Source organism: Aedes aegypti, chromosome 3 (genome assembly GCF_002204515.2).
Source record: "Aedes aegypti strain LVP_AGWG chromosome 3, AaegL5.0 Primary Assembly, whole genome shotgun sequence".
NCBI lineage: Eukaryota > Metazoa > Arthropoda > Insecta > Diptera > Culicidae > Aedes > Aedes aegypti.
The window spans coordinates 69,577,208-69,649,296 of NC_035109.1; the positions used below are offsets into that span (position 1 = coordinate 69,577,208).

At 38.5% G+C, this 72,089-nt stretch overlaps 3 protein-coding genes across 6 annotated transcripts in view; 2 read left to right on the forward strand and 1 right to left on the reverse strand.

Moving 5' to 3' along the window:
* Positions 1-4,892, forward strand: part of LOC5567540 (chaoptin) — a 24,348-nt gene extending 19,456 nt beyond the window's left edge. For all 4 annotated transcript variants that reach the window (XM_021855128.1, XM_021855127.1, XM_001657485.2 and 1 more), the window contains exon 3: positions 3,018-4,892. In XM_021855128.1, the coding sequence (XP_021710820.1) occupies positions 3,018-4,752 (1,735 nt within the window). In that variant the 3' untranslated portion in view covers positions 4,753-4,892. The remainder of the gene's footprint in view (positions 1-3,017) is intronic.
* An 8,592-nt stretch (positions 4,893-13,484) lies between these two features.
* On the forward strand, positions 13,485-26,045 carry LOC5567541 (transmembrane protease serine 9). Its single transcript, XM_001657486.2, has 3 exons — positions 13,485-14,521; positions 14,588-14,982; positions 25,046-26,045. Exons 1-3 carry the CDS (start codon positions 14,294-14,296, stop codon positions 25,830-25,832), a joined length of 1,410 nt encoding a protein of 469 aa, XP_001657536.2. The 5' UTR covers positions 13,485-14,293; the 3' UTR covers positions 25,833-26,045.
* A 16,120-nt stretch (positions 26,046-42,165) lies between these two features.
* LOC5567542 (probable chitinase 2) lies at positions 42,166-50,644 on the reverse strand. Its single transcript, XM_021851926.1, has 4 exons — positions 49,485-50,644; positions 43,923-44,087; positions 43,663-43,858; positions 42,166-43,339 (listed from the first exon to the last, which is right to left on the reverse strand). The coding sequence occupies exons 1-4, from the start codon at positions 50,389-50,391 to the stop codon at positions 42,499-42,501; spliced, it is 2,109 nt and encodes a 702-aa protein (XP_021707618.1). The 5' UTR covers positions 50,392-50,644; the 3' UTR covers positions 42,166-42,498.
* Between the last annotated feature and the right edge of the window lie 21,445 nt (positions 50,645-72,089).

Consider the following 72,089-nt stretch of genomic DNA (forward strand, 5'->3'; position numbering starts at 1 on the left):
GTATATTTGGCGGGTTCACCTCCTTCGGGACCACATTAACGCCCTTTACTTCATGCCAACCCGATCAACCAGTCAGTGATTTTCGATAGCGATATATGTAGATTCCTTTTGAACCGTTAGCGATCGCTATCGTTGGTCAAGGATCTATAATGAATTATGAAGACTGGTTGGTCGGGAATCCATTACACGCTTGGCATATCTGGCAATGTTTTGGATTTTGTTGAACTTTCATGATCACTAGTAATGCTTACGAATATTGATGGTTGAGACCAACAGTGTTTTTTAAATTTGTTTTTTGCTGTAGAGTATGGAAACTTCTAATGTTGTTTACACCTGTTATAATAATCAGACCGAATATTGCTTGTAAATCTGGTTAACATTGATCACAATTAATTATCTAAAAGATATATCGTCTAGCTCAAACCTCTGTAGGGGTATGTGGCGGGACCATCATCATCATCATAATGGCACGAAGCGAGATCCGACCAGAACAGCGTGGGACTATGGTGAGAGAGAAGGAAGGGCAGCAAGCGCTTCTGCAAGCATTCCTCTCGACAAATCTGCTCGTTTCTGGTGCCGGTTGTAACGTACGGCTGCTGAATTTGTCCATCTTTCTCTTCCAGAACTTTTCCGGAACCTCCAAGCGGGACGTACTGACAAAAAGAGGCCCGGATTTTGTTTGGTGTCCGCCTGATGTATGTCTCGTCGTCCAGGACGAGACAGCCTGGCTTGACCAGCCACTCAACGGTACAGCTGCCGCGCACGCAATTTGGCCATTGTGTTTTGCATGTCAGTACGGTTTGGCGCCTTTCTGACAAGTAGCCCAACCTGTTTCATGGTCTACTGGACGAACCACTTCGACGAATTGACCTCTACGGTCACGTCTCGGGTGAAAGGTTCGGGTTATTCTTAAAGTACTGCCTCATCGGCTGCTTCCAACGCGCCGCTCGATGGTCTTCGTCTCCTGGAATATCTTCACAACGCGGGATACGGTGGAATGGTGGATTCCACGCCTTTTGGCGATCAATCTGTGCGACAGACCAGTATTATCGATCACCACGCCCAAGATTTGCTGGCTCTTCTTGTTTCGAAAGCACCTTGAAAACTACTTGACAGTTCACGATTCATTAATTTTGACCCACGCGATAAAAAGTTACACCCAAAACAAAGTGTCGCATTTTTTTCCGAGTGAAATTTTTAATCGGACGAAGATTACCAATTTTATCTTATTCATAGGATTAATTTTAGAACTCCTTGATTGAAAATTGATGTTTTTATTATTGCGTTTAAAAGATGCTTGTAGATTCACAAAACTAAGGGTAGTAATAATTTTATGAATTGAATTCCCGAGCAACACGGATGTTACAATAGAGTATTTTAAAACTATATATGACCAGATTTAGTCATATATCAGTTGATAATGCTCAATTATAACATGTGTGCTACTCGGGTTGGTATATTATCAAATCATTTTGCTGGGAAGATTTGCATTGAATTTGAGTCTGTCACTATTAAATTCATCTTGAGATATTATTGTATTACTTCTCTGTTCCTGAGTCGTTTGTAATTATTACTATTGTTTTCTGTTTTGGACTGTTTCCAGATCCTGTACGCCAAGTCACGGTTAACAATTACAATAGAAATATCATAACTAATTGAATTATTTATCTTGTACCTTAGAGGTACATAATTATCCCGGAGCAAAAGTAAATGATAGTTCATGAAATCAAGCAAACCATTTCGATTAATAACTTTCTGTTTCGTAACACATTTCGATCTATCGTAAGGATACCTGTTAACCATTACGAATTATAAAATTCAAGTTATCTGAAGTCTAAGATTGCCACAACATAGTCACAATAAGTGAAAACAGGTCCAGCACTTTTTTTTTTGAGAATATCGTCCTCTACTTGTAATCTGATCTACGATCATTATTTGATGAATTTTGTCGCTTATCCTAGACAGTTATATATTAGAACTCGAACTCGGTATCAAATAAACGAATTCCAGATCAGAAATTCCCTTTTTCGTCTTCTTGGCATTACGTTCGCACTGGGACACAGCCAGCTTCTCAGCTTAGTGTTCAAAGAGCACTTCCACAGCTATTAACTGAAAGCTTTCTCTGCCAAAGTTGCCATTTTCGCATTCGTATATCGTATGGCAGGTACGATGTTACTCTATGCCCAGAGAAGTCAAGGAAATTTCCATTACGAAAATATCCTGGACCGACCGGGAATCGAACCCAGACACCTTCAGCATGGCTTTGCTTTGTAGCCGCGAACTCTAATCACTTGGCTAAGTAAGTTACCATATAATGTTTAAATCCTAGAGGTATTCAACGCCCTATAAACCTTATGTAGTTAATCTGATTTTGGATAAAATATACTTTTTTCAAATTCAAAAAACGAAAGATTTATGTTAATTCAATATCGAAATATGGGAATGATTCGATATCTCTTCTGGAATATAAGTTTACGCAAATTTTTAAGGCTTTAATGGGCAAAGCCCCGAGTCAAATCGTCCGTTATCCTAAGATTATAATTCAGGGTCAATATTTGTGTTTTAGACAATAATTACACATACTTTAAAAACTGCTCTAACTGTGAGTAGGTGGTGTCACATGCTGTCATTTATTTCTCCATTTAATGCAACGAGTCACGTACAAGCACTATTTAAATCTATAAAAAAAATATGAGCTGTCATTATTAACTTCGAGCAATCTTAAGGAAACACGTTTTGGAAAGGCGATACTTGAATTCATCCATCATCATCATAATTCTCCCATGATCTATGCTTTACAATTACTGAGGAACATTGCGCAATATTTTTTGGATATCATTTTTGTGATTTTGTTAGACGTATATGTACGTAGGTATGATATATAAAAGGATTTAATCGAATTATGAACTGATCATTTGGAGGGATGACCGATGAATCAGATGAAATGCATTACCCTACATATATTGCTCGAATTCATGCTATCCACAATTCTATTTTCCTTTGTTTCCTTCTTACAGACATGGTTTATCATGGGTGCATTCCTGGATGAACCTACTTCTTTTGCTTGCCGTTTGGCTCCAACCGCATGTCGATGCAGATGAGTGTATAGCCTCCAAAAATGACCGGCACCGCACTATCATGGAAGCATACCGGAGTTCGCACAACTGGAATGGAATTCTGACTGAAGATTCACTCAGCTTGCACGATAACCAAACGGAACTGGACCTGTCGAAGCAAGGATTTCACGAAGTCCATTGGCACCTAAGCAGCATTGTCGGTGAAGGATACGACATTTACGAAATGGACATGTCGTATAATAATATCGAAGTGCTAAACGAACTGACATTTTTGAAGTTTTATTCTTTGGAAATGCTTAATTTGTCGTACAACAGAATAATGATTATCAACAATTTGACCTTCGGATCGTTGATTAGACTGATGGAGCTCGACTTGTCGTACAATTTGATCCACACAATTGAAAAAGAAGCTTTCAACCGCATGTATGCTCTGGAGTCGTTGAACTTGAGAGAAAATTGTTTGATAACATTGAATGAGCACCAGTTCCACTTTAATGATCACCTTTCGTCACTGCTATTGGATCACAACCAGATCGGATTCTTGCCGAGCGTATTGTTCGATTCTTTAGCAATGGTAGAGGAGCTTTTTGAAGTTGATCTCTCATACAACAACTTCCATCGAATGCCGTACATTGAAGCAAAAGAAATTGGCTTACTGAAAGTAGACTACAATCAAATCAATATTCTGTCCGTTAATCGGACATACAACGTCAGAGCCTTGGAAGCGCACCATAACCATATCCACGATGCTGATTTGTTCCAGTTCGCATCTGCTGAACACGTCGATTTATCACACAACCAACTGGATAACATTGCCGGGCTTCATGAGATGAGTCGGTTGGAATATCTGGATTTGTCATCGAATAACATCTCGCGATTCGACTACAACCTGAAATATTCGATACGAAACATCCCAACCCTCGCGACGCTCAGACTTCAGAACTGTAGCCTAACGGAAGACAACATGGAAGGTCTATTGATATCGGAATCCATCCTGAACCTTGACCTATCCCAGAACAACTTCGTCCGATTGAACATCACTCATCTTGCGAAGCTGAAAACTCTTCAATACGTCAGCTTGAACTTCAATTATCTACAGGAACTTATAGACTACGAACACATGTCCCATCACTTTCCTTACATGGAGATGATATCCCTTTCCTTTAATCGATGGAACTGCTCCTACTTCGACAAGATCATGTCCTACCTCAACAAAACCCATATCCAAACGACCACAGATCCTCGGGATTGCTACATCAATGGCTCGCACGTCACCGACTCGGACATTACGGACTCCTTTGAACCGGAGTACACGCTCAACCAGGTGAAACGAGACATGAATCTGGTGAAGAATCTAGGCCGCAGTATGACCTACTTTATGTACGCCCTGTACTACAACATGCACGGGTTGAGCAATCATACCCACTTCTTGCTGAAACAGAACGATCAGAAAATTGCGGCCATGAGTGCCGAAATAGGGCACCTGGTAGGAATGGTAGCCTTCATGGTTACAATATTCGCTGCTGCGATGGTGCTTGCTGTGGCCTACGGGTTGCACGTCCTCTACAAACGGTGGCAGATGAATCGATCGGTTAAGGTGGTAACATACAACAAACGTGCCAATGAGTTCAGCAATGGCGTCACTGTGAATGACGTCATACGGGACAACATCTGAGAGACGAACGGAGTTTGACGGGTGGGTGCCATGTACAGTATCGAGTATGAAAATGTACCAAATGTATCATAGAGGAAAATAAAGCCGTTTAGGTTAATGTAATGCTGATATTGAAATATATCTATGAATGATGATGTGTCGAAAGGTGTATTGATTAGCTATTCATAATGCAGATGGCTATTTATATATCATACGCTCTAAGCAGACACAACTTATGGGCACTGTGATACGTGAGTAAAGCGGGTAATGAGAGTGTGTAAAGAATGAGTAAAAGCTAATTAAATATTCATAAATTCATCTGTATAAATGCAGAAGCTTGAGTGTTACGGTAGGGATGCACATAAAATTAATTTCGGTAATAATATTTTTAAATATAAAGATCAGTGCTGGGAATGGTAAGAATTTCGCGAAAATCACGTGGCTACTCCCAGTACAGTAGTTCAAAAACGTGAATCTCGTCAAGTAGCTTATGTACGGTGCATGAATTTTCTAAAACATGAGTGTCATTGAAGGCTCTAAATGCGGGAAATGCAGCGAGAAATAGAACATTTTTCTACAGTAATTTTTGGTTGCCCTTAGACGGGTATTTGCAATTTTCAAGGCTTTTTGCCTACAGCAGCAATGGGCGGGAATTTCACTGGCTTCGCTGACTGTGATTGGCTTTGCTTAGCTACTGTAGAATGAATTTCAGATATTTTCCCAACCCTGATAATGATCATCACAATCTACATCTACGTCTATAAATTTGATTATTAACGTCTTGTGTTGTCTCTAAGTGAAATAATTGTGTTAAGACTCGGATTATCGCCAGAAAGCACAAGATTGGATTTTCATTGAACGTGGCTTACATTAAAACCATATTGATTTCATTTCGTATAAAAAAATAATTGGTCTATTTCTTCCCGATTTTCTTTTCGGGGTGAGTGGAATCTACAAAAACAAACATTTATATCAAATAATTTTCCACAAATTTTAGTCAACATCGTTTGGCTAGTCTTAAAGCATTCAAATAATCAATATTGCCATAAGGGATCTTTCATCTATTGACGTTTTCAAAATTTAACAAACAATAAGTTGTAACTTTGGGTGAATTAAGAAAATCAATACTTTTCCTGTAAAATCATACCTTACCTTCAATTTCCTCCAGTAAATACTAGCCGCAAAAAGTAATCCCATCCAATAAGCGGTGCTCTGTCAAACATTGTGACAATAATAGGGCATTTTTTAATTAATTGCGGCAGTAATAAAAAGTTTTCAAATGAAATTAATAATATCCAATATTAATAAGGAAACATTTTGACCATCTCATACTCGTTGTCAGCAACCAGGGATGTTGCCGCGGGGAACTTGGGGTCGTACCTGCCGGGAGGCGGACCAAGTATCGCAACCAGGGATGTTGCAATGGGAATCGTAGGATTTTTGCTATGACGGTTTCGAGGCTTGAATTCTACTTAAAGTTTTGAAAAAGGCTTGAAGTATATAGTTTGGTTTTAATGTTTGATGTTTATCCAGCTTTTCACGCTAGATTACTATAAATTGTGAATCACCGCCTTCTGACCGCCAATCGAAGAAAGCTTTGTGATTCAGTTTAATGTTGACAACTTATTCAATGTCAGATTTTTTTCACTTTTGTCTTCAAGGTGATCTTAATGGACCGATGCACGAGTTCACTATTTGACATTTGAGCGGTGCCGTGTTATTTACGTGACCATGGTAACGAGTGAATACGGCACCGCTCAAACGTCAAATTAGTAAACTCGTGCATAGGTCCATTAAAAACTGTTTATAATATTTTGCCTTTCTTTTCAGGTTCATGAGCTAGGAGTTTAGAGCAGCCAAACCAGGGAAATGAAATCTACAAACAGATTTGATTGTGATTATTTTTTTAATCATACTTTGTTACTGTAAAACAGGCCAACAAGCATCGCTCAACAAAAAACTACGAAGTTTGTGGAAAGAATGGTGCTAATTTTTTTTTCAACTTTTGTTAGAACTTGCAGGTTTAAAAAAATAATTGGTCCAAGTTCCACCGAATACTAAGGATTTTACAATAGATATCGAGTTATGGAGGGAAATTTACCTCCTACGTGACATTGACTAGTGGGGATATCGAGTTATAGAAATATCGACTTATGGAGAGCACGGTGTATGGAAATTTGAAGTGACTGACAAATCCATCGAGTTATAGAGTATATCGAGTTGTGAAGAGTCGACTGTATTATGTAAAAATTACGAAAATTTCAAAATTTAAAATATATGTGTTCTGTATCTCGATACCTCCCAAACTCGAAGGACTCTTCAATATCAAGTTAGGGAGAGTTGACTGTAGTTGTGTTTACGATTTGAAATTTTCTCAACGTATTAAATATAAAAAATAGATCAATGTTTATGTCTGATTTCGAAGCACGACAAACATTTTACATAATCTATATAAATAAAAATGGAATGGTGTTCGTACGTCACGAAATGTCTTACGAACGGGTCAACGGATTTGGATGATTCTTTCTTAGTTTTGTTCGTCAAGGGATCCGACGTGTTTGTGTGTATAAAAATCTGAGATATTCACTAGAGATGATCGGGTCTCGGGTTTTCAAACCCGAAACCCGACCCGAACCCGAACCCGACGGGTTCGGGTCAGGTTCGGGTTTGAAAGTTTGAAATTTTTCGGCTTCGGGTTCGGGTCGGGTTTGAATTCTACAAAATTCTCGGGTACGGTTCGGGTTCGGGCTTACAAAACGTCGGGTTTAGGTCGGGTTTGGTGAGAATTGTCAACAGAGTAACAACCTTAAAGCTTCCCTATGCATCAGAAACGATGAATGTACCATCTTTTCAAACTCGGGTTTTATTCGGGTTTTTCTTACAAAAAATATTCGGGTTTCGGGTCGGGTTCGGGTTTACACAGCAACAATTTTTCGGGTTCGGGTCGGGTCCGGGTTTGAAGAAATAAAATAAGTCGGGTACGGGTCGGGTTCGGGTTTAAAATTGTGAAACCCGACCATCTCTAATATTCACCGGGAAAGTTGGAAAAACGAAAGTGAACGAAACTGTCATTTTGTATGGGACGATCCATAACGTTTTTTAACAGCCTAAATCACTCAAAGATTGATAATATTTGCACAAATCATATCTATAAATTATTATGTATTATAACCCGAGCATTAAAAAAACTACAGAATACCAAACTAAGGTATTCCGTACCAGATAATTTCCAATACGTACAACCTGAATGAGGTAGGTATGAGCCCTGCATAAGAGGTAAAATACCGCTAATAATACCTTCTGCATATACTAAAAACACCAAGCTGATAATTAGAACAGATATTGTAATACCTAAATACATAATGGATAATATAAAAATGAAATTTTTCAATAGTTGTTCAATACCTCCAGTAATCCTCATCAAATCAAATACCAAAATCTAGTATTTATAATTGTTTTAAACATTTTTTCCCATACCATTATAATACTAAAATAAGGTATTGACTACTGAACAATACCTAATAGGGAAACGACTGTTTATTTTGTTCTCAAACGCAAACAGTTGGCGCCAGCGGCAAAAATTACAGACAACAACCTTTCGAATATTCAGTTTCTCTTACCGGCCGCCGAGCGGCGACACTGATGTTTGTATTCCCCTCACTGATCGCGCTACGCTGGATTCTCAAATTTCTCAAACTTTCAACACAAGCGCATGGAAGAATGGTAGTCGGAGAACTGTCAAAACGTATGGAAAATAATGAAAATCGTAAATTGCTTGCAATTAGGAAACTGAATCAAAAAAGTAGTGATTATAAATCAAGTGTAAAGTGAATACATAACTTTTTGTGTTTAGTTCATCTTCCGTGGTGCTTTCTTTGCTTCAGGATTTCGTTTGTACTACCATTGAAAAAGAGCCATCTATTGCCTTATCAGTTTTGAATATCGCCCTATTATGGTATGGTACCAAAATATGGTATGCATAAGATATTGCGAGTTATTTTTCCTCCTCGGGAACAGAAACATGTCAGATGATTCTATGACACTACCCCGAACGCCACTACCCCGAATGCCACTACCCCGAACGCCACTACCCCGAAAGTCATTACCCCGAATGGGTCATTACCCCGAACGCCACTACCCCGAATGGGTCACTACCCCGAACGCCATTACCCCGAATGGATAAAATTTTGAGGCATATTCTAGTTAGAGAGTGGGGAGATAATTGTACGATTCCTTTTGAGTATTTCACGAGTTAGGCTCAAAAATGTATTTTTCAAATATTAGAAGATAAAAAAGCAGCTAGTTGTTCAGCAAATAATTTTTACACACTAAGTTTTATCCTCTAATTTTGGGAAGATTCACACAGCCACATTGAAATGCTCTGAAGAACAGCCTATTTCGAAAAGAAGGGTGAATTTATTATGAGAAGGATAGCTATAATATGTACAAAATTAGGATGTAGTGAAGTCTCTTATTGGACGTCGGTTGCCACTTCCTTTACTCATTTTATAGGTGTCGGGCATTAAGATTAAGATCTTCTTAAAGATTTTGTTTCGTAAACGATGGTAATGGAAGTTCACCCTGAGATAGTCGCTGCAAAAGTTGTTCTATGGAACCCGCCTAAAAAAACAACCTAATAGACGACCGTTCCGCTATCGCACTTGTACACTTGTACATGTTAGAAAAATCGGCGGCCTCTGATTGTCGCTACAGTAAGAACTTTTGTTGATTTGTGGGATCATTAATTTGAATTTCTGTGAGATAATCACAAAAAAAAATATTTTTTTGATTCAAGATAATGAAGTGGTGGTAAATCCATAAGAGACCTGTCTGTTTTAATACAAGAAGATAAAAGAAAGAGAAAATTTCCGATTAGAATTATAGCAGGAATCACTTTAGTGAATGCCTTCAAGATATATTCCTTTATAAAAAGCTGTTCTATATGGAAATCTTAGTGACTAGCTTATCCAATAAAAACGTGAATGAACTGCCTATTTAGAAAAGAAGGGCAAATTTCTGGTGAAATGTTTGAAGCTATGACGTGAATGATCACTGTAACAACGTGATGCTATGACACAACCTATATTCATAAAAAAGAAAAATATTTGTTCAAAAACAAAATTGAAATATGAGCACCACCAACAAGTCCAAATATCGGTGATTACGCATCTGTTAAGCAACACCATATTGAGGGTTATGGATTCGAATTCCTTTCAGTCAATAAAAGGCTTATTTTAGTAAAGCCCATTCACAAATTTCGTAACGCTGAAGGGAGCAACAAAGTTTGTGGGTGGTTGTCCTCAAAATGTTACAGCCCATTCACGATATGTAGAATTTCCATACAAAAAAAAGTATGAGGGGGTGGGTAGGTGTTAAAAATGGCAATTGTTGGCGAAATGAAATTTGTGAATGAACCCTTGAATTGCGAAGGTGCCCACTGAGCTAATAAACAGGCACTGTCTCAGAAAGAATGAGAAGAATATAGTTGCCATCAAGATATTTCGAAAGAATATATATATGATGAACATTTTACTGACGAATTTTACGTGCCATTAATTACCAGCCTTCATTAGAGACGCATTTTTGCACGCAAAACAAGATACTGTACTGTATCTCATACTATTCTGGGTAATGGCTCATTCGGGGTAGTGGCGTTCGGGGTAATGACCCATTCGGGGTAATGGCTTTCGGGGTAGTGGCGTTCGGGGTAGTGGCGTTCGGGGTAATGGCGTTCGGGGTAATGGGATGGAGCCTGTCAGATTTCCGTTGCAATTCAATAATTGTGGCAATGAGTTATCATTTTCATGATTTTATTTTTATTTCATATTGAAAACCATAAATTTAATGGGGTCTTTAAAGCATTATAACATTTTCACAAAACTGTAAATATGTAATACAGGAAAAAATATCTTCAACACTTTTACTACATGTTAACCGCAATGACCCATAGATTTTGTGTATTCTCATATTTAAGGCTTACGACTACAATTTGTAGCTAAACCATTATTGTCGCAATGACACCATTTTTAAATTTACGTATAATTAATTATATTTTACTCACATGGATGACGGTGTTCCAAAAGAAGTGGATCACTTCAACCCTAGTTTGTCCTACAAAAAGGTGTGGTTATAGAAATGTGCTTGGAATCTATTGTTTGATTTGTTGTGCTACAAACACTGGAGCTAGTCTCAAAAAATAAATTTAGCAATTGTTTATACACAACTTGAAACTTATCGCGATGACCTACAGATTCTACGTTACAATGAAGTTCTAATTTATAATACCAAACAATGTTCATTGATAATAAATCTTCGAGCTGTTTAGTAGAATGACTATAAGTAGATGAAAAAACCGAATTTAGTACTATACCATTTAATTCCACTAGAGTTTGTATCCTTTGACAGATACGCGTATTTCGATCTCAACTGTAAGGCCGTCTTCAGTGTCGTGTACTAGTACTAGTGTATTAGTGTTAAAAATACAAATTTAGGTCACTGTTCGCTAGTAAGTAAAACTAGAATGTTTTCATCTAGGTATTCAGTTCGGTTGTCTCAAGTTGGTGAACTCCTCGTTCGCCAGCTAGCGAAACAGTTTGCGAGAAGTCCATTTTTTATGAATATTGAGTATTTCTTTCGCGAGATATGTCTTGTATTTCCAATATTGGGCCAATATTGGTCATGATTTTAAGAACAAAAAAAAATAATATTAATTATATTTTTCCTTGTCCATCAGGAGAGACTCGTTGCTTTTTTGAGTAAATCACGGGGAAATTCCAAAAAGTTTTAGATAGTTTCGTGAATATAACGCGCTGTGGACTTAGGTTGAGCATATCGCTGTAGGATTGCTATCGGAATTTTTCAACGGTACACAATGCTGTTGATACAGATGCATCCCTTTGTGTGGGAGGTTAATTGGTATTGCGTAGATGGAGATCCGAAGCATATGGGATAACTAGTTAAAATATTGTTTGACCGCGGTGAAACAAAAATTGTAGAGCCGTTTTTAATTTGGCCGCCATCTTGAGTTTTGTTTGAAAAAAAAAAACATTTGTTTTTTCACCATTAGTGTACCGCTCGTTTTGAATTCTAAGAACACCATCAAAAAGCTGAGAAAACACTGAGTAAGATAAGCTACGCGAACTAGGTGAGCAATGGTATTTACCGTATAAAATGATCGATTATTTACACATCTACGATTTTGACGTATATTGCGAGTGCAATCGAAGCAAACATCGATTTTCGTACGCCAAAGAAACAAGTTTTCAATCGTTGGTGTTGGTGTTCGTGTCAAGTACGAAATAGGAGTATGGACTAGAGTGTCCATTTCCCGGCCATTTTGCTCGTCCCGGGATTCGGGACAAAAATCTATGCTTGTCCCGGGAAATCCCGGGATCCTGGGATATATCAAATTTTCTATAAAACTAGCATTTTGGATGAAATGGAAGTGCAAATTTAACAATACGTTTTTTTTTGTTCAATAAAATAAACGAATAATGTAACTTTTCAAAATAATATGTTAATTATAGCAAATCAAATTTCAAATAAAAAAAGTCTTATTCTGATGAAGTAACCCAACAAAAATCAAAACTCAGCTTGACTAATTACGGATTTGGTATGGATTTTTTTTAATTCTCTATACCACTTATGAATGGGAGTATGATAAAATCTTAAGTCATAATTTTAAACCAATTTATTTCGAACATTTGAAAAGTCATAAAAACTTTAGCACAAAAGAAACGATTGAAGATCAATGAAGGTATTGTAGATTATGCTAAAAGTTAATTACAGAAAATTATTGACAGAAGTTTACTGCCGTAAATCGCAAGTCAGTCCCATCTGCATTTTGGTCGAAATTATATCAGTTTTCATTATATCTTCTAATGATCTTTCAGCTGCACTAACGAGAAATCACTTTTTGTTCAGTAAAATTAGGAAAAAATACGAAGTCGAATTGTCCCATAATGAAAAGTAAACGCATGTCAATCCCACTGCAGATTTGCGCATCGTGTGACGTTATTTGGTCATCTTTATATTTTTCTTGGAAAGGTAACAGAGTGAAAAGCAAATTATGAAAGTTTCATTAAGATCGAAACATGTTCTAATCTCCTGGAAATGTTTGAATATTTGTATGGAAAACGAGATTGAAAACTTCTTAGTCAATTTTTTTAATGCCTACTTTCTACAGATGGTACTGAATTGCGGCAGTATGTTGAAAAGAAAAGCATTAAACCTTTGCAACTAGACAAAACAATTTTTTCTTACTTGGTAAATTAATTCTTTCATTAAAAGAATTTCTCGTTTATTTTCTTTTTCATTATGTTTTTCTACTTTATCAAGTAAGGTTGATAGTGAGGAAAAATGTCATTGTTTTTCCTTGAAATTTAGTGGTTTTCATCAAACTCTACGTACATTTCAGAAATAAAATCCCGGGAAACGGGAAATCCCGAAATTTGTCAAATCCCGGGATGTTTTGTCCCGGGATGGACACTCTAGTATGGACCAATGCACGAGTTCATTATCTGACGTTTGAGCGGTGCCGTGTTATTTACGTGACCATGACAACGAGTGAATTCAGCACCGCTCAAACGTCAAATTAGTGAATTCGTGCATGGACCAATGCACGAGTTCACTAATTTGACTTTTGAGCGGTGCCAAGTTCACTAGTTGCCATGGTCACGTAAATAACACGGCACCGCTCAAACGTCAACGAGTGAACGCATGCATTGATCCATTGGTCCATTATTTGAGTTAAAAAATCTTGTGGCAATCTTGGATTTTGGCGCCATTTTGATTTTAACCAGTATAGGCCTGAGTGAAAGCAAAAATACTACAACCCTCACTGCTCAGCGGACACTAAAGGGATTCAAATACTTTTTTGTCAGTATACTGGTACACATATCTAGTTTCTTAAAGTGGACAAAGGAACTTGGGAATATTTCTGTGGCGGGAGTTATTCCAATTGGTCACTGGGTCAGGTCGGGTTAGCTTTTTTTTGGAACCTGCCCAGTTATCTTCATTTACTTGCCATGACAATCATTTATATTTGCATAAATCATTCATATCTGATATTCAACACTATAAATGAAGAGTTTAGCACTCTCTTTTAGAACTTCCAGAGAATGATTAGTTTTTTTTATTTTCAATATTTCAGGAAAAAAGTTCAAGAAATTTTCTGGTGTAATTGAACAGAATTTGTAATGAAATACAATTTATACTTGTTAAAAAAAATATTATGGAATGTTAATCTTTCAAATGATTCAAAAGAAAGAAACCTAGTTTGCAAAAACGAAGCGCAAATTAACATTCCTATAAGAGAGCACCCTGTACAAATAAAATGCGGTAACCCTTCCACTTGTTCCATGCCATAAAAGTAGCGTCCCACAAGACACATTCTACAAAACAAAAACATCCCGCATCGTTAGTACCTGATAACTCAATGCAGCAAGTGTTTTAGGTAGCAGTGGTGACAAAAACAGCCTGCGTCCTAATCCAGTTTACAAGCGCATCTTGTGCCGACAAGATCACTGCATTTCATTTTTCGGGCTGTGTAAAATGTACAACAATGTCGTTTGGAAGTCGTGTGATGCATTTGTTTCTTTTGGTTGCGTATTTTATTGGAGCCGCTTTAGTCAGTGCAAGGTTTCTGCAATCTCCTTGTCCAGAGGTATTCACATACCAAGTTGATCCACAAACTCGTAACTATATAGGTCGCATAAATGTGTATGATATTCACCCAGGAGAAGTGGCCCGACTGAGTGTCGATCTATCGATTGGAATGCAATTGCCGCCTGTGAGTATGAGATACAAACCACGTTGCATGAGTGACTCAATACTAACTAGGATTCTACCGTTCTAGAAACTAGTTGGATCCATTGCGTTGGTCAAATCGCGCCAAGCAACCATCGAAGACATTATCAACGGTAGACCGGCGCAGTATCGTGTATCCTTTCCGTTGCCAAATCTGTTGCCAACGGTGCTTTCCATCGCTCTAAATGATAAGATCATTTGCAGAGGCTACCGAGCTGCGGGACGAGTGCTAACCGCTATCAATCTAGAACACACCTTGTACACTCAGCTGCACTCGCAAAAGCTGTCACAGAAGGGCAAAAGTTTGCCTATCGAAGAATCAGACAGCGATCTGATAACGAGATTTCAAGATCAGGCGATCCCACCACAGTCGGCTTCGAACGTTTTCGTTAGACCGATGGCCGAACGGACCAGCGTTTCACCACCGCTATCAACCACAAAAACGTGAGTTATACCTATCAGATATTTATTGCGTTGAGTGTCGTTTCAGCGTATTTGAAGTGATCGATGTTGCTTCATAGATTGTTTCTTCCGTCAACAACGTCGACTGATAAATGTTTTTAACAGTTCTCGCTAAATTTATGATCTCACCCATTAGTAACCAAGTGCGTAACAATGCGTTCCTGAGTATATAAATGGATTCACACGTTTTTTTAATGCTACAATGCAGAGAAGATCCTCTTCTGTCTCCCGGTTGTGATACTTTTATGGTGGTAAGCTCCATCGAAGTTGATACGCGATTGGCGTATTAACTTCGATGGAGCTTACCACTATTAATCTTTATCCATTCGTTTCCTTGAAAACAATAAGCTACACATTCGGTTACAAATAGCTTTTAGGGCGAGATCTTTATTAATTATCTGAAATTAAAAAAAACTGAATTTGTAGCTAACTTTGAAGCACAATCTATTGGAGCTTTACTTCTTCTTCTTCTTTCTGGCGTTACGTCCCAACTGGGACAAAGCCTCAGCTTAGTGTTCTTATGAGCACTTCCACAGTTATTAACTGAGAGCTTTCTATGCCAATTGACCATTTTTGCATGTGTAAATCGTGTGGCAGGTACGACAATACTCTATACCCTGGGATGTCGAGAAAATTTCCAAACCGAAAAGATCCTCGACCGGTGGGATTCGAACCCACGACCCTCAGCTTGGTCTTGCTGAATAGCTGCGCGTTTACCGCTACGGCTATCTGGGCCCTCTATTGGAGCTTTAATAACCGGTAAAACTATTATACACATCAATCTGACTTGAAAAAATCGAATTGAGATTTATTATAAGAAAAACTTTTATAAGATTAATATTGTTAGAGTTACAACAACAACAACAACAACAAAAGACTTTTTTCAATAACATTACATTGGCAGGATTTTCATAGTATCTTCAACAGTATTCCATCGATTTCTGGCCAGTATTTTAATTAAATTCATTACGTAATTTTACAAAATCCTTTGTAAAATTTTACAGACTCTAAGCCGATATTATAATAGAATTTTCAACAGGTTTATTTTGAAGTACTGGACAACATTCTCAAAGGTGTTAAGGCAGGGTTTCGAAATAAATATTGGGCAAGGTTCTTAATCGTTTATAGGCAAATTTCTAAAGTAGAAGCTTCAGAATATTCTGGACTAATTATTTCATGATTTTGAAAAGGTTTCTCAAAATATACAGAAGGAAGCTATGCAGCAATTACCTATTTTTTTATTTTTCCCAAAGAAATTTGTTTCATTCACTAATTTTTGTCAGTTTTCATGAACTTCATTTACTGCCTTTGTCAAATTTAATGCGAATATTTATGCATTCAAAAAAGTGGCCCTGACACAAAATTATATCTGCGTGGAAACGGGGTTCAACTCAATTGGATTGTTGGATTGTTTCAAAGCAATTCCGTAGTTAAGCCCAATCACTCAATGTTGGCTAAATTTCCTAGGCCCCCACTAGGTAAAAAAGATAAACTCAATTTTTGGTTAATTTAATTCAAAATTGCGTTCTTCCAACCCAAACATAAAGTTGCATTTTTTAAAATTTAGCATACTGGACCAAAGTACCCCCATTGGGTAGCTCTTTCTATTTTTGACAACATTTGTGAGTAAGAATTTTTCCCTGTGTTCGATTTGACCCGCGGTTTAAACAGGTTTGAAAGACATGCTTTACACTTTTCTTTTCAGTGAGGGCATAAAATTACACGCCATTGCATTATTGCGATGAGAATGCCATCTCTGCAGTATGGTCTTATCCATCGGTGAACTGAACTTAGTCGGTTTAAGAATTTTGACACTAGAGCGCTACCAGAACACGTGGGGAGCATACGTAAGCATGCCCTACTCAAGTGTCTCAATTGATTGTGGATAATACTTTTTTTTTCTGATTTTTTCGTACTTTTACTGTATTAACCCGTTAACGCCCAAGGTATTCCACAATTGTGGTGATCCCAAAATTATATCAAAAGTAACGTTTCCACGCCCAGATAGCCGTAGCGGTAAACGCGCAGCTATTCAGCAAGACCATGCTGAGGGTCGTGGGTTCGAATCCCGCTGGTCGAGGATCTTTTCGTAAAGGAAATTTTCTCGATTCCCAGGGCATAGAGTATCTTTGTATCTGTCACACGATATACACATGCAAAAATGGTCAATCGGCAAAGAAAGCTCTCAGTTAATAACTGTGGAAGTGCTCATAAGAACACTAATCTGAGAAGCAGGCTCTGTCCCAGTGGGGACGTAACGCCAGAAAGAAGAAGAAGAAGAAGAACGTTTCCACGAAATAAACACAGTTTCTGCAAAAAAAAAAGTTTATGGGGAGGCTATTATTTTTAGAATTATTTTGCTTTGTATCAAGACAAAATAAATGCTAGTTGATCCTTTAGAAACAGTAAGCGTTGAAAAAAATATTTTCGGTTAGTTACTACCAAGGAGGAGAAAACTGGGGCCTTCCTTAGCCGAGTGGTTAGAGTCCGCGGCTTCAAAGCAAAGCCATGCTGAAGGTGTCTGGGTTTGAATCCCGGTCGATCCAAGATCATATTTTCGTAATGTAAATTGCCTTGATTTCCCTGGGCATTGATGATAATTTACCTTTTTTATCAAAATCAATGATTGTTAGATATTAGCTGAAAAATTCGACATTTTATAGTTTTTATTTTCAAAAATGGCTTCATTAATCATTAATCAGAAGCCTGCTAAAAATATCAAGGTAGCAAATCCAGAGTTAATTTTAGAGTAAGTAATCCAGATATCAAAAAAAAATTTTTAGGGCATATATTTTAAATTTAAAGGGAAGTCATATGAGTAGATGTTTTTTTGTTTAAAGTACGTTCTGATCGATGTAGTGATACAGTATTAATATGAAAAATAACATACGCCTTCATAGAGTTGCTTATTTAGTCCCACGTCACATTTGAAACACAATAGAAAAATAAATGCTTTATTTTTAGAAGACCTCTTAGAGCACAATGGCCTAAATTGGCAACACCGCTGTAATGAAATCGATTTTATTTTCCACATAATATTTTCATAACATATTATTCTAAGACTACCGATTGAAATATTTGAAGAAAAACATTTACAATTTGCTGTAGATCGATAAATGTGCGTACATGAATTGAAAAGTATGAGACTTTTTAGTAAAACGACCGTAAAGAGTAAAAATTAAAATTAACCCTCTAATAATCAACCCCGCCTTTAGACGGGGTACACTGGAATGTTGTATATTTTTTCTTAGCTCGGATATCGAAATGATTTTATTTTAGGCCATAACACGCATTTTAGGAAAAATGTATACGACTTTTGAAACATTTTTGTATTTTTGAAAAATGGTTGAAAAATTGTATTATTTTGAAGCCTACAAATGTTCGGGTCTAATTTAACGTGTGATACAAAAACTTGTACATTTTATATTTTTCTACAATCAACCTATCACAGAAGAAGAGCCTGGTGAAAATGAAATAATTTCAAATCGATTTTTCCCTTTGTTACACGGAAAATGAAACATGTGTTTGAAAATAATAAGAATTTTTATATTCTCAAATATACTGCATAAACTCAAATTTTTATTATTGTCAAAAATGGGTACTCAGAAGAGGCTTCAATAAAAAATAAAGAAGGATAGGGGTGCTCAAAAATAAAAATTAGAAAATCAAAAACCAAAATTGATACATTTGCGAATAAAAATAAATCATTGTCCAAAACGTGTTCAGATCGCTTTTAGATAGCGAATAATCCTCACGATTTAGCTCTCGCACACAAATTTAGTTTTTTAGTAATCTAAACTAGTTTTGTACTCACTGTTAACTTTTCTTTTCTGCTGGGAGTGAAAGGATGGTGTATCCGCAAATTTGACCATAAATGTTTAAATCACTAAAGTGACCTAGTGTCACAGAATGATGGAATATTATTGATTTTTAAAGCTCTTGGCATTAAAGCATCAAAGCATTAAAGCATTAGCACAATTGTAAAGGATACAAACATACAATTTGTTCATAAAAATAAAGATTTTTGTTATGCGAAAAATAAAGTTTAATTTTGACCAACAGCTTTTCTTAGAAGTTTTTGGAAAATCTTTTTTGTTCTTTAAGTTAGGTATGCTGTTTCGCTCAAGAAAAGTAAAAATTTCTGCCCAAAAAATGGTCAAGAAATATCATACAGTGAGCTCCATTTGAATTGACATTTCTTTTCAACTGCGTACTGCGATCAAAGAAAAACGCTTTTCTTGAGCATTTCTTGCAAGAAATTTCCCACGTATCGAGATAGGCGATTACTTTTCTGTTGAAGTGCATACTTCGCTTTAATCAAAAGTATTTTGCAAGATTTTATATTTTCATACATTGTAGAATAATAGTTTAAAATGCACAGAAAACCGATTACGATTTTATTATTTAATAAAAAAGATATAGCATAAACAAAGTGTCCACTTTATAAAATGAACAGTCCTTATTTTTGTTTGCTGCAATGGAATCAGACACTATTGAAGATCAATATCCACTTAAAAATTATTTGAAGATAGAGTATACCCAAACTTTTTCAACAAAAGGTTCTTCCTAGTTTTATCTGGTACGCATTTGTTGCACAAATTAAGCAATGTATCGTAAAATGGGGTAGCTTTAATAGTTATTTTGGAAAAAAATCTGAATATTTCTGCAATCTGTTTTGAAGGTCTTTAATTTATATTTTTGAAGAAAGTATCGATATCTCAGTTATCGATTGCAGTTGAAAGATATTTTCAAATGTCGGTTCTGGGGTAACCTTTGATAATCAGTATGAGCAACACATAAAAATCGACAATCAAACTTCAGTTTGGCATCATTGCAGTTGAAACTTGATTGGGGAATGAAAATAGAGAAAGTGGATTAGATTTTGTTCATAAAATAACAGAAGTTTTAGAAAAAAAATCGTGACAAACAACAATTTTAGTTGAAATATATAAAATATAATATTAAAATATCGATCGACATTCATTTTTAAACATTGAATTCAACATAAATCGAATGTTAAACAAGTATATTTTGAGCAAAATCGAATGAGTTTCTTAGAACAAATAAGGCATTTAACTAGGCTTGTAACATTATTTGAGAATTTCTGACTTCGATTACGAAAATGGCCCCAGTTTGTAGAAATGATTATCGCTAAGAAATTTGACACCTGATTTATGTTCTACACACTATGAAAGTTCCATGCAAATGTCAGTCTTAACAGATATACATAAAAGAGTGAAAAAAATATCGAGCGGCCATCTTGGATTTGACGCCATATTGATTTAATGCAATAGAATGAGTTTATTGTCTTATTAGCACTCAAAATGTTGAATTTTAAAGCTACCATTACGCTGAATCTCTTCTTGTTCTTGTTTTCCCTGACGTTACGTCCCTACTGGAACTGAGCCTGCTTCTCAGCTTACAAAAACAGATGATTTTTTTTCTGTTCGGAACATAAACCACTTTGACCAATATTTGATCTATTGTTGTACAGTCAACTCCCCATAACTCGATATTTAAGGGACCATCGAGTTAGGGACGTATCGAGTTATAGAACACAAAACCAGTGCAAATGCGAGTAAGGGAATAAGGGAGAGATGACTGTATATCCCGTGTCCTTTAGTGTTTAGTGCATGTCGTGTTACCTTATCACTATCAAGAAGTGATAAAGTACAGGTCGAACTCGATTATCCGGGGACTCGATTATCCGGGATTCGATTATCCAGAATTTTACACTCGATTATTCGGAATTTGTTTTTTGATGTTTTTGTTTTTCCATTTTTATGCATAAATCTGAGTTAATTTGGTATTTCAATATACAATATGAATAGTTTTGCAGTTTTAAACGTGTTTAAGAAAAGGGGGGTTGGAAAAGTGTTTTTTTGTGTATGCTGGTCAAAAAAAAATTTTTTTTCTAGTAAAGACCCCTACTGTTCCTAGAAATAATTTCTGGCTACGCAACCGCATCATATAAATAAAACAACAAAAAAAGATAATATTTAACCTCTTGTGTCGAAGATTTCAATTTTTTTCTTAGTGATTCGATTATCCGGAGGATTTGATTATCCAGAGTGAAAAAAAATCGATACTCCGGATAATCGAGTCCGACCTGTAGTCGGTTTTCTCACAGTAGTAAATCCTAACTTGATCGCGGGAAAGGAATCTTATTGAAAGGTTCCGCTATTTATACACTTTGAAGAATGTGGTGCACGAATTCAAAAATTTGACGTTTGAGCGGTGCCGTATTCACTCGTTTCCATGGTCACGTAAATAACACGGCACCGCTCAAACGTCAGATAGTGAACTTGTGCATCGGTCCATTGGTCCATGGGGAAGACAGCATTGTTCTGAGTTACTCACACCTTCTCAGATATTACCGAATCGAAGTAGTCAATGTTTAAAAAACGTTCCTAATGGACCAATGCACGAGTTCACTAATTTGACGTTTTAGCGGTGCCGAATTCACAGGTTCCCATGGCCACATAAATAACACGGCACCGCTCAAACGTCAAATAGCGAACTCGTGCATCGGTTCATACCAATCATGTAAACTTTGACGTTGCATCTGGTTTCAAGGAATGTTAGATAGAGAAGTTTAGATTTTATATATTTGATAAACTCAGCAAGTATTGATTATCGATTCTAATGAAGAGCCATCCCACTCTGTCATGTTGTAGAAAGCTTCAAGAGATACGAGATCATTAATTCTGAATTATGTTTTGTCTTATATCAAATCAGTTGAGAATTCGTCATGGGAAGCAAAATTGGTCTCAGTTTGTGAGAAACTCAATTTAAGTAATTGATCCAACGAAGAGTTGAAACTTTGTAAAATCTGCTAACTCCAGCCCAATTATATTTTTAAGTAATAGTTCAGTTTTAGAACTACGCTGGAAGAAATTTAAATATCCCACTCAGTAAATGACCTCTGACAAGCATTGCCAACTGCATAGGTAAAACACGACGTGGACATTTTGCACTACGAAACAAATAACCTCACGCTTATGGTTCTATGTTTAGATAGAGCCGAGCAAATTGAGTTACTCAGAGTTGCTAAAAAACAACTCGTGATCTGGCTCAAGATCAGTAGGCAGTCCCACCCCTTGGTTCACTGGTAGATTTTTACCCCATAACGCACCATGAAAATATGATCTACCAGCGTTATGGGTCAAAATAGATGATTGAGTAGGAATTTCTTTTTTAACGCTTATTTGTTACCAGAATAATTTATAGTATGAGGGTTTTGGGGCCCAGATAGCCGTAGCGGTAAACGCGCAGCTATTCAGCAAGACCAAGCTGAGGGTCGTGGGTTCGAATCCCACCGGTCGAGGATCTTTTCGGGTTGGAAATTTTTTCGACTTCCCAGGGCATAGGGTATCTTCGTACCTGCCACACGGTATACGCATGCAAAAATGGTCATTGGCATAGTAAGCTCTCAGTTAATAACTGTGGAAGTGCTCATAAGAACACTAAGCTGAGAAGCAGGCTCTGTCCCAGTGGGGACGTAACGCCAGAAAAGAAGAAGAAGATGAGGGTTTTCTCACTTCCTTAGCAAAAACAAATGAGTGGGATCTGAAATTTTAATTTTACCCAAACATGTTAACCGAACTTTTATAAGGAAACAAATGTATGGCATCGCTTTGAATTTCGATTTAAAGGCTAACAAGTTCAACACATATGGCAGTTGTAGTTTTCAAGCAAAAGAAATTTGGAATGTAATCAAAAATATCTCTTGCTGCTAAATTATAATTAATCAAATTTATTATCAAAAACTACATATCATTACTATGCAACTCGTTTTATGGGGGGCAAACAGTTATAAAAAATAAGCTTTTTCATTGTTTTTTTTTAGTCAAAAAAATTTTAAGTATTTTCAAAGTTTACTCTCTCTTCCCAAATATGCTCACTAAATTTCTATAAGTGATCATGTCAAAAATATATATGTCATTATATATTATTATTATAAAATCTAGGGTTTCTCGTAGGTGTTTGGTGAAACATGTTTTGAGTATAATCCAAAATATCTATGTCTGCTAAAATATGTTCACTGGACTTGTACAAGCAAGTTTATACCGAAAGAGCTAGATATCATCGCCACGAATTTTGATTTACATGCAAACAGGTTGGAAACCTAAAGTGTTTTGTATTTTTTTTAGTAAAACAAGTTTAAAGTAAAATCAATAATTTATATGTCTACCCCAAAATGTTCACTGCAGTCAAATTGATGTCAATGAAATTACATGTCACCACTTTAAGTTTTATTTTATACGCAAACAGATCATTTATTAATATTTTTCTAGTGAAATTAATTTTCAGTGTAAATAAAAAAAACTATATTTTTACTAAAACATTTTCACTGAATTTCTACAATAACTTTCATGTCTAAAAAGCTATATTTCATCGATTTGAATTTTCTTAATAGTTTCATCGTTGATTCTATTTTTCAAAATGCTAGGAAGTGTCTATAGCTAAATAACATTGACATAATGCGTCTATTTATTTAGAGCCAAATAAAATGTACGTTGGTCTGGAATGATGTTTGATTCCATATCTGAAAGAATTTCCGAAATTACTTCGAAAACAACAGAAATAAGCGTTGTCGAAGTTAGACTTCCGGCTTTTTCGGTTGGATGTGAAGGTGTACATTTGATCATGCTGTAGCGCTACCGGGTGAGTAAATTCCGAGATATAATGTCCACTGAGTGGAAGACATCAGGTATATGAACGAGTTCTTCAAACATAATATAATTACATTCTGTATCGTTTTCAAGTTATTTGCGCAAATCATTGTCCTCAATTGAGGACGCTGGGCGTTCGGGGCATTTGTCCTCAAAATAGGATGCAGGGCGTTATTGGGTTAAATTTTTGAATGATCAAACAACATAATATTGGTTAAGTTTTTGACAGTTAACTTCAAGTATCACTGTATGTTGCATGTTACTCCAAAGGGTAGCATAAAAAATGTATCTTCTTCTTCTTTCTGGCGTTACGTCCCAACTGGGACAAAGCCTGCTTCTCAGATAAGTGTTCTTATGAGCACTTCCACAGTTATTAACTGAGAGCTTTCTTTGCCGATTGACCATTTTTGCATGCGTATATCGTGTGGCAGGTACGAAGATACTCTATGCCCTGGGAATCGAGAAAATTTCCATTACGAAAAGATCCTCGACCAGCGGGATTCGAACCCACGACCCTCAGCATGGTCATGCTGAATAGCTGCGCGTTTACCGCTACGGCTATCTGAGCCCCCAAAAAATGTATATTTGTAGTAAAATAAAACAATAAATAAAGTTAAAGGAAAACAACATTTGAGGTTATTGAAACATATTCAAATTTACGTAAGCAATCTGCCAATACATGTGATAAAAATATTTGTTCCACTTAACCCATTCCATAAAAAGTACCATGTTCAAAGCCGGATTCCCATACATAATGATCTATCTCCGTCGTTTCTCAACTGATTCTTTACAGTTTTTCTGTCACGAACTACAAATGTCCTCAAATTGAAAAAAAAATGTGTGAAAGCTTCGAAAAAAATGCACCTAGACACAATAAGATGTAGCAGAAAAACTACGCGTCGAATCATCTTGAAGTCTTCAGCGCATTTGTTCATTTGATGGTAAGGACCATTTTTTTCAACTTATCTGTAACTTTTTAATCAAAAGTTTTTATTCAACTTTTTCAATAGTTATCAAACATTGAAGTATTTTGTAATTCATCACAGAAAAAAATGAAAATAATCGGACAAGAAACGGCAGGGATATGGCTCTTTGAAGTTGAAAATTGTGTATGGGAAAACGGCTTTGGTGCATTTTATATGTCCAATACTGTACCTGTAGCACCAGTTATACAGTAGTATCGTGAGAATACAAGCTAAAACGAAACAATGAGGCGAAACGGGGTGTTGTAAGTTACTTCGTTTGACGATACTTAGAAATTCGACGCGAAATTACGATTTCCGGCCCATAGTGCACTTCAGATACGCCGTTGCGATACTCACATTTTGATTCGTGATTCTTAACTAATATTGCCTTCTCTCTAACCTCAGGATCTGTGGTCGTCAATCGGGTACATTTCTAAAGCAGTACGCCATAAATGGTGAACTGGTACAAAAGGGCCAATTCCCGTGGAATGTCCCTCTGTTCGACCTCATTCAGCAACGCAACCCCAAGTACATGTGCGGCAGCACAATAATCACCAAGAAACATCTCCTAACGGCAGCGCATTGCGTGTATGACATCGACGATTTTATGCAGCCGGAAAGACTGCTTGCCATTCCTGGGATGTACAACATTGACAACTTCTTCGAAGAGAACGCACAATTTGCCTACGTTGGAGCTATCTTTCCTCACGATGAATACGCACACGAAGACGATTTGAACGATGCAGATTTGGCTGTGTTGCTGCTGAAGAAGGAGTTGCTGTTCAACGATCACGTTGTACCCATCTGTCTGTGGCAAGGAGAAAACGACCTGCGAAGGATTATCGGCCAGGAAGGCTACCTTGCGGGATGGGGTGTGACTGAAAATGGCGTTTCCACGGTGCCAACCTATATCAGGACCAGCATTGTGAGCAGGCGCCAGTGCAATTTAAATCTGGAACGTGTCTACCCGAGCAATGCACGGATACTTTGCGGTGACGGTCAGGGGTCAAGTCCGTGCAATGGCGACTCCGGCAGTGGACTAGTACTGAAGCGGGGCAATCAGTATTACCTGCGAGGAATTGTCTCAAGAGGATTGGTCGATCCTCGGACGCTCAAATGCGACGTGACAAAGTACGCAGTGTACACCGATATAGCGTTGTTTAGATTTTGGCTGAAAAATGTGATAGGTTGAGGTGATAGTGATAAGTGTTGAAAAGTATGCTCAAGAATACTCAGGTGCTAAGAACATTCTTCGGTTCAGTGATATCATTGCATATATTTGTGCAATTGTGTTATGAGATAACTATAAGACTGTTTGAACTTATAAAGTTTGTCGTATTGCACAAAGCTCATTTTGTAATGGATTCGTTCTGAATTCTAAATAAATATGTTCTGTGAAAACGTGTCTCTCCGATTCAATGTGGATATATCACTCTTCCTAAATGAAATCAACCAAAGCCAAGTATTTTAATTGAATACACAACATGTTATGAACTTTATTTTCAAAATAATTTAATTTTTGGCAAAACTGTTTTTAAAGAAAGTTCAAAATGTGTTTAAAAACAAATGAATTCCGTTTTTTCGTCCAGATTGTATAAAGCTGATTTTTTTTTTTGTAATACAGAGGGATTCCGTTTTTGGCATGCTCCGTTTTTGGCAGCCCCCGATTTTGGCAACAAAAGGGATCCGTTTTTGGCAACAACTTTTTACACCTAATTTTGAGTAGAAAATTGCCATAAACAATAGTACATTGAGGGTATGTCTCACCAATGTGCGGTAAAACTTGAACTAGCAACAACTATACGGGATTACTTTTTTTCTTCGCTTAGTAGTAAGGCAACCGATAAAGAAAGACTACTTAAGATGACTGCAAATGAATTCTCTAACAATTTATATTTCAATGGACAGTTGCATATCAGGAGCCTTCCCAGTAGCACGCTTCATATTGATCGTAGGTACCGAAATCCGGGGGTAAATTGATCACTGGGGTGAATTTGATCGGGTCGGTACCAAATAGCATTTCCTTTCAAGGATGCTTAATACTTCGTTTCCATCACAGACATTCCATGTTTTCTAGTTTATAGATGTCTAAAGATGGTTTTAAACTATTTCATTTTTATTACGGTCAGTTTTGCATAGAAATATTCACAGTTTTTAAGGATGTTAGCAATACTGTTGGAAATATCAACACCAGTGTTGTAAGCAATCACGGTAGTCGACACGTTTTCGCTGATATTCGACAGCGCTTCCCTTCAACATTCACAACACGAGCAATCAAACGAATGTCAAAAAGAAAAATGTTAATTGAATGCCACTGACCACGATAGCTTTGCTATCGGTTTTGTTTGTTGCTGTTCCGCTTTCACTGTATGTGTGTCACATTCGGCATAACAGAAAAGATCAAACTCTTCATGTTGTTTATGATCCGATGTCTGAATTCTATGCAAAACTTATGATTTCTGCAAATGTCATCGTGTCCGACGACATTCGATTGACACTTTTTTGTGTTTGTCGACGTTCATTCTAAGGCTCGTGCTGTGACTGCTGACCATGGCAACGAAACGAACGTCGCGCAGAGTGTCAAATGTTTACAGCACTGATCAACACTAAACAATCTGCTGGTGCTAAGCCTGCATGTAAACTTTGAGCGTTGAAAATGTTGTGTTAGCTTCAATGTGAACTGCTGAACTCATTTTTGAAATCGTTCAGCATTTAGTTGTTTTGCTCATAAAACCGTTTTTTGTTGAATAAAGTGCTTGTTTCAAGGGAAATTGCATACATTTAGGCGTATTATGCAGATTAACAAAGTTTAATTTTGCAGACATACCGTAAAATGGGGTGAAGTTGATCACATTCGAGCGATTCTGTTCTGTAACTCCTAGTAGAATGCATGTATTATTATCCAAATATTTTTAAAACATGTACTGGTTGGATATCTATCAAATTATACAAACGAAATTTCGACGAAATGTTCACTTAATAACAAAATCATGTATTTTAAATCAAAAAGTGAAGTTTTTGATTCCGGGGTGAAGTTGATCAATTATTGCGATAAGTTTCCTAAAATAAAGTGATATGCTATTCACTAAATTTGGGGTCTCATTTTTTAATTTGAATGTTGGAAATTACAGAACACACCACATTAAACGCCTAAAGGTATGCAATTTTAATTGAAATTAGCAACTCGCGCACAAAAAAGTACATTTTTTACTCAGAAAATGATTGTTTATCCACAATGCAAATTCAAAACTGGATTTACAGAATATATCTGCATTGTAAGAAACAGTTTATTTAAATGTAGTATTTATATAACCTTGTCAATAGTCGATTGTTTGGAGAAGAACACTTCAACAGTTCATCAAACATTCCATGAAAAATCTGTTTTGCCATGGTATAATTATCTTGAATGTCAAACCGAACTTAGGAACATCAAGGGCAGCCATCAGGTAATACGACGTCACAAAAATTGTGCTAATTGCAACCGAATCATAGATCTCTTGACAGTTTATACATGTAGGTACGTGAATAATCAACTTCTCCCCACTGATCAACTACACCCCGAATTACGGTACACGAGTTGTAAGAATTTTGACATCATTTTCAGATTCAGGAGACCCAAATTTAGTAGATAAAATATGCTTCATTATATAGTGATCAATTTCGCCCCAATGTGTCATTTTCAATTTTTTATATTAAAACTAATTTTATTTATTTATTTACACCGTCTACGATAGGGTAGGTGTACCAGTTATGGCCATAGTGGTTCCCTATTTCGCCATACGTGATAACTTGAAAGTCTCATTATTTTGAAAAGTTTTTTTGTGTTCTAGCAGTAAGATATAGGGTATATTTTGATGTTGAAACATTCGAAAAGATTAAAAATTTGAAAGTTATCCGAATTTTGCAAATGGCCAAATAGGGAACCACTATGGCCATAACTGGTACACTTTCCCTATATCGTACAGACTGAAATTAGTATATAAAAAAAGAAAAATCAATTTCTGATTCTATTTGAAAATATGTTCTTCGTCACGTCAAAATCAAATTTTTCTCCAACATCGTTGAATGCTCGCAAGCAAGAACTCAAGGAGCTGTTATAACCATAGTTAGTCCGATGATTTGGTATATACAGAAGAACAGCTTTTTGAAATCTTCTAGAAGGAGCATTGAAACTCAGCAGCTCCAGTAGTGCAGGGCAATCTATTCCCCCTTTGATCAGGTCGAATATGAACAGACGTTGCTGATTGGTACGTCTGGCTGACAAAGATTCACACTTAAACAGAGTATGCGAGTTCGGTAAATAAAATCACCGAAACAAATCGGTAATTCACGATATTACCGATGTTTCGGTAATCAAGCAGTTTTTGACAGCGTGCCAAAGACAAAATTACCGAACTACGGTGAACTGTTGAAGATCTGTCAAATAAATTACCGAAAGATCTGTGAATCGTTAGTTTTACCGAAAACTGTAAAACATTTTACTGATGTTTCGGTAAACGGACTATTAGGTTACCGAATTCTGTAATTTGGCTGAATGACAGCATGAATTCATATTGTATATTTTTGTTTCCCCGTTGCAACGAATCCCTGTGGTGTATCGCTTACTCTCAGCATCCGATAGATTTTAGGGACACTTCGTTATGATTAAGGTAAGTAATATGAATTTAACTTTTTATCAATCTGTAACATAATTATTTGCCATCAGCCTCCGCTGCTCTCTCGTTGTTCCCGGCGCATCGAGGAAATTGAAAATGTGACATCACATCCGACGTCATTTCTCACATCTGTTGTCTCGTCAAAATATTAAGTATGCTGGATCCGGGAACATATATCTCAATATTTATAAAAAGCAATAACTTATTAATAAAAGGCCATGAACTAAAATTGTCAACATTGTTCTTTTTTGTCTAAAAATTTGGTTCCGAGGAACAAAAATCGGTGCACCGTGTTTACAGTTCTTCGGTAAACGATTACCGACCAATCGGTTGTTTTGACAACTGAGATCGAATTTGCGAATTACCGAAAGGTCCGTAATTTATTCGTTTACCGAACGGATTACCGACCGTTCAGCTGTTGAGATTTCGGTAAATGGATTACCGAATTCGGTGATTTGATCGAAGTGTGTTCCAATCTTATCAGCTGGCATCGTTCATGGTAGCTCGGCAAATTCCTTGCATCGTTCCACGGTAGCCTACTCAGCGCAAACCTCAGGAATTTTTTCTGCACTCGTTCTATTGAAAGTATCTGCGTAACCTGAGATGGACACCAGACAGGAGAGGCATATTCTAAGATGCTCCACACCAAAGAACAGTACAGCGTTTTTAAGGCGTATACATCTGTGAAAGAGTTCGTGTGCCTTCGAATCATTCCTAGAACGGAGAAAGCTTTGCGGCAGTCAGCCCGATGTGCTCGTTAAATCTCACCTTGAAATCTATCGTAACACCAAGGTCGCAAATTGACTTTACGCGGACTAGCTCCTCCGCCCCGATGAAGTATCGATGCTGGTATGAGGTGTTGCAGCGAGTAAACGAAATTATTTTACATTTCCCGCTATTCAAGCGCATGCCGTAGTTGTCGCACCAAATGAGCATGATGTCGATGTCCTCCTGGAGGGCGATGCAGTCCTGAGGAGATGATATGGTGCGGTAGAATTTCAGGTCATCCGCGAACGACAGATTGCATGAAGAGAGCAACGAATACAAGTCGTTTATGAAGACGTTGAATATAAGTGGCCCCAAAACACTTCCTTGTGGAACTCCGGACGTAATGTTGAACGTACGAGAACGCGTTGAGTTGACCATCACAAAGGCGTATCGGTTCGTTAGATATGAGTAGAGCCACTCGGTGAGCCATCGTGGAAAGCCCAAGCGCTTGAACTTCTTCCGGCAAGCATAAAAATGTTAAATTTTATTTCATAAAAAATCGATTATATAAACTGATAGAGATCAATGAAGTACTGATTTTACCGAAACAAATTTGGCAATTTTTTAATTTCAAAGAAAATTATGACAAAAAGTTGTGAAAAAGTGATCAATTTGCCCCCGGATTACGGTACATGTAATATAGTGTCTTTTGAATTAAAACCATACAATACTTGCACATTAAGGTGACACGGGAGACCGTGTTATTATCCCTATCTTTTGTCTCACTCTAACAATCACCATCAAAACTCTGAAATTTCGAGTTTAAATGAACCGACGAAGCTGAAAATTGAATAGGTTGTGCACTACATTATATAACTATAGTGATACATTTTTCGCATCGATATATGGAGTGGTACTTGAGATTTGCTTCTTCAAATGAATAGGATGATTATGATGACGTGCCGTGCGGCCTTGAAAGTTCTATCACTACTCTATAATTGCTTCCAAGAGTCAGGTTATCTGCAGACAGGATAACAAGCTATAGTAATATGGAAAAGTTTTTAAGTTACACGGGAAATTAGATCAAATATATTCTTATTTTTTATTATTTAATCGAAACTTTTAAAACGAAAACAATTTTGATTTCCAAGAGAATGACTTCTTCCGACTTCACATTAAAATGTATGTCTATCCTTTGTCCTTTTAAGCACTTCTAAAATGTACGTACCCTTCTAAAATGATCAAGTTGTTTGGTTAGTTGCCATGGCAATGTATGGCAAAGACGGAGCCTTAGTCTAAAACAAAGGACCGAAATTTTGCAACGCCTCAAGTTGGAAAACTGCACCAAGTCAGAACTTGGAATTTGAAGTAGAAAGAGCAAAGATCAGGAAAATTGAAATCCGAAGAAGCAAAAATTCTACTTAAGTCGTCTTCGACGGGGGGAAGATGTTCCAAGAAAAAATATGTTTCTTTCGGCAAGCATAAAAAACTTGAACTGGCTCTATTTTACTGATTTTTGAAAATGCGAAATAACCACGAAACAGTTACATCAAGCTTGATTGAGCTTCAAAGTCGGAAATTTGCTTCTAAGCTGCAAATTTTAAGCTCATTCAAGTTCAGCAAGAAGTGGATCCATAATTTCAAAAGGCGATTCAACATCCGAAAGCTGAAATTATCCGGAGAGAAACTGCCAAGTGATCGAGACAACATTGAGCCGTTTAAGCAACAGTTTTTTGACTTTGTTAAGGAAAAAAACTTATCAATTGATCAGCTTTATAACGCCGATGAATCCGGACTGTTTTTTAACATGTTGCCTGGTTATACATTGGTACACAGTAGCGAATTTTCAGCGTCAGGACATAAGGCAGCCAAGGATAGAGTCACATTTATGCCTTGTGCTAATGCGTCAGGGACCCATAAACTGCCTATGCTTATGATTGGAAAATCTAAAAATCCAAGGGCATACAAGAATAATCAGTTGCCACTGCAATTTGATTCTTCTAAGAATGCATGAATGACCAGGGACATTTTCCAATCATGGTTCTATGACACTTTTGTTCCAAGTGTTCGGCAATACTCAGCACGTGTTGGAATAGATCCTAAAGCTTTGCTCCTGCTGGACAATTGCACAGCGCATCATTTTGAAGACGAGCTGCTATCAGACGATGTACAGATGTCTGTAATATTCCTTCCGCCGAATGTAACACCAATAATGCAGCCAATGGATCAGCATTATAATCCAAACGATTAAGCTGAAATATAGAAAAAATTTTCTCAGGAAATCACTTTCTCGTCTATGGATAGTGCAAAACATTTGAAGACCATCAACCTGAAAAATGTTGCATTTTGGCTTCACGGAGCTTGGGCAGAAGTGTCAGAGCAAGTGCTGCGGCAGGCGTGGAGGAATATTGGCATATTTGTGGGCTCAAAGTTTCATGCATCAGCTTGTCGACGATGTCCCGTTATCCATGTTGTTCCGGAAATATAGCGCCACCCAACCGGTGGCACCTTCAAATTCAACCGATGAAGATCAGTGTACCGAAGACTTTTCTGATGCCGACATTTTGGCCTTCGTTAATAACGAAGAGATTCCAAATAAAGACGACAGTGATGAAGATGATGAGTATTTGAATCAATCAGACATCCCAACGGTTGATGCAGTCAATGAGCCCAAGCGTCCTGAGCATATTCAGCATCACCAGACTATAAATAGTCTGAATTATGCTATACAGTGGGCCGAAAATAATGAATTGGAGTTAAATGATATTTTACACTTACGTAAAATGAGAAGCATTGCTTTGGACAAGTGTGTAAATAATTAAGATTTTTTTACACAACATTTAATTTTACAATGTCGAATAAAAAGAAATAAAATAATAAAAAAAAACTATGTGTAGTCAGCCTTTTTTCCTTTTAAATAATTAGTTACAAATAAAAATTAATGAAAAAATTGGGTTCCGATTTTGGCAAGGTTCCGATTTTGGCAACTGAAAATTTTGCTCTTGTTGCCAAAAACGGAATCCCGCTGTAACCATTTTCCTTGCTTTTCCCACGGTTTACTATATTTATAAGGTTATATATTCCGAAAACTGACAGCTACTTGACGACGTCATTCCTATCCACCACGAGCAAATTTATTGAAAAAATAATCTAGTGATCCAGATCATACATGCTACGATAGGATTAACGTCACATATTTACAAAAAAATTTGATGTTTACACAAGTTAAGAGACTGCCTTGTCTTGTTCGTGCCGTGCTTTTTCTCAGTTTTTTTTAGAAATTTTTGTCAATTCCTTCATCGCGAACCAGAAACCCACGATCCACTTATACAGAGTATCTTTCCCCAACATCTCTAAAAATCTATAAGCGATTACTCCAGCTTTTCTTCCGGACATTGTCCAAAAGTTCATTCATAAATTTCCCCAAGTTTTTTTTTATTCACAGCACATCTTTAAAAACTTCCTTAGACGTCTCTTTAGTGATTTTACAATTTCAATTGATGATTTGACTTTTCGATTTATGATTTTTACGAGCTGTCCGGAATTTGAATCAAAGTGTCCGGAATATGAGGCAGAAGTAAGGAAGCGTCCGGAATAAAAATCATGAAAAGTCCACAAAATTCAATTTATTTAAAATTATTCACGTTGCGGAATCCAAAATCTTCACCCACGATTCGTAAGTTAAATGTTTTGAAGGCTCAATAAAGAGGAGAAACCATACATAATGATTTATTTTATTTATTGTAAAAAGTCTTCGATAAAACTCACTATCGTACAGACTATAGCTTATGCGCTATTTCTTAATCTAAACACATTTTTGGACAAATTAAAATCAAACAAGTGGTACACTTCATTAAAACGTTGACAACACATATTTAGAGGGTTATTCTGCCCATACTGGGTGCGATGCGTAGCCCTTCTGAAGAAATCGAATCTTCTCGTCGACCTTCTCGGTGCGTTGAAGCGTAGCCTTTCCATGAGATCGGAGCAGTCAAGGTTGTTGTTGAGCAGGTCGAATATCAGCAATCGTTGAAGAAGTTCCCGTCGATTCTGTAGTGTAGGCAACTTTATGAGGGCACAACGCTGTTCATAAGGAGGGAGATGGTGATTGTTACGCCATGGGAGATGACGAAGTGCAAATCGGAGGAAAGTTTTCTGTACGCGTTCTAGGCGAGCGATTTGAACAGCATGGTAAGGTGCCCAGACGGTGACGCCGTATTCCAATATACTGCGTACAAGAGATACATACAATGATTTGAGACAGTATATATCCCGAAACGCTTGAGTATTGCGTCTGATTATACCCAGAACTACAAATGCCTTTGCTGTCACGGAAGATATATGTTGCGAGAATCTGAGCTTAGCATCGATCGTAATTCCTAAATCTTTAACATATGCAACTCTCTCCAACACGCTATCGCCCATAGTGTATTCAAAAGCGAACGTTGATTGTAATCGCGAGAATGTAATTACGGTGCTTTTTCTAATGTTCACCTCCATATCATTTTCCTTGCACCAGTCCAGCAGACGGTCAATGTCCATTTGTAGTGCGCAGCAATCTAAAGGAGATGTCACCACACGGAAGAATTTGAAGTCGTCAGCATACATCACTTTAGAGGATTTGATCACAGTGCATAAATCGAGAGCAAACAGCACAAAAGAAGCGGTCCTAGGGGGCTGCCCTGCGGGACACCAGATGCGACTGCAAATGGGGCAGAGATTGATGATCCAACCCTTACGTATGCTTTGCGACCTGTTAGATACGAACGAATCCAATCTGTTAACCAATTTGGAAACCCATATCGTTTCAGTTTCTCGACTGTGATGGCATGAGGGACACGGTCAAATGCTTTCGAGAAATCGACGTAGATGCTGTCCACTTGCTGTCGTCTTTCGATTTTGTCTATGAGAAAAGACACGTAGCTCATGATGTTGGTGGTAGTTGACCGTTTTTTGACAAACCCGTGTTGTTAGTCTGCGATGATATGGTGCACCGACGGGTATACGACGTCGAGTAGCATACTCTCAAAAATCTTCGGTACGCAATCGAGGATCGATATACCTCTGTAGTTTTCGACATTGTGGGTGTCACCTGATTCGTGGATAGGAGTAATCGCCGCCATCTTCCACATTTCTGGAAAACATCCCTCCCTTAGCGAGCGGTTGAAGAGTAACGTCGAAGGAAGAGCTAGCGAGGAGCAACACGCTTTGATAAACGAAGGCTGTAGCTTATCTGGACCTGGACCTTTCGAAGCATCGATGTGGGACAGCTTACTTTTCACATCTTCCTCATTGAACGATACTAAAGGCATGCTGATATCAAAGGACGGCAGACTATTCAAGTATTCTTCATTCAAAGGTGGTGAGTTTTTACTTGACACACTTTGAAAGAAACACGAGAATAAGCCTGTGGACTCGGTGGGCGACGTAGACGTGGTATCTTTGTAGAAAACGTTCAGAGGAATTCCGTTGCTCGTTGTACGCTGCCGAATATATTTCCATAGATGCTGTGGGTTTACCTTCATATCGTTTTCGATGCGAAGCACGTAAGACCTAAAGCATGCTTGGTTCAGACACGGTGTCTTTGTGGAGTAACTTTATTACAAAAAAATAGGTAAGTCCGAAATTTCGAACTAAAAACAATTAGACTTTGCTCTTTCATTTGCGACCAAAATCAAAATAATCGGTCGGGGGGTCCAGAACATTTTTTTTTTATTTTGTGTGAAGTATTCATGGATATGTGTTTTTGTACCGACACACATTGCGTTGAACATAGATACGGGACAAACTGCAAGATCAAACCATTTGAACACCTTGGCTTAAAAGGTAAAGTTGTTCTTGCTCAAAAGAGCTGTAATAAGCATATATGATATACGCATAATTGTAAAACTGTCTCAAACATCATTTTAGTTATTGTCCACGAAAAACCTTGAAAATCGTACTTAAATTGGTCATAATGATGTAAGAAGTTATTAGGAAATATTTTTAATAGGTGAAGATGCATCGATATCAAACCTCGAATTTTCAAGAGCTTGTTTGTAGATTTGTATCTTGAGAACCTGACATCCTTTTGCGTTGAACATTTTATTGATTAGTCGCCACCAGCAAGTGACCAGTGAGTTACCGGTTGTCTGCTTCTCTAGACTTGTGCTTTTGAAAATTCGAGGTTTGGCTTCTATGTATATTCACCCTTAAAACCATTGATAACCGAGTGTGTAGCTCTTTGTTATTAAGCAGATAAACGGACCAAAATAAAAAAATGTCACCGCTGGGAGACAGAGGAGGATCTTCTCTTCGTCGTATGAAATAAAGTGTAAATCCATTCGTTTGCTCAGTAATAACAAGCTATGGCTCTTAGGACGAGATCATAAATTATGCGAGATTTCTCTTTTTACTCGTAGGGGATGGTACACAAATTATGTCACGCTAAATTTCAATTTTTTCGACCTCCTCCCCCCCCTTTGTCACACTTTCTATGTGAGTCCTCCGATAATTTTGTAAGGCTTGTTACGCATGGCTTAACCTCTCTTGGAGCGTGACTTAATTTGTGCATGACCCCTAGATCCAAATTGACTTATCCGCCTTTCAAACAACACAATTTCAGTTATTCGAATTAACTAGTAGAGGGCTTCGCATGTGATAAACCTTGTTATAAGGCATGTAATATACTTGCCCCATGGTGCAGACAAATACGCTAATTTGGATGGTATTTGAGAAGTTTCAAATCTTATATTTTTTTGTTATTTTCTTAATGGCACAGTGCTTATGAAAAGATCAGAAACTAACATCATGAGGTTAAAATGGGTTTGGGATTTTTGTACTTGTTTGCAGTACTATAACCCCATATTAACCCCTATACCTTCATTTTTTCAAAATATTCAAATCGCGGTAACTTTTTTGTTTCTCAATATTTTTGAAAAAAAAAAATTCCACAACTTCTCAAATAACTCTTTTATTTTCAGAATCTGTATCGGTTTTTATATTCGGAGATATTCCAAAATTCCTTGGGGGACCGACGCATAGCCATAACTCTCGTAATTATCTCTGGCTACAGATTTTTTATCTTATTCGGTTATTCGCTTTTCAAAACTAAACTTTGATGAAAGTCTATTGTGAAGAAATTGAACAAATCGGTGTAACTGTTTTTGAGCAATGAGCTTTTATGTTTTTGGTACCACTCTAGCCGTAACGAGATCTTGAAAACTTCTTAAAACATCATATTGAAATTTTATATGGGAAGTGTCGGTCCCCCAAGGAACACCGAAATATTTTTAAAGCCAGTTGACCAATGGTCAATACCGACATAGATTCCAAAAGTAGAAGAGTTTTTTGAGAAGTTGTGAAAAAAATAGTGGAAAAATATAGAGAAACAATTAAGTTATCGCGATTCAAATATATTTTTGTGCTGAAAAAATGAAGCTGCCGGTAGAGGGGTTAAGCTAAATAATAGCAAACAAAATCATGAATATCTCTTCTGCTATCTGTCGAATTGAATTTCTCTCTTCAGCAAATTTCTTTATTATGGTATGAAGAATGAGCTTTTACAATGGGATAATAAGTTTGTACTTACATTACAGTACAAGCGTGTTTGGAACATACCTCAAAATTTCTTCATAGTAATTTCCATATAAACCTACATTGTCTTCGGGCCACCTTAAATCACCACCTAGAAAGCTGCGAATTTCACAGAACACTATTTTTATAGTAAGGATAGTAAGGAACATATGTGAGATTGAATTCAATTCTCAAACATTTTTTAATTTTGAACCGCCCTAATGTACATAAACACATAGATAGACAAATTCAAACATATGTGCAAGTCTCTCGAAATCAAACAAAAAAAAAATACTCTGGACCCCCCGACGGATTATTTTGGTTTTAGCAGCAAATGAACGCGAGAAACCTATACTATATTGTGGAGAAGTTTCAGACTTACCTATTTTTTTGTAATAAACTTGTTCTACGAAACACACCGTGCAGAGAGTTGAATTGGCACTCTAATTCCCGCACAACTGCTTTTTGATCCTCGCCTCTCGACCGAAAATAACGCTTTCGTGCCTTCCTCAATCGATTTCGCAAATTTCGCAGCTCCCCGGTCCACCAGGGTCGTCTGTTCGCTGCTTGAACACATCGTTTTCGAAGCGGTACGTTCAGATAAACGATCGTGTCCAACTCTAAATAAAATCTGCTCACAGCGTCGTCCACAGTTCCGATTGCGAGAATTTCTGCCCATTCAATTGATGAAATTTTTCTATTCAAATCGTCAAAATCGCATTGGCGAAAATCGTAAAAGTATTCCTGCTCTCGATTAGTCGATGTCGTGTTTAATGCAACAAGCTGAACTATAAAGGGTTTGTGATGCCGATCTACGTTGATTAACGGCGCGGGAGGCTCAATAATTTCAAAATTCCCAGTGTCATTCACAAAAACCAAATCAAGCATTCTGTCGTTAACATTCGTCAAATAATTAATTTGTTGCAGTCCAGTTGTAAGAAACGATTCGAGTAACGAAATCTCTTGTTCGGAAGCTGCGTTGGTTGGGATAAAGCATCCAACATCCTCATCGAAAATCCAGTTTAAAAGTGGAAGGTTGTAATCGCCTAACACTATTGTCCGATCGCGATCCCTCATCTGATCACAAATCCTAGAGACGCATTTACCGTGTTGTTCGTAGTCGGTTGGTTCAGTGTTGGGAGAAAGTTATATTGCGCATACAAATAGGGCGCTGTTTCCCTCTGCCACACGAACGATAACTTGCTCCAAATGATCAGCATCATCAGCGTGTACGATATTGCTCTGCAAGTGCCGTTTCACACCGATCAGCACCCCACCACCACGCTGGAATTGACTAGTGGTGAGGCTTCGATCGCAACGGTATATAACGTATTCGTCAGTCAATTCTGTGTTTAGTATTTTCTCGTGTAGCCAAGTTTCAGTTAAGGTGATTATAAAACGAAGCCACACCTCATATTTTCAAGAGCACAAGACTTGAGAACCAAACAGCGCTCCGCGTTAAAAATCTATCCCACTGGTCACCACCAGCAAGCAAGCAAGTTGATTGGTTTTCTACGCGATCTGTTGTCAGATACTCTCGTCTTGTGCACTTGAAAATTCAAAGTTTGGCTTCGTTTTATAATCACCTTAAGACAATGATGTCATATTCGCACGATGAGAGCGCCATGTAAATTTCATCTGTTTTAGTGCGTAGCCCACGCACATTCTGATAGTACAGAGTGAGTGGTTGTTCGGAAGGCCGGAGATACGAGTTTTCAAAAATTAGAGCTTGCGGATTGCTGCTTGGTGGAGAGTTATCGTCAATTGTAAGCGGGATTGCATCGAATGTGGGCAAGTGCAGTGACGCGTGATCTAACAGTTTGTTGTCATCATCGTCCGAATTGAAAAGTGGTTCGAGTGTGGGAGTCAAATTCGCGGAAGACGATTCCTTTTTGCCACGTTTCAGCGGATAGTGCGGTGTCCTTCAGAACTGGAGCAATACCGACCTTGAACGACACAAAGGTGAGTTCATCAAGATTATTACCCTTGGGAACCAACTTTCGGACGTCAATAGTCTCATTGCTGCCCAAGTTACTCTTCACCAGTTCGCGAATGTCATCTTCAGTTGCTTTGGGATCGAAACCGGATAAGTACAACCAAAACAAATCAGTTTTCTCCTGACGGACCGCTAGTGGTATTATCACGGATGGGTCAATTTCTTTGGTTCCAGTAGAATGCTCAGGATTCGGGTCGTCGTCTACTCGAGGTCGTTTATATGCTTCCCGATGAGTTAAACTTCACTGAGGCCTTAAGTGTCCGCAATTTGAATAAAAACGGTAATTTATTGAGCCCAATAAATAATTATAAGATACTTCGGGGCAAGTGTGACCTAAGAAACGATTGTTCAAAAGAATTTTGGCAACATATTTGCTTGTGTGTTCATGAATTTGATCGAATGATTTCGGAATTGTAAAAACCTTAGAAGAAAGTTGTAAACTGAGTCATTGGACGTAGTTACCTTGCTAAACGGGGTAAGTGGGACCTATCCAGTTTGATGCATCAATCCACATAAGTAACTCAACTATTCCAACAATAGGATCGATAAATCATAGATTTTTAATTTTGAGTAGGTACATTTTTGATGTACATAAGGATCAACCATTAGCACGGTAAATGGCTCGGCACGGCGTACCATTGGTACCTCGCATACCTGCAGGAATAAAATAGACCTCTTTGTGCGGTCCTTAGCCTATTGCCCAGCAACTCCTATCCCTACCTCGTGGTACTGACCAGGGTACGAGTAACCTTAGGGAAGATCGAATAGCCAACCCTGGTGGGACCTTTGGTCGTATGCTAACAGGAAAGGAGCGTCTGCACTCCATGTTAGGAGCGGGTCACAACAGCGTCTGTTCCCCATGTCAGGGGCGGCTGATCATTGTCCGAGTGCCAGAGAAAAACTCTTAGCTAAACTGCGCACTATAGTCCTCTGAACATTCAGGGGTATTCAGGGAAATCTAGGGCGTTGATGTCATCAGCACAGGAACGTCAACGAGAGAATACGGACCAGAACAATCGGCAAAGACCACAGCGACGGAAATAAACTAGCGATTGGAAACTCGGTACGTGAAACTGCAAATACTCTCCGATGTACTGAAAACCCGCGGATTCGGCATCGAAGCGCTGCAAGAGGTGTGCTGGACAGAAGCAATGGTGCGAACGTTTAGAGGTAATCATACCATTTACCAGAGCTGCGGCAACCCACGTGACCTGGAAACAGCTTTCATTGTGATGGGCGCGTGATCGGGTGGTGGCCGATCAATGAATGAATATGCAAGTTAAGGCTTAAAGGCCAATTCTTTAACTTCAGCATAATCAACGTGCATAGTCCACATTCCGGAAGCACTGATGATGCATTTTACGCGCAGCTCAAGCGCGAGATCATCATAGGAGATTTGAACGCTCAGGTTGGCCAGGAGGAAGAGTTCAGACCGACGATTGGAAAGTTCAGCATCCACCGGCTGACGAACGATTACGGCCAACTACTAATAGATTTTGCCGCCTCCAAAAATATGGCCATCCGTAGCATCATTGCCAGCACAGCCTCCCGTATTGGTACACCTGGAGATCATCTCAGCAGACAAAATCGCAAATATATCACGTGTTGATCGATGGTCGGCACTGTCTGGTGATGGTAAAATTGCGCCCAAAACTTTTTGTCATCAATGATGTACGGTACCAATGCCCGCCTTGGTACAACCTAGCGCGACTGAAACAACCGTATGTCGCCAATGCGTACGCGCAGCATCTTCTGGCAGTGTTGCCGGATGAAGGCGAGCTCAATGAGGCACCTTTTGAGGACTGGTGAAGGACAGTCAAAGCTTCAGAAAACATTGCCGAATACGTGGAACGGAGTTCAACAAACGATTGATTCGACGAGGAGTGCCAAGAGGTTTTGGAGGAGAAGAATGCCGTGGGCTGCAATGCTGCAGCATGGTACGCGGCGGAACGTGGAACAATACAGGCTGAAGCGGAAACAAAAAAAACCTGCCTATTCTGGAACAATAAACGCTGCCTGGAAGAGGTGGAATGCCCAGAGATGTACCATTCTCAAGAAACCAGATCTTTTCCGTGCGTCAAATCTTCAAGAAATTCCGTGAGTACCAGGTACCTACACTCCTCCTGTTAATCGATTTTGAGGCAGCATGCGAGAGTATTAAGCTTGAAGAGCTATGGTAAATAATGATCGAGAACAACGTCCCCGGGATAGTTCACAAGATTAGTTAAAGCAGCGATGAACGGTGTGCAAAATTGCGTGAAGATCTCGGGCGAACACTCCAGTTTGTACGAATTCCACCGGGAACTACGACAAGGTGATGGATTTTCGTGGCTACTGTTCAATATTCTGCTTAAAGGTGTCATGCGGGGAGCCGGACTTAACAGTTGAGGCATGGTTTTCACGAGATCCTAAAAATTAGTCTGCGTCTGGACGACATGGATATTAGGATAGAAAAAAAAAGGATAAGGCGGCAGACCTGCAACAGTATACACACCTGAAACGTGAGGCAGTCTTTTATTACTTAAAATGGGTTAATAATTCTACACAAGTTTATTCAGCAAAATGATGCCAATGCCAATGTGATGAAAATTGAAGATAAAGAAAATAGAAAATTTCGCTGTGCGATGTCTATGTGAAATGCTCTGCATTGTTTATTCATTGAGTTTTAACAACTGTAGTACGAGATGAATCTAGGACTGAATATCTTTGAAAATAATAAATAAACGACTGCAGTCATTGGACTAGATTTTACTGTTTCTAGTGAATAATAGAGATTCAATTCAATTATCAATATAATATTTAAAGAACTAAATGATTATCAGCGTAAGGATTTTAAATGTATTTTTTTTGTTTAGTTGGGTTTTTATAGTTAGGATTGTACTGCTCCTTTAACAGTAACGTGAATACAGTTATCTCTAAATCAGTAAAGTAAATTAACAGTCTTTCTAAGAATTGTGAATCTCATCTTCCGCTGCAACAATTGCATTGTTGATCGTCCGCAGAAGCTTAAATTTCCCCTGAATTGGTGGAGGAGTTCTCAATTTATTATCAAAATCAACAAAAGTTTCCTCTTCTGCGTTGCAGATTCCATGAAAATCATCCGTGTCGATAGAAGACGCCATCAAGCCACGAAGATTTTTCTGCACGGCATAGCGCACTTTCGCGGCTATCGAACGGGTACTGTCGTACACAATCACTTTGGTTTTGCTTCCGTCCTGCATCCTGGCTATTACTTCCGAAGCTTCTGGATCCCATGCTTGATTCCAAAAGCTCGATTTTGCGTTCAGTTCTGTGCAAATTTCGTTATAGCCAATGTATCCATCGACATTTGTGTATGGACCGCTAAAGCTAGTTTCAGCTGGATCACCAATCCTCGTATAAAATATCGAGTCGGCTATGAAGGTTCGTCCATGGAATGGTAGACCAAGAACTAGCTTATTAGGTGGGGCTCCCAACGCGAGCAAATGCTCAATCGTAAATTCAACATTATGAACCTCATCGCCTGTCAGTGGTGCGTTAAAGCCAATTTTCTGATTCCAGATTCCTCTGTAATCGTAGCATTTGACATGCAGTAAATCCAAGTATTTGGTTAGATTTTCGATATCATAAGCTGCATCAATTACATACTGCTTGGCTTCGATAGTGGATGTCAGCAGTAGATTGTTCTTTTTGAACTTCTGACTAAGTTCTCTGACGAGTTGAACGAAATTCTCTCGATCGTTTGGTTCGCCACCACGTTGTGTTGGATACTCCCAGTCTAGGTCAAGTCCATCGAATCCATATCTCCTAAAAATAAATACATTATATTATAACTATACTTAAAATCATCCGTCTGATATATCGTCCCCTTGATGCTACAACTAGATAACTCGAAATTTGACATTTTTTTATTTCAATACGTCGAAATATTATTCTCAATTAGATCTGCTAAATATCCACAGCTCATAAGCGTGAGATTAAAATACATAAGTTGAAGTTTATTTTTCAATCATATTCTCTGCGATTAGCCTTCACCTTGTAAAACGGTCATATTTCAAAGTTGCACATCTCAAAATTTTGATTTTCGAGTTATCTAGTTGTAGCATTAAGGGGACGATATGAAACCTTACCTTATAAAATTAAGCGCATTTTCGGCGAAGACTTGCCGCCGTTGTTGACTGGCAGCCAATTTGGAGTATTTCACGGAACCCTCGTTCCATCCTCCCATCGAAATCATCACTTTGAGATGTGGATATGAATTACGCAAATTTACTAGCTTTTCATATCCACCCAAGCCATAGTTATCCTTCAGGTCCTGCCATCGATCTGAAGAAATTGAAAACTCAAATAATTGATAATTCTATCACATTCAAATCAACTTTCCGCTTACCTAACGATTTAATGGTATTACGTTCCACATCTAATCCGGCATAGGCGTGAACGACATGTGTGCACAGATTCGGATCAAAGTTTTTCAAGCTGAACGATCCAGCGCCACTCCGGTAGACGGCCCAGGATGATATGTAGCAAACTACTACACGGCCATGCGGGATCGCTAAAAAACACATTGTTTATTAAACCAAGTATAGTGTGAATCGTACCTTTGTGCTATGCGTAAACAAATTCTTTCTGATCTCGGAAGTTCATAAAAGTTTTATGATAAAACTATCTTAAGCAATGCAACAGTACTTCTAAGTGCTACAAAAACAGTACTTTTAAGTACTATTTTTTATACTATTAATCCCTTTTCGTGCCTTCGATTTTCCGTTGGACCAGTTAGCGAAACCTATCGAAGGAAATCCTTCTTGGACATCGTTTTGGGAAAAATTAAGAAGGTTACTTCTTGATTGTCCAACATCTCCCCGAAAACCATTTTCCCGAATGCAATTTCCTCGAATGACGTTTTCCCGAATGAACTATTTCCCCGAATATTATTTTCCCGATTGTACCATTTCCCCGAAAAAATCGTAATGTAATTGACATACTGAAAGCTATTCATGATCCTGCTGCCAAAAAGTATTTAACGTGCTCGCTGATGTACAACTAGATTAAAACTAATTTATTTGTTATCAAATCCATGTGTTTAAAATAACAGATGTTCAAAATAGTGCCACGTACATTTGACTCAATACAACTTAGATTTTTCAGTGATGGCCCGCTGAAAAGAGCGTGCACATGATAGGTAGTTTAATTAGAAGCGGTATCTTTGGAGTGTAGATATTTGGCTTATGGACATTCGGCCGAATGAACATTTGGCCTTCTTAGAATAATAGGCTGTTCTTTATATTTATACTGTTCCAATAGTTGATGGCACTTAGCTGATAATATTATAATTTAAATTTTCCATTCTTTTAATAAAAGACTGTCCTTTCACATTGTTTCGCGTGTTTACGCAAAGATGCCTTATTTGGCCAAACGTCCTCATGTCATATGTCCACTAGGTTAAACCCTGAGACGAGACTCGCGAAGACGGTCTTCTTTTTCTGTGATTGCTGAGTTTTTTTCTTATTCCACTTTGTGCATACCAATTATGCGCATGCGCATACCAATTATGCGCATGCTGTTCAAATCCTCACATGAACCTCTCAGCAAAAAATGATTAAGTTTGCATCACATCGAATCATAAATAGCCATTTGAGTGAAATTTCATGCCAGCAAACGTAGCAGACATTAGAAATAATTAATCTTCTGCTTAGATTTATCAGCAACTTTGGAAAAAACTGCTCCGCCGACTGAGATTTTTAATAACAGTTTACTTTGAACACAATACTTTTCACTTTTTCAGCCATAAAAACGGTGGGCTGCATTTGACGTTTCGTGAGAGGGGAATCTGGGCTGCATATGACGTTGATATTTTTCCTCTTCGCGAGTCTCTCTCAGGTTAAACCTAGGGGGTGCGAATTGGATATCAACAAGCAGCCAGGCTGCTGTCAAGCCTTAATTTTCATAAAAATGATCCGAGCATGCCTAGGAGTGAATGTTCAGTACTTCGTCACGTTAATTTTCTTTATACATTTTATGTGATACAAAAACTATCAACTGTTGAAAGTGTTGTTTGGAACGTTCTACTTGGTCTTACTGATGCTTATGTTTTAATTTTTTTTGTGAAATATATTTTCAACTATAATTCGGTCAGACACTATCCGATTCAGCTAATTTATTGGCATAAGGTACCGTGGGGTAAGTGGATACAGAAAAATCAATAGTCAACTTCATTGTTATGTACAGCTAACGTTAATAATGTAATTCAAACTTTTTCCTGTGGATGACAAATAAGGGACTAATGTACTGCAAATCGTCAATTATTTTGATTTTTCTGATTGTTATGTATTGAATATGAAGGACTTGAAAATTTACGCCAAATGATCCACTTACCCCACCATGGTGGGGTAAGTGGATCACCAATAAAAAAAAGTATATTCTCAAAACAAATGAGGTGTAATTATGTATAGTAAAAATGATATTACTCTCGTTCTTGTTATTGATGCTAATTATATTACATTTTGATGCTTTTGAAATCAAAAAGTATCTTTATTTTATCAAAATATTATGAAAAATATTTAAACATTAATTCACACTAAAAGAAATATTGTAACTAGAATAATTTGGAGAAAATCCATATGTTTTATTTTCATAAGGTATACAGAAGTATTGTAGGATTATTCCTAATGATGTTTTCGAAAAACACTCGTAGTTTAAAAATATTAGTTACATTTACTTTTGTTTAACAAACTGAAATATTTTGATTCCATTCATGAATATAATTGTACCATCTATCTAGAACAATTTATATCGTTAAATAAGGTACGATAATATGCTTTAAATTGGAAAATTTGTTTATTTTGCCCTTTCACAATTCAGCTCAGATAATCCACGAAAAGTTTTGTTTAAATTTTGCAATATTTATTCTTTTATATTTTTCATACCGGAAAGAAAGATTCAAAATACTTTTAGGTGGATTAATTCAAATTTTCTATGGAATTTTGACAAATTTAAGCTAAGAATGAAAAAAGTTGAAGGAAAACAACATTTGAGGATAATCAAACTAATTCAAATTCGCATTAGCAGTCTGGTAATATGCGATAACAATGCTTGATCCACTTACCCCATCCCAATAAAAAGTAGGGGGAAGTGTACCATGTCCAATATATCAGTATTTATTTTTAAAAATCACATATTTTTCATTGTGATTCACTCAATTAGAACTGAAATGCTCACCATGTGTTGAAAAAACTAATAGTATTTGATTTTAGACAGTGATGCAATGGATTTTTGAATGATAGAAAACAATTATGAAATTATTTGATTTTTGCAGCTAATAAGTTTGTTTCTGTTAGTGTACGTGTATTACCAGCTTTGCAATAGTATTAGTGTGGACGTAAGAATATAACCTAAAACGAAGCAATGGTGCGACAACATTCAACATATTCAAGTATTTATGCTAAATATGGACAAATGATCCACTTACCCCACTGCTACACTTCCCCCACTGTACCTTATTGCCTTTATCAAACTGTAAAAACTTTTTGTGAAGTAGTTAAAGTGTGCACCATTAAAATGGTTTCCTGCGAGACAAGACGGTTAGCACTGGTGGAAAAAATTGTGTTCAAATTGATTGACCAAAATGTTCGAGACCGCACCCCTCAGGGTTAAACGTAATTTAATTATACTTAGTGACAGTAGCTACAGTGAGTCCATAGATCCTTCGAATCTTTTATATCTTGCACTATCTAGCATGACAAGAGAAATCATCCATTTTTTGCAAGTATGAAGAAAAAATATCCAAACCATTTTGCAATCGACTACAGATGACACGCAGACTTCGTCCATTGGCGGAGAGGCCTGTGTCATCCGCAAACAAGGATTTTTGACGACATCCCTAAGATAACTCAAGTAAGTCAGAGTATTGTATAATATTGGTCCCAAAATGCTGCCTTGGGGAACACCAGCTCTTACAGGAAGTCTTTCAGATCTAAAGTTCTGAAGATTAACCTGAAGTGTACGATTTAACAGATAACTTTGAATTATTCTAACAATGTATGTTGGAAAATTAAAGTTTTTTTTTTTTAATTTTACTATCAAACCTTTATGCCAAACACTGTCGAATGCTTTTTCTATGCCTAGAAGAGCAAGACCAGTAGAATAGCCTTCAGATTTGTTGGAACGGATAAAATTTGTTAAACGTAAAAGTTGATGAGTGGTCGAATGTCCATGGCGGAATCCGAAGTGTTTATTAGCAAAAATTGAATTTTCGTTGATGTGGACCATCATTCTGTTCAAAATAACCATTTCAAATAACAGTTTGATCAGTAAATTTTAGCCAACTTGGACTGTTTCAGTCATAGTGGTGGCTTTAAATATTGCATCAATCAATAGATTCAATTGTTCAGTTAGAAAATTAAAATCAGAGGCAGACATATCACTTGAAGTGGGTACATTTGATGAATTTCCGTTAGAATTTTCGGTAGACGAAGAGGCGGAGTAGATGTTATCTGTGGCGGCAGGGTTTTTTTTTTCATTTGATTTAGAATGGGTACTCGTAGTACGAATAGGGGAGGAGTTCAAATTACCTGCTACGATATCGGCAAAGGATTTACCGTGGGTAGATACATTCGAAATTAAAAGATTCGAACGGCTACTCGATGGATTCAAATCAGTTTGTGAATGAGCTTAATTATGATCTTCCTGATGGGTATGATTCCTAATCAAGCGATCGTTAACTGAAAAATGAGTATTGTTCGATACTTTACCAGGCAAATTCCGGAAATGACCGTTATCGTAACGGATATTATCTTTCATCTGTCTGGCACGAGCCTCGACGACTCTCCTTCGCAAAGGGCAAGCCCAAAAATTGGACTTATGATTGCCCCCGCAATTCGAGCATATAAACTTGGTGGTCCTTCACCGGACAGACGTCCTTGGCGTGAGAAGAACCTCCGCAAATCATGCATTTAGAATCCATGCAGCAATTTTTGTACCATGACCCCACTTTTGGCACCGACGTCACTGAGTGGGGTTCTGGTAATTTCCTCCAGGTTTCTGGAAATGTTCCCATGTCACACGGACATCGTACATAAGTTTTGGTTTTTCTAAAGCTTTGATATTATTTAGTATTTTTTTGTTAAAGTGAACTAAATAATATTCTTGAGAAAGCCCTTTCCGAACAATGCCAGCTTGGGTTCTTTTTTTTTGTATGGTATTCAGTTGGAGCTGACTGACAGCTTAACTTGCCAAGGCTGAACCTTGAATAGGCTGTTTGAAATAGCAGTGTAGTAGTGTCATTACTAATACTGTCTAGTCAAAATGGTTTTGAATAATTTGTCATTTAAGTGCTATTCTGATGACTCCTGTCTTTTACGTAAGGTTAGAGGCTTAAATGTCAATTGGCGTGAAGTCTTAACAAAATTAGGCTGTTTAGTAGTAGTTCTAGTTAATTTCATTTTTTATTGTTAAAAGTATTTATTGGGCATTACGTTCATATATCCTTAAAGAAAAAAAGTCACTTTCCTTGTCTGTTCAACAATTTCTCGAACCTAGCAAGTGAACCCTCCTAATGATCGATCTCAGCGTCTTACTTTCCATAGTCATTTTTATAGTGAATATTTAAGAGTAAAGTTACCTAGGCTTCTATAACAGTCTCCTACAAGATTTCACTTTTCGGTGGCAAATGCAATGCTTCACAACGCCTACTTTCTCCTTGTAAATTTTGCTTTGTGTGTGTTTTGTACACATGTCATATTTCAGCATCATTTTATGGTGTCGTTTTCAAAATTGTCAAACAAACCGCGTTTACTTATTTAAACTTAAATAAACATGTTATTACTGTTATATTATGTTTTTTTTTAAATATCTTACTACTTTTTTAATGCGCCGTATCTGCTTATAACTTTTGCAACATTTTTTAACGGTATAATGTTCACGTTTATTGAATTATTATCTATCTATGACCTACCAGATGTGTTGACATCATCAATCGACTCATCAGACGGTAGAGTTGTTGCATCACGTCCAGTGTTTTTGCGTATTGTGCTACGAATCCAATGCAAATACTTCGACACTTTTGTATAAATTGTATAACCTCCAGTATAACAAAAGTTCGTACCATCGTCGCGGACCCTCGACCTGGAAACGATACCGCCCAAATGCCACGTACCATTCTGCTTGAAAAATAAACCTCCCCCACTGTCTCCATTACACGCAGTTGTACCATTTGTATGCCCAGCACATAACACTTCATCTGCCAGAACATGTCCGAAGAAGTCTCTATCGCTTTCCAAACACTTCAGAAAATTAATCACAGGTATAACTGCTTTCCTCAACACCATCGCCAACACATTATGTTCGGTTAATCCGTATCCGATCACTGTTCCGAACTGTCCCACAAGACTATCCCCACCATATAGACACGCAGGCTGGACGTAGCTGTCATACTCAGCTTCCGAGCCAAGCTTCAGCAGAGCGATGTCATGCGTCAATGTTTCAGCACTGAATCGTGGTTCTTTAAATATGCCGATGACGTCATGTTGTTGCGTAGAACTTTTCCGCAACTTCTTCAAATCGTGAACGCCCAGCTTTATAAACACCAATTCTTTGGCTAAAACGTTTCCATTTTCTGTTGTTACACAATGGGCAGCAGTCAGGACGAACCAATTGCTAATTAGCGTTCCACCACATTTATAATCCTCACTAGTTGCCTCACGATGGTATATGGCAGCATGCCAAGGCCATTGCCCTGGAAGTGTGTTTTGTCCTTTAACAATCAGTGGGTTTTGAACCGGTTCAGGAACTCCACAGTGTACGTCACATTTTACCTGGGACCATTCGATCAGCATTAAAGAACAAACAAGAATTAGCATCATTATGATTACAGAATTCAATTGAGTTTCGTGAAAATAATTCAACACGACTGCAAGCGATGATGGTCCTGCGAGTACTGGCGATTACGAAGGATGAAATGAAACGGAAGAAGAGTAATTCTACAGATAGGGCATGTGAACACGACGATTGATAAGCCAGCAATTATTTCTTGCTCATTGTATCATATGGACGTAATGCAATCAATCAATTCGAGGAGCAATCAAAGTTGACCAAGGTCTCTCAAGTGATGATGAATCATTCAAAGAGATCCGAAGAATGATTTAGGGGGGCTTGGGGTTTTATGTACTGTGTAACGAGCATGTCGTTAAGTTGTTTTCGTAAATGTTTATCCTAGTTGAAATTATTATTAAACTACCAATAGAATGTAAAAGATATAAAACTTTGAGCCAGCCTAATACGAATTCACCGCATGAGCGTTCATTTCGTTCATCTAGCACACTCCGCTGGATTTATTTTGAATGAGTGCCCACTGCAAAGCGCGCAAAATCTCAAACCGAAAACGGTTGCAAATATGCTGGGTTTCTCGCTTCGCACGCTATCACCAGCGTACATCGACCCGTTGAGAATCCTTTGAGGATTTATTGACCTTTTCCCGATTCCTTCCTCCCATCATTTTGGCCGAGCAGCGAGGTGGTTGACTGAGGCTGTTCGTGGAATGAGAAGCGAAAATGCGCGAATATGACTGTTGGGAGCGGGAGAGCGGTTTTCGGGATCACGAACTTACATTCGTGATTTCCGGTGACGAAACTAATTATATGACGCTTGATCTGAGGAGTCCCAAGTCTTGCAAGATCACTTCGAACTGATCTGTGGAAGAGGCAGGAGTGGCCCAATTTTGTAATCGCGCCGTGGTGTTGTCTTTCAGGTATAAGCGTCATTAAGTGTCTTCGATCAGTGGATCTTTAGTTATTGTAAAACCTTTCCTAGTTTCCCCAGTTAGATTTCGTTCGTGTGCGAATAGCTAGTCGGTGTGTTATCGTGTGTGGCTTTGTGGATTAAAAGGTAATTTGTGCAATTATGTTATATGTGGATAATTTGTGCTTACACGTACAATGTGCACTGGCTGTAATGTAGATTCGTGGCCAAGGCCGTCATCACGCCCGAAACACCATCCAACCCTACGTGGCCATTACTGACCCCACCATCAGGCTCAGAAGTTTCCCCGGAGCACGCCGGAAGAGGGCCGTCCGCCAATTCACGCGCCCTAGGCAGGGCATATCGTGCAGTTCATCATCAGTGAACAAGCACGTTTTCCGTTCCGTTGGTGACGACCAGCGGAACTCAAACGCACGTGCCGCGTCATCGCCAGCATCGATGAAGCAGTAGATGATCATCCGTTCACCCCCATGACGAGCAGCAGCAGTAGATAGAAGCAAACCGCTTTCTCCCGCCGGCGCAAGGTAGAAGAATTCACCGCCACCCCTTCCCGTTCATGCGTCGAGCGGGCGCCGTCATCATCATCAAGAAAGGTAGTGAGTACTCAAAATGAATGTTGTCCGTCCATGCGCATGTGACTTGTTTTACGCCGCAACATAGTCATCCGTTGCGAAGCGTACACGGCATTTTTTATGCTAGCCGTGAATTAATTTCGAATTGCCCGTAAACTGTTTGCTTTGCAAACGCGAGATTGCCGTAGAAAACCACACTCAGCCAAGCACACACGATAGTTAGCTAGATAGGGACGAGCACATGGGAAAGGTAGAAAGAGCGTAGAGAGAGCAAGAATCGAAAGAGAGGAATGAACATTGTAGTAGGAGAAATGAAATAAAAAGCTTAAATGAAAGTTCCGTTTTATGGCAGAGGAATAGAAATGTTTCAATAAACACTGTGGGTCAACAAGTTGGAACATGTAATTTTATTGAAGGTCCCGATGAAGTGAAGTTGGTCGAAGGTTTCTTCATGTCGTTCGTGTTTCGTCTGTAGAGTTCTCTTTTTTTGTTTATTTTACTGGGGAGGTTGGCTCCGAAACCAACCGGGCAACTTTTTATTCGGACACATTTTGGTCCGAAGGGATTTTGTGGACTTGGCCAGTGATGATAAAAACCGTCATCGCTGTTTTGTCACTGACCGACGATCGATTTCACGCTTCTGATAGTTATATTCAGAAGTCGTTATTAGTAGTGGAATTTCGGCGAACCGTTTTAGTCAGCCACCTTACTTCCCGTCCAAATCTGGAAAACCGAGCCTTATTCCCCCTGAAAGGTCTCAACGGTCGGGCAACCCTAATCTTGGTGGATAGTCTCCCTCGGGAGTGGCGCTTAAGCTATCCCACTTTATAAAAAGGGAAGTCCAGGAGGCTGACCGTTACATTTGGCGCCCAACGAAAAAAAGGCTTCTATTAGAGTAGTTTTCGATATTTCTATATTTTCAGATTTTTTCATATACAATTGGCTTATTTATTTGTTTATATATTTATTTATATATTTATTCATTTATTTATTTATTTATTTATTTATTTATTTATTTATTTATTTATTTATTTATTTATTTATTTATTTATTTATTTATTTATTTATTTATTTATTTATTTATTTATTTATTTATTTATTTATTTATTTATTAATTTATTTATTATAGCTATTTATTTACACATCCTCATATTTATTCGGTTATATCCTATATTTATTTACATATTTATTTATTTATTCATATACATATACAAATTTGGATTGAGAATCGAATCTGTTTGTGCTAACTTTACTTGTTCATTGTAATTCATTGAAAAAATTGTTGGATAATCGATTATTTTCTTATTGGATATTTCAAATCTAACGACTTGCTCAAAATGGTGCGCACATTCCCTCGCGCTGAAGATCTCAACCAAGAATTTTTGATACGCAATCAACCACAAGATATATACACACTCGATTTGGCAGGAAAACAGAGGCATTTGAGGAGTTTGTTCAAAAATGATGCAAAAGAAGGTGTGTCGTATCGATCACCTTTATCAATATCAGAGGAAGCGCAACATATTCAGGGCCGAATCGAAAACCTCGAGAAAGCTCTAGAGAAAAAGGTGGAATCGAAATATGAATCCAGGGTTTTGCACTATTGGTATCGAGTGAAATGGAGTAGGGCTAATGGGGAAGAAGAGAAGAAAATTCGCAGAGAGTTAAGTCAGAGGATTGAGTCGATCATGAACCGGTTTCAATTTGGACCACCTCAAACCCCTTTAATAAATCAAAGCAATTGCATGCTTACGGAACCAGAGGGAGCGTTAGGTGGTCTAAGAAGTTTATCACCAGTATCCCACAGTGGGAATTTTACCGAGAAAGCGTCTTCGAATAACAACGACGATAAGACAACTGGAACAAAACCCAAGCAGGTATTGGTAGTTGATAACAACTTGAGTTGATAACAAGCTGGTGAATTTCCTAATCGGCGTCCAATCCATCAGATTGAAGCTGACTACAGCGAATACGAGAGCGACCAGTCTGCTTCGATCAACGCGATTGGAAGTCGGAATGGTAGAAATCAAAGGCAAGGAAACCAACAGACAAATGCTAGAGTACCACGGCAGGTTCCAGCAAATGCGAACCAGTTAGGTTGTTGGAACTGTCAGGAACCAGGACATAGATGGCGTCAATGTCAGAAACCAAAGGTTGTCTTCTGCTATGGGTGCGGAAATTTAGGACGAACCATTCGCAACTGTGAGCGATGCTCCAGACCAGCGGAAGGAGGACACCAACAGGGAAACGAATGAAGGGGTGCGACGTTGGGAATTCGTTCATCCCTCGCCTAACCGACATTCCCAAACCACTACCATCGAACGAAACCTATAATCCATTTTCACAAATCTACCATATAAGAATACAACATACAAATTGTCCCCATATCATAGTAAGGATCTTTGATTCAGAATTAGAGGCTCTTTTAGACTCGGGGGCTGGTATAAGCATATTAAACTCCCTTGATATAGTCGATAAATACAGATTAAAAATTCAACCAGCAGCAATTCGGGTAACAACGGCCGATGGGTCTGCGTACGGTTGTCTGGGTTACGTTAACGTACCTTTCTGCTACAAAGGACTAACCAAAGTAGTACCGACGTTAGTGGTCCCAGAGATCGCTCGTCACCTGATCCTTGGTGCCGATTTTTGGAAGTCTTTTGGGATTAAACCCATGATAGACCTAGGCCAAGGATTAGAGGAGCTAGAAACAGTAGAACATCGGAATGATCGACCACAATGTTTCACGATTGAACCGACTGGTGAACTTCCAGGTCTGGAAACAGTCGAGGAAGACGAAACCCTTGAAATACCCGTATACGAGGGACCAACTGAATCAGATCCCAATGTAGACACGATAGAAACCGAGCACGATCTCACAGAGGATCAGCGGAAACAATTGACAGACGTCGTGAAGCAGTTTGAGCTGACATGTGTGGGGAAGTTAGGGAGAACGAGCTTAATTGAACACGAGATAGAGCTCAAAGAGGGTGCCAAACCTCGGAACACACCCATGTACAAATGCTCGCCGTATGTACAGCAAGCAATTAACGACGAAGTAGAGCGTTTCAAAAGTCTTGATGCTATAGAGGAATGCTATAGCGAATGGACAAACCCCCTTGTTCCCGTCCTTAAAAAGAATGGAAAAGTAAGGGTTTGTCTGGATTCGCGAAGAATAAACAAGATGACCGTAAAGGACACGTATCCAATGCGGAATATGCAGGATATATTCCGACAATTGGGCAAGGCGAAGTACTTCACGGTCATTGATCTCAAAGACGCCTATTTTCAAATTCCTTTGAAACAGGAAAGTCGAAATTTAACAGCGTTTCGTACGACAAAGGGCGTATTCCGTTTCAAGGTACTCCCATTTGGACTAACAAACGCACCGTTCACTATGGCCAGACTAATGGACAAGGCGATAGGTTTCGACCTGGAACCATATGTGTTCGTATATCTGGACGATATAGTGATCGCGTCAAACTCATTTGACGAACATTTACGGCTGTTGAGAATTGTAGCGGACAGACTTCGAAAGGCAGGGTTGACAATCTCCTTGGAGAAATCCAGATTCTGCCGAAAACAAGTTGTCTACTTAGGATACCTGTTAAATGAGAACGGAGTTGCTATAGACACGTCCAGAATCCAGCCGATTCTCGATTATGCGCAGCCTAAATCGCAAGAAGACATTAGGAGATTAATGGGCCTCGCAGGCTTTTACCAACGATTCATTCAGAATTACAGTAAAATAACGGCTCCGATTACTGATCTGTTGACGAAGGAGAATAAGAAAAAGTTCAAGTGGACTGAGGAAGCCGAAGAAGCATTTCGGGAATTGAAATCCGTGCTGACATCGGCACCAATTCTCGGTAACCCAGACTTTTCAAAAATGTTCACGATTGAGTCGGATGCCTCAGACCGAGCGGTAGGGGCAGCCCTCGTCCAAGAACAAGACGGCGTTACACGAGTGATAAACTATTTTAGCAAGAAATTAAATCGCACCCAACGCCGGTACTCAGCCGTGGAGAAGGAGTGCCTTGGCGTCCTCTCGGCAATACAACATTTTCGCCACTACGTAGAAGGCGCCAAGTTTCGTGTGGTCACTGACGCCAGAAGTCTATTGTAGCTTTTCAATGTGGGTACGGAAACAGGGAATGCGAAACTCCTTCGATGGGCCCTCCGTATTCAGGCATACGACTTCGACCTTGAATATCGGAAAGGGAAGGCCAATATTACAGCAGATTGTCTGTCACGTTCCATTCAGGTCGACGCGATCGTATTGACCGAACCGGACTTTGAATACGAAGACTTGATAGACAAAATTCAATCGGACCCTGGGAAATTCACCGATTTTAGGGTGGTCGATGGACAGGTGTACCGATACGTAAAAAGTCAGAGTCGCCAATCAGACCCTCGTTTCGAGTGGAAACTAATCCCTAATGCATCCCAACGAAAGATTATTGTGCGCAAAGAACACGAGAAAGCTCATCTGGGATATGAGAAGACGTTAGCGACAGTGAAAGAGCGTTATTTTTGGCCTCGTATGAATGAAGAGGTGCGTAGGTACTGTAGAAGTTGTCTGAAGTGTCAGGTTAGCAAATCCGGGAATTCAAATGTTACGCCACCAATGGGAGCCCAGAAATCAGTCGAGTACCCGTGGCAATTCGTCACCCTCGATTATGTCGGACCGTTGCCGCCGTCTGGTCGTGGAAGACACACGTGTCTCCTAGTTGCAACGGACGTCCTCAGCAAGTTTATCTTAGTGCAGCCTTTCAGAGAGGCGAAGGCACAATCACTGGTGGAGTTCGTAGAAAATATTTTTTTTTTTTTTTTTTAAATCTTTATTTGAGTGTATTTTAACACACGAGGGCTAGTTCTACACTTTCGTAGAAAATATGATTTTTCGGTTGTTCGGTGTCCCCGAGATAATACTGACGGATAACGGATCCCAGTTTGTGTCGAAACAGTTTAAAGACTTGTTGAAAAACTACAACGTTTCTCACTGGCTTACTCCTGCATACCATCCCCAGGTTAATAACACCGAGCGTGTTAACCGGGTTGTCACGACTGCTATTAGAGCAACGCTCAAAGGGGACCATAACCATTGGACCGATAACCTGCAGGAAATCGCTGATGCTATCCGAAATGCGGTACACGACTCTACAAAACATAGTCCGTATTTCGTGGTGTTCGGTAGGAACAAAATCTCTGATGGTTCCGAATACTCACGCATTCGAGACAATCAACCAACGACTAGCGACAACAACCAGACTACGACGGAAAGAAGACAGAAACTATTCGACCAAATCAAACAGAATTTGACGACCGCCTACGCAAAACATTCAAGGACCTACAATCTCAGATCAAACCTAAATTGTCCAACTTACTCTGTGGGTGAAAAAGTGCTGAAGCAAACGTTTGATCTGTCCAATAAGGGTAAAGGGTTCTGTAGGAAGTTAGCTCCAAAATACGAGCCTGCAATTGTAAGGAAAGTTTTGGGGACTAACACTTACGAACTGGAGGACCAGGACGGAAAACGTTTGGGAGTCTACTTTGCCAACAGGCTGAAAAAGATGCAGGCTCATCTAAACCATTAAGTGGTGAACTAATTTTCAAGCTATGAACCTCCTAGTAAGCTTTTCACACCGTGAATCTACTAGCGAGCGACCACTAACTACGATGAGAAAAAATGCCTACGGGTTAATTGCATCTAGGACAATTTCGACGGACTCGTGGGAGGAAAGTTTTCGAACGAACCGAGCACTGAGGGTACCGAAATTGATCCGAAAACCAGCTATGAACAACTTTTTCGAAGTGACTACAAGACTACGCGTCGATTCAAATACCAAATAGGGCAAAACTTAGTAGACTTACGACCCACTGAGGCGTACGCGACTGTAAATATGTAAATAGTTAGTTGTTAGTCATCCTAGTTCCCTAACCCTTAAGATTATTGTTAGTAATTAGCCTAATTGTTAAAGTAAATTAGTTCAATCACTCACGATTTTCTTTCGTTTGGTATGTCATCTTTGTAAATATAGATTTAGATAGTTTGTTCTGAATTTCCCTTCATTCGTCATATATTTCCTTTCCGTTACATAGTTTTGTTATTTTTTTTTTTTTACCAGTTTTCGTTGATTTTCGTTCCTAAAAGTGAAATATAGCATAAGATTGTTGTTTTTGTATGCACTTTGCATATCGGTACGATGTTTTACCTGTTTTGTAGTCGTTTCGTAGTTGTAGTGCAGTAGTCCTCTCGATTCTCAATCCTTAGCCTTCCTTTTCGTCTTCCAGCCATCCTTCTTGTTCCGTTTTATGTCGCACCAGATTCGTACCTCCGTTATTCCATCCTCCAATCCTGTCCATTATCCTGATTGAATCGTCCATCCAGTTTCCGTACCGTTATAGTCCGTCTCGTCCTCCAGTGCAGTGTACTGTTGGGGTCGGTCCACCTGTGAAAAAAGTAAACAAACGCAAACAACTTACATCCGATGTTTTGGAACGATAATGATCGTATACTCTCCTCAAATTTCTGCCAGCCATAGCGAAACCCTTCCTGGATACTCCAAAATAGCACTTTCACTCGCTGCATGCCTGGAAACACTTTAATTTTTACAAAATTTCACGATTTCACGTCTACTTTTCTCGCCGCGAGCTTTTTCACTACCGTGGTGATTCACTTTGACGTTTCGTTTGTTGATGACCTGGAATGCATGATAGACTGGTATGGGTGTGAAATGAACTGAGTGATGAAATTCATCGAGTTCATGTTGATTTGAATGCGAGGGGTGCTTGAATGGTATTTTGTGTCAATGTTTTTTTTTTATAATTTCTTGAAGAATTTTGTTGTCGGGTAAATCCCGGTGGGTAAAAATTCTTTTAAGAGCACAATTTTCGTTTCTATGTCACAATGAGCGTTTATCGCGGATCATTATCCGTGGCTGCGAATTGTGAGAAGAAACAGTTATTTTTGATGAGAAAGAGTTGCATCTCGCGCGCTCGCTTCGTGTTGGGCTAGAGATTGTAATTCTAACTCATCGGTCTGCGTCCACTTGGTGAAAATTTTCGTGTACGTTGTCTTCGTTTATCGGCATTGTGTCCTGGTGTAGAAGATAGCGTATCGTTCTGTGTCAGTTTACCGTGTGAGCTCACTCAATGATGTCAACCACATTGAGTAGATGCCTTTTATATGTTGTCAAGTTTTCGTGTTGAATGTTTTCTTTTTCAATTTTGCGTGTTTGAGGGTCATCAGCAACAACAACAACTCTTCTTCAAAAATGCTTTCCTTTTTCTGGTCAAATCGAGATTTAGTAGTAAATGTAAATACAAATTAATTGTTTAGTTATAAATGTTCAAGTTGATTTTCGCTGGAGACTGGAGACTTAATGTCGCTGATAGTCAGTAGCAGGCAGGTTCCGTGATAGAATCTGGCCTGTAAACAGAGATGGAGTCAACTGCGGTTGACGATGAATCTATATGACCCCGAAAATTTAAACTGAATGTTTTGTAGTTATTAGTAGTATTTGTATATATGTTAATATAACTTGTATTGATTGTTTGGCCTACGAAAATTTGATTGGTGATTGTAATCTCCATTCCAATGCCAATCAAATTTTCGTACTTTTAGTGCGGAATGATGTAACGAGCATGTCGTTAAGTTGTTTTCGTAAATGTTTATCCTAGTTGAAATTATTATTAAACTACCAATAGAATGTAAAAGATATAAAACTTTGAGCCAGCCTAATACGAATTCACCGCATGAGCGTTCATTTCGTTCATCTAGCACACTCCGCTGGATTTATTTTGAATGAGTGCCCACTGCAAAGCGCGCAAAATCTCAAACCGAAAACGGTTGCAAATATGCTGGGTTTCTCGCTTCGCACGCTATCACCAGCGTACATCGACCCGTTGAGAATCCTTTGAGGATTTATTGACCTTTTCCCGATTCCTTCCTCCCATCATTTTGGCCGAGCAGCGAGGTGGTTGACTGAGGCTGTTCGTGGAATGAGAAGCGAAAATGCGCGAATATGACTGTTGGGAGCGGGAGAGCGGTTTTCGGGATCACGAACTTACATTCGTGATTTCCGGTGACGAAACTAATTATATGACGCTTGATCTGAGGAGTCCCAAGTCTTGCAAGATCACTTCGAACTGATCTGTGGAAGAGGCAGGAGTGGCCCAATTTTGTAATCGCGCCGTGGTGTTGTCTTTCAGGTATAAGCGTCATTAAGTGTCTTCGATCAGTGGATCTTTAGTTATTGTAAAACCTTTCCTAGTTTCCCCAGTTAGATTTCGTTCGTGTGCGAATAGCTAGTCGGTGTGTTATCGTGTGTGGCTTTGTGGATTAAAAGGTAATTTGTGCAATTATGTTATATGTGGATAATTTGTGCTTACACGTACAATGTGCACTGGCTGTAATGTAGATTCGTGGCCAAGGCCGTCATCACGCCCGAAACACCATCCAACCCTACGTGGCCATTACTGACCCCACCATCAGGCTCAGAAGTTTCCCCGGAGCACGCCGGAAGAGGGCCGTCCGCCAATTCACGCGCCCTAGGCAGGGCATATCGTGCAGTTCATCATCAGTGAACAAGCACGTTTTCCGTTCCGTTGGTGACGACCAGCGGAACTCAAACGCACGTGCCGCGTCATCGCCAGCATCGATGAAGCAGTAGATGATCATCCGTTCACCCCCATGACGAGCAGCAGCAGTAGATAGAAGCAAACCGCTTTCTCCCGCCGGCGCAAGGTAGAAGAATTCACCGCCACCCCTTCCCGTTCATGCGTCGAGCGGGCGCCGTCATCATCATCAAGAAAGGTAGTGAGTACTCAAAATGAATGTTGTCCGTCCATGCGCATGTGACTTGTTTTACGCCGCAACATAGTCATCCGTTGCGAAGCGTACACGGCATTTTTTATGCTAGCCGTGAATTAATTTCGAATTGCCCGTAAACTGTTTGCTTTGCAAACGCGAGATTGCCGTAGAAAACCACACTCAGCCAAGCACACACGATAGTTAGCTAGATAGGGACGAGCACATGGGAAAGGTAGAAAGAGCGTAGAGAGAGCAAGAATCGAAAGAGAGGAATGAACATTGTAGTAGGAGAAATGAAATAAAAAGCTTAAATGAAAGTTCCGTTTTATGGCAGAGGAATAGAAATGTTTCAATAAACACTGTGGGTCAACAAGTTGGAACATGTAATTTTATTGAAGGTCCCGATGAAGTGAAGTTGGTCGAAGGTTTCTTCATGTCGTTCGTGTTTCGTCTGTAGAGTTCTCTTTTTTTGTTTATTTTACTGGGGAGGTTGGCTCCGAAACCAACCGGGCAACTTTTTATTCGGACACATTTTGGTCCGAAGGGATTTTGTGGACTTGGCCAGTGATGATAAAAACCGTCATCGCTGTTTTGTCACTGACCGACGATCGATTTCACGCTTCTGATAGTTATATTCAGAAGTCGTTATTAGTAGTGGAATTTCGGCGAACCGTTTTAGTCAGCCACCTTACTTCCCGTCCAAATCTGGAAAACCGAGCCTTATTCCCCCTGAAAGGTCTCAACGGTCGGGCAACCCTAATCTTGGTGGATAGTCTCCCTCGGGAGTGGCGCTTAAGCTATCCCACTTTATAAAAAGGGAAGTCCAGGAGGCTGACCGTTACAACTGTCGGGGCAAAACGCAACTCGTCCATTTCTTTGGGATAAACAAGTTTTGAGTGAAAAATACTACGCAGATTAATGAAACGTTCCAAAAGGTTCACACCCTGAGAATTTCACACATTTTGAATAACAAACCAGGGAGATAGAATTAGATTCTAAAAGCACGATTCTGATGTTACGATTATCAATTTGAAAGTAATAAATTGAAATCTTTTACAAGCATGAATGGAGACTGGGTTAGTAGACTGGCCCTTAAACAAAAAAGTTGTAAAACTCAACGGGGCACCCTTTTGATAAGCTTCTTAGGGTAACTAAAAGCTCTCTCAAAATTGCAACGAAATTGGTTGCTCCACCAGCTGGCGCATTCAAGTTGAAGTTCGTATGGAGCATTCGGTTTCGAATATTTTGAAAATTGACCTCATGTCGCTTTTTCGTTCCGTATACTAGTTGATCGCGATAAATTGAGCCCAGAATGTCAAATTCACTAATTGACATCTTAAAGACAATAATTGTAGAAGGTTGTATTTGCATTAAAGCTTATTTTCATTACCCTTCCAGTTGTTGAAAGTTAGGCTTCGTTCAGCAGTTTCGTACAATCACAAATATGCAAGCGCCTTGGGTAGCAGCTCGCCCAGCATCATAGAGGGCTAAGGGAAGGGGTGGTGAAATTAACACCGTGCCTTTTACCGAGAAAAACAAATTTTGAGAAATTGTTATCTCACACGGACGATTTAGAGCAAAAATCGGAGTTGATACGGAGGTCAATTGAAGTAAAAATATCAACGAAAGCTAGAATTTTAGAAAACCACGTTTGAAAACTAGAACTGACGTAACTTTGAGCTTGGAAGTCTTGAGGTTTTTCAATTAAGTGAATATCGTTATGATATGCTGTCAAATCCGAAACTTTAGAATTCTTTTTGAATGGGTTACAATTATTAATGGATATATTTTCGGTAGTGCAATGAAAATTTCCAGAAATTTTTGTTTTGCTCACGTTTTTTGCATGATGTTCATTTTACCATCAATAGCTGTTCATTTTACCCACATTATCATTTATTTAGTTGGTGTTACATCAATTAATTTAAAAAATAAACTCGTTTACGATGTTACACCAATTTACTTGGCCCAAGGCAGTATCCCTCCAACTTCGATTTTGGCCCACGCTCTCCAGATCTTGCTGCACCTGATCAAGCCACCTCGCTCGCTGTGCTTCCCGCCTTCTTGTGCTAACCGGATTCAACACGAACACCATCTTTGCAGGATTGTTGTCCGGTAGTCTCGCAACATGCCCTGCCCAGCGCACCCTTCCGGCTTTCGCCACCTGTTTCACCATAAAGCCTAACGAGCTCGTGGTTCATTCTCCGCCGCCACACACCGCCAAAGATGGTCCTAAGCACCCTTAGTTCGAACACTCCAAGTGCTTGCAGGTCTTCTTCTGTCCGTACTTCGTGTCCATAGAGGACCACCGGTCTTATTAGCGTTTTGTACATGGTACATTTGGTGCGGGGGTGAATCTTTCTCGTCCGCAGCTTCATCTGGAGCCCATAGTAGGCGCGACTTCCACTGATGATGCGTCTCCGTATCTCACGACTAACGTTGTTATCAGCAGTACGCATCGTACCTTTGTGCTGTGCGTACACGAATTCTCTCTGCCCTTGGAAGTTTTCTTAAAAACTACCTAAAGCAATAAAACTGAAAAGTACCAGTGCTAAAAATACAGTACTTTTCAGTGCTACTAAAACAGTACTATTTTTTCTATTATTGATCCCTTTACTATCCTTGTTTGGACCCATGCCTTCGATTTTTCGTTGGACCCGTTGGCGAAAGCAAGCAGCGGTAATCCTTCTTGGACACCGTCTTGGGAAACAACCTCTCGAAGGGAACGTCTTCTTTCGTTTATTCACTAAACATGATTGCAACTACAAACGAAAGGAAGTGTAAATCTCTGAATTCACAACTTCCTTCCAAAAAAGTGGGATTTCAAACTGTCACTAAACGTAGCAAGAATGGAAGAAAGGACCTTTCTCCGAGATGTGAACTTTCTTCCGAGGGTGAAATGAATAATGTTGATAATTGTATCGAAATGAGCAATCAGTTCGATGCTCTAGACAATTTTTCCGAACACCAAATCGAAGCAGCCTCTAGCCAGGCTTTATTTTGCTCATCTTGATCTTATAGATGAAGCGACCTCGTACGCTCACAACAATTATGAGACAGCATTGGATGTTGGTTGAATAATCCGTAGCTGGGAGAGTGAAGAGAAATGTTGGCTCTAGCCAAACGCACATCTTCCATTTGACAGCCCTAGCTTACTGCGAAGCTCTGCAAACACATCATCATAGGCCAGGAGAAGTGAATGAACTTGTCATTCATTTTTCTGTCAATTCTCATACAAAATCTACTTTTTCTCTGACAGAAATTCACTCTAGGTGAACCACTTCCCCTGGCCAATTGCTTTTGGGATGAATTGAGGTTGGTTTCTCAGTCAACACAAGAGCATGATTTCGCTTTCCTCTTTGCCCTTTTGGGTAACGAGCTACAAAGAGACAACGAAGAGCTGTCTGGAAATGCTCTTCCCCGAACTGATAAATGGGAAAAAAGCTCTCTTCCTCTAACTGAGAAAGGAAGAAAGTAATCTCTTTCTCTTTTAAGCACTGAGTTGTCAAAACAAACTCTTTATCACTGTGTGAATGAAAATAAGCAAAGGCAAACGTGTAAACTCTTCATCCCGCAGATCAAGTACGTTCAGTTTGTGTGTGGGTAAAATCGCTTCTCTTTTGTAGTTGATTATTAAAAGGGGGAGAAAGAGGATAAGTCAAGAGCAAGGAAGAAGCCTGCCTCTAGCCCAGACTCTTTGATTCAAGTGAGGAAGCAAAGAGTGCCGCCTATCGTGGACAGTTGTTCCGAATTCGGGGGATTTAGGCAGGAGATCTCGAACTCCATTAGGGGAATCAAGGTTTCCATCCAATTCGCAAAGAAAGGAGACTGTCGCGTTTTGCCGGAAACTCTTAAAGATCACGAACTTCTTCTCAAACATCTTGAAGAGAAGAAGCAGCATTCACAGGTAACTCCTACTCCGCTTCTTCGTCTAACGAAAATTCTAATGGGAAATCATCAAATGTACCCACTCCAAGTGATATGTCTGCCTCTGATTTTAATTTTCTAACTGAACAATTGAATCAAATGATTGATGCAATGTTCAAAGCCACCACTATGACTGAAGCAGTTCAAGTTGGTGTAAAATTTACAAATCAAATTGTTATTGGATTACGTTTTTCTAATGAATCCAAATAATAATTTAATATTTTAATTTGAAATGCTCGTGCTCTGAATGGTAAAGAGGACGAGCTGTTTAATTTTCTTACAGCTAATAACGTGCATATAGCAGTTATTACTGAAACGTATTTGAAACCTGGATCGAAACTAAAAAGAGATCCTAACTTTTTTGTTTATCGTAATGATCGACTTGATGGAGCATGTGGGGGAGTTGCAATCATCATTCATAGGCGTATAAAACATCAACTGTTTTCGTCATTTGAAACTAAAGTTTTTGATACTTTGGGTGTTTCTGTTGAAACACAGCTTGGTAAATATACTTTCATAGCTGCTTATTTTCCTTTTCAATGCTCTGGACAGCAAGTTAATTTGCTCCAAACTGACTAGCGAAAATTGACTCGCAATAAGTCGAATTTTTTTGTCATTGGTGACTTTAATGCCAATCAACGGTCATGGAATAATTCTCAAAGTAATTCCAACGGCAGAATTTTATTTAATGAGTGCTCTTCAAAATATTTCTCAATTCAATATCCTGATAGCCCTACTTGTTTTTCCTCTTCTAGAAATCCATCTACGATTGACTTGGTCTTAACCGACTCTAGTCATCTTTGTAGCGAGTTAGTTACTTATGCTGATTTTGATTCTGATCATGTCCCTGTTACATTCCAAATATCCCATGAAACGATTCTCAATCCTATCAGCTCTACTTTCAATTATTTACGAGCCGACTGTAATATATATGCAAAGTATGTTGACTCTAATCTTGATGTTGACATTTCTTTAGAAACTAAACTTGATATTAACAAGGCTCTTGAAACTTTAACAAATTCCATCGTTGAAGCCAGGAGCATTGCAATTCCAAAATGTGAAGTAAAGTTTGAATCCGTGATTATAGACGATGATCTTAAACTCTTGATCCGCCTTAAAAACGTGAGGAGAAGGCAATTTCAACGCACTCGCGATCCTGCTATGAAAATTATATGGCCGGATTTGCAGAAAGAAATCAAGAAACGTTTCACACAAAAAAAATTTAAAAAAAGATTTCTCAATTGGACCCTGGCTCTAAGCCCTTTTGGAAATTATTTAAAATTTTTAAAAAACCTCAGGAGCCAATACCGGCATTAAAAAGGAAAACAAATTATTACTAACTAGGGTAGATGTACCAGTTATGGACATAGTGGTTCCCTATTTCGCCATACGCGATTACTTTAATGTCTTCAAATTTTGAAAATGTTTGTTTGTTGTTTTAGTTACATTTAAGATATAGCTTGAAGTTAAAACATTAAAAAATATTTAAAATTTGAAAGTTATCAAAATCTCACATATGGCCAAATAGGGAACCACTATGGCCATAACTGGTACACTTTCCCTAATTGCGAAAAAGCTCAAAAACTTGCTATGCAGTTTGAAAGCGCGCACAATTTTAATTTAGGACTTACTAGTCCAATTGAAAATCGAGTTACTCAGGACTTCGAAAATATTCTAAATCAAGAGAACGTTTTCGAAAATGCCTGGGAGACTGATTTGGAAGAAGTGAGAACTATTATTAAAAAATTCAAAAATATGAAAGCTCCTGGCGATGATGGAATTTTCTACATCCTCATCAAGAAACTTCCAGAAAGCTTATCATTTTTAGTTGATATATTTAACAAATGTTTTCAATTAGCATATTTTCCTGACAAATAGAAAAATGCTAAGGTTGTACCAATTTTAAAACCAGACAAAAATCCTGCAGAAGCTTCTAGCTATCGTCCAATCAGTTTGCTTTCCTCCATCAGCAGAATTTTTGAAAAGGTCATTTTGAACAGAATGATGGCCCACATCAACGAAAATTCAATTTTTGCCAATGAACAGTTCGGATTCCGCCAAGGACATTCGACCACTCATCAATTTTTACGTGTAACTAATTTGATCCGTTTCAACAAATCTGAAGGCTATTCTACTGGTCTTGCTCTTCTAGACATATGAAAAGCATTCGACAGTGTTCGACTTTAATTTTCCAACATACATTTTTAGAATAATTCAAAGTTATCTGTCAAATTGGGACCAATATTATACAATATTTTCACATCTGACTTACCTGAGTTACCTCGGGGATGTCAAAAATTCTTGTTTGCGGATGACACAGGCCTCTCCGTCAAAGGACGAAGTCTGCGTGTCATCTGTAGTCGATTGCAAAAAAGTTTGGATATTTTTCTTCATACTTGCAGAAATGGAATATTTCTCCTAATGCTTCCAAAACTCAACTAATAATATTCCCACATAAAACAAAATCTCGTTATTTAAAACCTTCAAGTAGACATGTTGTCACGATGAGAGGGGTTCCAATAAATTGGTGAGATGAAGTTAAGTATCTAGGGCTCATGCTAGATAAGAATTTAACTTACAAAATCACATTGAGGGCATTCAAACCAAATGTAATAAATATGTAAAATGTCTCTATCCCCTTATTGATAGAAAATCAAAAAATTGTCTTAAGAACAAGCTTTTGATATTCAAACAAATTTTCAGGCCAGCCATGGTGTATGCTGTACCAATATGGACTAGCTGTTGTAATACCAGGAAGGAAGCTCTGCAGAGAATCCTCGTCGCCACTTTTATAATCGGCAAATAAAGAATAAATTAATGTGTTGATCAGTCCAAAGTCCCGGAAGTTTCTCTTCGGCGCATTAGGCATCCAGTTTTATAGCACTAAAATCCCATAGCTACAAATATGTTAAAGCTATCATATTCATGAGGAAGAATAAAGAATACTACTTGATATCACTAGCATTCTCGCGTTTAGAAAAAGTTGTTCGAACTCTTGAAAAATACAACTCATTTCTAAACGAAATCTGTATTAACATATTGATCACTGTTGAGAACTAGATGAAAAGTTGAACTTCAACTTCCTAAAAACCACGATAAAGGGAATAATGTGTTGCAAGCAAATTAACTCTATCAAAAAGGCTTAGATCCTGGATCCAATTGAGGTTCCGATTGTACGACATTTCCCAGAATGACGTTCCCCAGAATGACATTCCCCAGAACGCCATTCCCCAGAATGAGACATTCCCCAGAAATCCATTCCCCAGAATAGGATATTCCCCAGAAAACCATTCCCCAGAATGAGACATCCCCAGAAAAAAAAAATACAAGAGATTTTTGGGCTGTTAAAATCCAGGTGAATGGTAAATAGTAAAAAGTAAACACGTTTAACTGAAAAATTCGAGGAAAACCAAATTATAGTTTTCATAGATACAATTAGAATAGATAGAGAATAGTTTTCATAGATACAATTAGAAAGAACAGCCAATTTTAAAAGAAGGAAGAATAACTATGAAAACAAAAAAAGTAATAGCTTGGGTCAAGTTTGACCATAAAACATAGTATGACATATGTAAGAGCAGCTTATTTTGAACGGTTGTGCTACTTTTCTCCGAATGACGGTTCCCCGAATTTCGTTTCCATGAATTCCAGTTCCCATAATGCCAGTGTTCCCCAAAAAAATATTTAGCTCTTATAATTGTCATAACTTTATGGCTATTCTTTACTTGAGCTGCGGTTCTTTCGAGTTTCACCATCATCGGCATTTTTGGCAAAATGTACTTACATATTTATTCGAGGATAACCTTATAATCTACATTATCTTCTTCTTTTAATTGCTTATCATTCTTTCGAGTTCAGCACCTAGTCCCCAAAGACTATTCTTGCACCTGTTTGAACTGCATCACTTTTCAGGGAAACTAGTCATTCGGGAAAATGTCTTTTGCGGAAATGGGTCATTCGGTAAGCTGGCATTTGGGGAAATGATTTTCAGGAAAATGACAGTAGCAAAATCATGTTAAGCAGATGTAAAATTGTTAAACATTTCCCCTTAAGATTTTGGTTGTTGAGCCACGTACACAATTATTTTGAAATTTCAAACCCCCATCTTTCGTCTTTTGTCCGTACAAACGTTTTGAAATTTGTATAGGCCGTGGTCTTTGGTCAAACCATGCACCCCCATAGATGACCAAGTGGTTTATGGACAGCCCTAGATGGTTTGCCTGAGAAAAGGGAAGCAAACACTCGCTTTTTAAAATATTTATTTTTTGACTCCATCCTTATAGATTTTATTTGCTTGAGATCCATAATAATAATTTTGACCAAATAATATTTTGGGTGAATTGACCCCTGGGTCCGCAATTCGAAGTTTCTGGCAGGTACATTTTTTAACGATAATAAAACTAAATAACCAAATCTATTTTTTCCACTCTTTTATAACGTATAAAAACGATTCTGGGGAATGTCCTATTCTGGGGAATGTCCCATTCTGGGGAATGTCCCATTCTGGGGAATGGGATTCTGGGGAACGTCATTCTGGGGAATGTCTTTCTGGGGTTTGGCTTTCTGGGAAATGTCCTACAACCCCTAGGTCCATATAAAGTTCACAGCAGTTCGCTAGAGCGCTTAAATTGCCTTCTCCTAACGTTTTTAATTCCACTTCACATTTTGTATTGCAATGCCCCTTGCTTCAACAATGGAATTTGTTTCGAAGTTTCGAAAGCATTGCGAATATCAAGCCTTGTTAATATCAAGATTAAAAATAAAAAATGACACTCTATGGCTACGATGAACCCCTTATGAGAGTTAAGTGTTGGGATTTACCCGTTTTGAACTACATTTCCATACATTTTGTTCTTGACACCGGTCAGCCCAATAGCAAAACTGTTCATTTCAACCCCCCGAGTTCACCTACCGTACGCGTATAAAACGTGGCCCAAACGAGTTGGTATTTTGAGCTGGGACAGGATTTCCACGAGCAACGAATCAATAAAACAAAACAGGTTCCAATGGACAGTTGCTGTTGGACAACTCTGAAACGTGCATTTGATTTGTGTGCCCATGTGGCAATGATGGATGCTTTTGCATTAATATGTGCACCTCGTGAAGATGAGCGCGGGCAATTCAAGTGGGAAGTTCGCACCTTGCAATTGGCGTCTCCCCGTAGTTGTCTATTTTATAGTTGCAGGAACTGATTGGGACGAACCGAAGAGAACAATTTCTCAAAGTCGCGTCGCGAGACCCGAGTAAAAGTTTACAGTTATTTTAATAGTTGAACTTATGGTGTACTTGTGTTGCAGCAATGCTGCAACATTTATTGTTCTCATTAAAATCCATAATTATTTTTATGTTATTATATTTCTTGTAAACTTATTAGAATTATTAGGAAATATAGAATTAGCTACCTTTTTGTGAAATCATTGCAAGTCCTCTGTGACCGGCAGTGAAAGTGTTAACCTAATGACAATTCAGAATTAGTTTTTTTTTTCATAAATTTAGGATACAAAAAAACGAACAGCAACGAAAATGAAGCACTTTAGGTCTTTGCAGGCCTTTTAAAAAGTGTTGTAAACATGATGCATTTAATGCAAATTAGCGCACAAGAAGCAGCCACAAGATATGACGTACAGGCATCTCTCCATAAATCGATAATGAAGAAACCATCGAGTTATGGAGATATCGAGTTACAGAACACTAAACCAGTGCAAATGCGATTCAAGGGACCATCGGGGTAGTCATGAAATTGTAAAACCAAATTTTACTATGATTCTCTAACTCGATATTGAGATATGATGTTTCGAGTAAGGAAGAGTTGACTGTACCTAAGAGAGACTTCACACCACTACAAGACCACACGCGTTGGGTTCCCAAAGACATTTGCGCCTAAATACGAGTAATTGCTAGCGCAACATACGACTGATATGGCGAATCGATGTATGGCGCTGACCAAGATGGAGTTTATGGAACTGACCTATGACCTCGCTAATATGCTTCATACACTGTACATCATGCAAAGATTGAACCTACAAGGTATGTGCTGACATACAAAGCACCTATTGGCTTTTCTGTGGGTTTGGTGTAAACTTTGATATTGCTAATTCCTTAGACTATACAAAAATAAATGGTAAACCGAATGTAGATTTCAAAATATCACCAAAATTCAAAAAGTGTCCGGGCATAGAGGACACTTCCCTATATTTACAAATCGGCGGTTTTAACTGTTCGGAAGTGATGCATTCCCCACGTCTCATAACAGAGCAGATCACAAAAGTCCTTCGGCGGCCGAATGTTTCCGAAATGATTCTTTTTCATGATTTCATGACCGAAATTTCCACTTTTCGCATCAAAAATAGGAATCATAAATGACAGATGACTAAATCCATGAATAGTGCTTATGTTTCCATGAATTTTATTCATGGTTCCAGCATATTTGCTTCATGATTTGAGGATTTAAATTGACATTTTTATTCTCTGAAACATTGAAAACGTAACGTACAGCCGGCGTTACGGTAAAATGCTTCATGATTTCATGACTTTTGGTCATGGTGTATTTTCATAACATGAAAACACACCTTCCTCCCGAAATCATGGCTCTTTCTCCCGTTTTAGAGTTCCGCATTTTTACCCATGTAATTAACCTGATTGGTATGATTATTAATACTTGTTTTTTAATTATGAATCGTGGTTTACGGCTAACCAGCCGGGTGGAAGTTTAACAACTACCGAAAAGCTAAACATTTCATATAATTTGCAATGGGATTAGATGGATAAATTGATATGAAGATTTGCAAAAAAGTTACACGTCTTCTCAGTGAGAATTGAACTCACGACTCCCTGATCTCTAGTTAGGGTGCGTTACCCCTACGCCATGAGAGGACTCATGCACTCTCGGGCTATGCATTGGATATAAACAGAAAGCGTTGTGTTTGGATGGGCATCTAATTCTTCCGAAAGAGGTGCACTTTGCGAAAAAGGACCACGTGATTATTGAGCTGAAATCGAATTCAGGTTAACTTCTGCGTTCATGAGTCCTCTCATGGCGTAGGGGAAACGCACCCTAACTAGAGATCAGGGAGTCGTGAGTTCGATTCTCACTGAGAAGACGTGTAACTGTTTCGCAAATCTTCACATCAATTTGTCCATCTAATCCAATTGCAAATTACATGTAATGTTTAGCTTTTCGGTAGTTGTTGTATGATTATCAACCTTTATGTTTCTAAACTCCTCCTCAACCATTATGTTTCTAAACTCCTCAAATAGCTGCCATTTCGTTAATTTTCATTCTGTTTTTTTTTTTTGAAACCTGAAACGAGCAACGATCGTTTCAAAGAAAAACGATAAGTTTACCTATAAAATGCAAGTGCTCGAATCAAGCAGTGCGGCCAGTTTGCTAATTGGGTGAATAAATAAGTGTTGAATAAGGCTAGCTACTCGATCAACCCAGAAAGAAAATTCATTACAAATAATAAGGAATCAAGAAACCGTAAATTATATT

Coding starts and splice junctions, on each gene's coding strand:
- LOC5567541 (XM_001657486.2), top strand. CDS start 14,294: ATGTCGTTTGGAAGTCGTGTGATGCATTTGTTTCTTTTGGTTGCGTAT. Junction 14,522..14,587: donor TTGGAATGCAATTGCCGCCT/GTGAGTATGAGA, acceptor CTACCGTTCTAG/AAACTAGTTGGATCCATTGC. Junction 14,983..25,045: donor CCGCTATCAACCACAAAAAC/GTGAGTTATACC, acceptor CTCTAACCTCAG/GATCTGTGGTCGTCAATCGG.
- LOC5567542 (XM_021851926.1), bottom strand. CDS start 50,391: ATGATGCTAATTCTTGTTTGTTCTTTAATGCTGATCGAATGGTCCCAG. Junction 44,088..49,484: donor TGATGATGTCAACACATCTG/GTAGGTCATAGA, acceptor TGTGTTTTTTAG/CGATCCCGCATGGCCGTGTA. Junction 43,340..43,662: donor AATGCGCTTAATTTTATAAG/GTAAGGTTTCAT, acceptor ATTTATTTTTAG/GAGATATGGATTCGATGGAC.